This window comes from Gordionus sp. m RMFG-2023, chromosome 2, assembly GCF_954871325.1.
Source record: "Gordionus sp. m RMFG-2023 chromosome 2, tfGorSpeb1-WG-v2, whole genome shotgun sequence".
In the NCBI taxonomy this organism is placed as follows: Eukaryota; Metazoa; Nematomorpha; class Gordioida; order Chordodea; family Parachordodidae; genus Gordionus; species Gordionus sp. m RMFG-2023.
In genome coordinates, this window is record NC_088776.1 from 15,068,508 (window position 1) to 15,140,596 (window position 72,089).

A 72,089-nucleotide genomic window follows, 5' to 3' on the forward strand; every position below is an offset into this window, starting at 1 on the left:
GATAATAATGCCATAGATTATATTACATTTAAACAATGGTTGGCGGCAGACCGTACCACCCTCGAAACGTTAACTAAGTCTGCCAGCGAATTTGTGGAGTATTTGATTGAAAAATTAAATATTTTAATTCCTCATGCATTTATTTCTTCGGAACAATCTTTATTTTTTAAGTCATTAAAATCGAATTTGAAGGATGGGGAATATCTAATAATATCCGATTTTGCAGAGAACTACGCTTTTGTAGTTCAAGATCACGCTCAAGGCTTCCATTGGACTAATAATCAGGCAACACTTCATCCATTTATGATTTATTACTGCGAAAGCGGTACCATCAAACATATAAGTTACGTAGTTATATCAGATTGTCTTAAACACAATACTTGTTCCTTTTATTTATTTCAAACAAATTTAATTTAATTCTTGAAAGCAAGATTTGATAAGATTTCAATAATTTATTATTTTTCTGATGGAGCCGTTACCCAGTATAAGAACAAAAAAAACTTTGTAAACCTCTACAACCATTATAATGATTTTGGGATCAAGGCAGAATGGCATTTTTTTGCAACTGCACATGGCAAAACTCCTTGCGATAGTTTAAGGGGAATTACAAAGAGGTTGGCTGCTAGAGCAAGCCTGCAACGTCCTTATGAAAATCATATATTAACTCCTATGGATTTATATAATTATGCGAGAATTAATATCCCGGGTATTAATTATACATTTGTCAGCAACGTTGAATATTTAAGAATGGAAACCAATCTCTAAATTAGATTTTTAACGGCCAAACTAATTCCCGGGACACAAAAATATCATTCATTTATTCCAATGGAAGGAAAAATGAAAGTCAAACGTTATTCCAATTCATTAGATAATTTAATGTATGATATTATTTAATTTAATATGTTTATAACAATATTAATTTCCCATTTGATATTCATGTAATATAAATACTTAGCTAAATAAAGTTATAAATATTTTTACAATTATTTTCTCTCTAAAATAAAATCGCTAAACTTATATGTTAAATGTGACATAATGTCTACTAGTGGGCTCACAGCCCGAAACATTTATAAAAAAAATATAATCGGCCCGATCATAAAGGAATTTTCTTTTTATTTGTTTCGTAAATTACTATAGATTTGGTATAATTTAGGATTTAAGCCATACTATTTATATTTAAAGCGTAATAACTATTGGCCCAGTAATGGTCCCAATCTAAAATTTTGTACAAATATTAAGAGGTATAATGTCTATTTGTAAAAAAAATTTGAAAGAAAAAAAAGAGCAATTTCTATTTTATAGCTATTTCCGGTTTTCTATTTCCGGTTTGTGGTAATAGACTTTTTACTAATAAAATAATTTTTATATCATAATAAAGGGCTATTCTAAAACTATTTAATAAAATTTAAATCACGCCTTCAGCTTAATTACTTTTTGAGATATTTAAAATTAAATACACTGTATTTTGGAATTTTTGCGTTTCTAAAGATGGCCATATCTCATGAAGTAAGCCGATTTGAAAAGTAAAATTTTACTTTATTATTAGTTAGTGTATATACTACCAACATACAAATTTTTAAAAAAATCGAAGGGGGTCGGGTTGAGAATCGACTTTTTTTGGTTGATTTAATATGGAATAATTTTAACAAATTACTAATCAATGCTCTTGATAATAAATATACCAACAATTTGCATTCAATTATTTAATGCCATCTATTTATTTTAAATAAAAAATGATATTAAAAATTAATCTTCATATTACCCACCAGCGTCTACATGACAGGATTTTCACTGGATGCAAAGCCCCTTCAAAAACCTGTTACCCCCCTAAAAATTCCCGCCGCCTTCGGCGGCGGTGTCTCTTTATTATTATTTTCACCTTATTAATTTATTGATACACTTTTCAGAGAATTAATAAAGGACAACTTAAATTAATCTATCTCTACTACCAACTATCGATATTTTGTGAATATAAAGAATTTATTTTTTAGATAATAAATTCAATTAAAACCTCCATTATTTACAATGAATTAATTATTATGGCATTATGATCTTGCTAAAATATCTAAACCTTTTAAATTACATTACAAAGGATAGCAGAAAGTTTTATTTGGAAAACAATTTGCATGATTATTTGCAATATATAGATTTGGTCGATGAATTGTATTATAATAATTCTCTAATAAAAGTATTAATTTTTACAGCAATAAATTTTGTCCTATTTGATCTCAAAATTTAATAGATAACCCCCCCAAAAAATTTATCATACCCTCATTAAAGCAGCCTACCCCCTCAAAAAAATAGGATGCAAACTGTTCCTACCCCTCTAGCTCATGTAGACGCTGTTACCCACAATGTCTTTAAAAGATATTTTCTGATGTCCTTATCAATATTTTATAGTTTTCTGCAAAATATATAATTCACTCTATTGGTAAAAATTACTTGATTGTCATATGATAATTGATAAAATTAGATATACTTTAAATCTACAACATATAATATTCCACTGTTTGTATTGTGCTTTAATTTTTTTATTTAATTTATGATTTAATTTTATCAATAGTTTTATAATTATATTTTACTTTTATTATTTTTTATTATCAATTACTAATGTCATTTATTTTTAAATTAAAAATATATATAGAAATAAAATTAATATTAAAATTAACATATCAAATATAAAATAAAATAAAACAATATTATATAAAAACGGAGGTGGGACTACAAGTTCCCCAAAAACATGAGTAATTATATTTTAAAATAGTGATTTGTAGTTTTGTTTTAAAAAATAGAATTCTTTTGGCTCTGATGTAAAGGCTCTTGTCTTATCCCCTATATTTAGAACTTTAAAGTTCCGCTTGGCATATGTCCAAGGGAAGAGATAACGATCGGTGTAAAAATATAATTTGTGAATTTGGAATATTTAATTGTTTTTTTTTCTCTGCTATATCAACCGGATTAGAATTTAAAATTTTTGGGAAAGATGATACGCATGTGAAGTCCCAAATTAAGGATTTCCCTAAAGGCCAAGGCACGGAAGTTAAGCCATCTGGTCTTAAGTTATCATCTAATGATAAATTTGTAGGCTCCAGGATGTTTGGTAATCGAGCCCTGGTAAGAGAACGGTTAATAGCTAAATTAATTGCTGCATGCCTTGCATGCCTGCCTTGACTATATATACAATTTAGACCATATCTCCCTTTTGAGTAAACTAATATTTTACATTTGATGCATGTATGTGGTTGAACAATGTTACATACAAGTCGATGGCCTATGGCAACTCTTAATTGTTCATCTGATAAGAGGTTACCTAGGTTACGACTTGGCAATGCTTCCAACCATTCATAACCACTAGTACAGTCAGCATTCTGTAGTAGTTGAAAATACTCCAAAGGGGGGTTTTATGAGATTATTTAAAAAAAATTTTTAATTAAAGGTTCGAAACTAGATTGGTGTGTTAAGATTGTTGGTAAGACAGCTTCAGGTGGAGCTAAAGATACCCAGGCTGTCAAGGCTGAGTTTAAAAGGTTATCTTTAGGAGAGATAAAAGAAGATATCATGGCGTTATTCATCAAACGCGATGCCAAAAATGAGGAAAGAGATATAAGATTTAAAGGATATAAATCTAAACCCTCATTTTCGAGGGTAATTGTGAGAAACCCCAATTAAAATCTTCCAATTTAATATTTAAAATGAACACGATTAATAATTTCATTATTTAAAAAAAAGGAAGAAAATCTAAAAATATGTAAAATCTTTAGTAAAAATAAATATATTTTTAAAAGAAAAAAGCTCTGGTGTGAAGGAATTTCGTTTAAAATAGTTTCAAGTCCTAATAAGCTTTCGAAAAATTTTTCCACGAACACCTCACAGTTGGAAAAACTGCATAAAGGTGAGCCTAGAAGATTAATTTCACTTTTTTAAAATGATTTTAAAGATAAATAATTAAAATTATTCACTTCATAAAAAATTATATTTGATGTATTATATTATTTAGTAATTTTATGGATTTATTATTAATAATTAAAATACGTTTCATTTTTATCCTAAGACATCTTTGGCTTATATTCCCTTTCTTATAAAGCATTTTTGGTTCACTTTTTTTATATATAAATGCTTTTTTCTAAAAATGTATAAATTATGATGAATAATTTTATAAAAAATATCAACTTTTACATTCTTTTCAAATTATTGTTTAAGATATATGCATATATTATTTGGGGCCAGGGAGTGGGGCGAGGACTAAGGGGGATATTTTTTATTAGCTTAAAATGATATTCACAAAGATAAATTTTTGAAGGGGGGAGGTAATTTTCCTTGACCCCCCCCCCCCACCTGGCTATGCCTATGGAAACTAATAATGTTGTTTCAAATAAAATATCTGATTCAAGTCATTCTTATATTTCTCTTCTAGATCCGAAAATTAGTAACGATATCGAAGGCTCAATCTTTTTAGGTATGTCTTTTGCAGTTTCTTTCTTGTAGGTAGTAGGCAGTCTCAGAAATTATTTTATTCAGATCTACAATCTAGAAATGTTGCTTAGTCATAGTTATTAAGAGATAAATTAAATAGATTTTTTTTGGTTGTTAAATTATCTTGCATCCATCAATGTTTAGGGTTTTAAAAATGTCATAAAATATACTTCAAATTTTTGTAGAGGGAATGTATATATAATTTTTGTTAGACTAGAATATAACTATAATAAATAGAATAATTACAAAAATAATATATTCATAGTATAATTATCAAGTATGGCAGGTGACAGGTCATGTGGTTCATAATTCTTGAGTTGGGCCCAATGACATATTTATTTGGTTGAGCCATAAGATAGGATAAGTGATAGGTAGTCAATCGTATGATTTTCGAAAAACTTTATCATGCCGTTTGCTAATCAACCTACTATAAATATTACAGAACTAACAGTGGAGAATGTTAAGTTTTCTATTGAAGACACCGATTTGAGGTATAAATATCTACTTTGATCAGATATATTGTTAATTTTACAGCATGGCTAATAGCTTGCGACGAGTATGCATGGCAGAAGTTCCAACTTTAGGTATTTTAAATATATCTCATGTTTAGAAATCTATTTTAAGAGATATAATTTTTATATTTAAAAATAATAAAAATATCAAACCATTTTGATAGTTTTGTTAATTTGGGTCAATTATTAAGAATGGCCCCACTAAGATTTATTTATACTATCTAAACCTGAAGTTTTGGTAAATAGAGATCCAACCTTTCTTCTATCTATGAGCATCATATTATTTTTCTAAAATTTTATGTGGGCCATTAACAATACATTTGGATATGTAAAAAATATGTATTATCTTGCATTTTATTTTTATACAAGCTATTGATTGGGTACAAATTGATGCTAATTCCTCTGTTTTACATGATGAGTTTATTGCACATAGATTGGGGTTGATACCTTTGACCAGTGATGAATTAGTCGATAAATTATTATATACAAGGGTAATGTTACCATTTTTGAGCCCATCAAACTTTAATAATTTATTTACAAACTTATAACTATTTGATCATTAAGCTATTCAATATTTTAATATACTGTTAAATCAAATATATTATCAAATTATAGGATTGTGATTGCCAAGAATTTTGCCCAAATTGTTCTGTTGAATTTACTCTAAATTTTAAATGTTTGGATAACAAAACAAGACTTGTAACTTCTGCCAATCTTTTATCTATAGACAACAAATGTATTCCTGTGAGGATTTTACCTTTTTTCTTATAATATATTATTTTTATCAAGATTCAAAAAATAATATATTTCAATTATACTAGCTTTACCTTTAACTTAAATTATTTAAATATATAATTTTGTTTACACAATTATAAAGGTCACATCAAAAAACAGAGAGGATGAATCTAATGAATACGGTGATATTGATGGTAGTTCCTATTTTTATTTATGATAAATTGTAATTTTATATGGAAACTATTAAATTAATTAATTTAAAGCCTTAAATTTATAAAATTTTAATCTATTTGAATACAAAATTATTACTGATTATAAACTTAAATAAAAAAAATTAAACAAGATATATTGATAGTCAAATTAAGAGTAGGACAAGAACTGAAATTGAAAGCATATGCCAAAAAAGGATTTGGGAAAGAACATGCCAAATGGAACCCCACTTGTGGAGTTGCCTTTGAATATGACCCGGATAATGCCTTGAGACACACACTATACCCCAAACCAGAAGAATGGTTTAAAATTATTATACCAAACATTAAGAAATAAAGATTTATTAAATTATCAAAAACTAAGAATAGATCAGAAAATTATTTATAGTAAAGGTCAACAGTGTCGTGACCTGTTTAAGTGAATAAACCCAGAGTTATTAAAATCCATTCTGCCTGCAGCTGACATCTATTTTTTCAAAATTATAACATTCTGACAACTGGACTACTGATCTTAACTAATTATAAAATGAGAAATAAGTAATATAACATAGAGCTCTATCCTAGAATTTTTAAAATATTGTAATATCAGTAATATATTTGCTAATTGACTTTCTCTACTAACTCAAACCACCTTTCAAGTATAAACTTTGCAAATATTTAGCACACCATTACTCATGGTAGGCATAATCAAATGTGAATTTAAAAGTGCATAATTCATATTAGATTTGTTTAAATGAACCAAATAATTTTTATTTATTCTTATAATATTATGAAATAATTCACAAGAAAATAATTTAACAGAATTTTAGCCTAATATTCTTACCAATAAAATAGCTGCTAGCCCTAAAAAGTGAACCAAAATTGAACTGATCCTAAAATCAGATCAAAAATTTATCTAACTTATCTTTGCATATTATTTTCTTAAAAAAAATATATTGATATTTTATGTTTTTTAGGCCAAAGAGTGAATATTCCGAATTAGATGATGACACATGTAAATCTTTTATTCATTTAATTCTGGAAATATAATTTTATATAAATTTCGATATTTTTTATAAATTTTATATAACTTGTTATTAAAAATTGCTAGATCAAGCTGAATATGACCCTATGGGAAAACCAAACAAATTTTATTTTAACATCGAGTCTACAGGAGCTCTCAAACCTGAAAATATAGTATTGTCAGCAATAAGCACACTAAAACGGAAATTGACAGATTTGCAAACACAATTAGCACAGGAAATACAAACAAACGCTCTCGCTATCAATTAAAATGACAAAAATTTTACCATTTATTATTATTACTATTAGTGTTGAACTTTTTATTCAAGGATTATAGGAAAATAAAGTTTATATAATAATTTTTTTTTGGATTCTAATTCAAGAATATTTTTTTTTGCCTTATCCTCGTATCTTTTATAAAAAGCCGTGTATTATGTTCCTGCACAAGTTGCCATTGTAGGCCGTGATAGGGTGGTTTTTTTTCTGGGAATAGGAATTCCAATCTGATCATAATCTCTTTTCCCATTAGTATTCTATTGCTTAATGTTTCTTATCTTAAAGCATGTAGCTTCTATCGATTTTTCTTTAATTTATTTTTTGCATTATTTTTTATTAGGCGTCTATTCAAAAAAAAATCATAGAATAATCTTATGCATTTCGCAAAGGATTAATACGCTAATATTTTTCTCCCCCGAGAACCTTTTTTGCTCTTATGTTCCAATTTTATGGCTGGAATGAAACCATGAATTGTCATTATCGAACCCGAATCAGAACCCTTTTTAAAAATTTAGGATTTTAGAATTTTGTTTTTATATTCATTTTCAATATTAAAAGTATTTTTTTCTTGTAGCCATTTTTATTTCATTATATGCAAAAATATTTTTGTTTATCAAGATTTTGTAAATATTTAACTAACAAATAATATATTTTTTAAGATTGTACATATTACTTTTTTTTGATGAATAAAATAAATAAACAAATAATTGTATTCATCCTATCACAATGACCATTTTCCAGGTTTAAACCTGTTTTCCCCCTTCATCAACTTTTACGGTCTGCAATATTACTATTTATTCGTAAGGCCCCTTATTCTCATGCCATTCGTGTTATCACCTTCATCCACGTTTCTTTGGTCTTCCTCAAGGCTTGATCCCGCCAAAACACCTCAATCTATTAACACTTTGATTCTATTCCAATCTATTTTTTTTAGCAATTCCTTGTTTTTCTCGCTCTTGAAAATATCCCATACACCTTGCTCTTAATGAATTCTCGAATTGAATAATTTTATTCTTGTTATTTAGAATTGAATAGTAAAAAAATATTCGAATATTATTCCAGCAATTATTTTTGTATTTCGTATAAAATTCTGTAGTTTATGGTTAATTCCATATTTTAAAATTTCCATCATCTTATTTAATTTTTTTAGGAAATAAATGATGATTGTAAATTTTTTTATCAGCTCACTAAATGTTTCAAGGTCAAATTTATACCACTGAAATTATATATGGACTGTCCTATTAAATTTTATCGATTTAAAAGGCCAATGATAAAGCTCAAAAGCCTATTATTACTCTTATAAAAATATATTCCTTCTTTATTGATAGATCTTTAGAAGAATGTATTAGTAATCTTGAATTACAAGTAGCTATCTAGAAAAATTATGTATTATTTAATTTAGCCAAGTATATCGGCCTTTGTGGCTTTTGTACTTGTAATATTTTAATCTAAGTCGAAGATTTTGTACGCGCAACATTTCGAAAAATGTTACAGACGTCCATAGGCTTCAAGAAAAAGAGCGGGGCAAAAAAAAGCCTATGCCCAAGAACTACAGTATAAGTTTATTTACCTTAAGGGTGAGTTGAGGCTGATTTTAAATTTAAGTTTTTTAGTTAAAGCCATGAATAATTTTTAATAAAATTAAAAAATTTAGTACATATCAATTGAATTACGATATAGAATATTTACAATAGTTTTATAAAATAGAATATTATATTCATTAAAGTTAAAATTAATAATTGATTTATTAACACATGTGGTTAATTTTTTTATAATTAAAAAAGGAATATACTTTTATAAGAGTAATATAATAGGCTTTCGAGCTTTATCATTGGCCTTTTAAATCGATAAAATTTAATAGGACAGTGCATATATAATTTCAGTGGTATAAATTTGACCTTGAATCATTTAGTAAGCTCATAAAAAAATTTACAATCATTAAATAATGGCAAAAATAATAGAATGTCTGTCGCTGCACTAGATTTTGTTTTAGTGTACTGTAATTTGTTTTTATTAATTTTATTATTAACTTTTACATTTTAATTTCAGCTATTAAACTTCTTAAGCATTTGTTATCAACCGAGAATAAAAATGATATAAGTTTCATAGCCATAATTTGTCAGGTCGAAATTTGACCTTGAAATATTTATTGTTGATAACTCACTTTCCTTTAATTTTTTTGACATTCCGTTTAAAGAATTCGGAGGATCAATTAAGACACTAAATATTGGCTTTAACAATGATTGCTCGAATTTTAAATTTTGGCAAAATGCCAAAACCTTTCTATTTTGCCTACAACTCACGAACGGTTTAATCCGCTGGTATGCGGTTTAAAGATTCTGGAGGATCAATTTAAGCTCTACACTTTGGCATAATTTTCGGTATTTGATCCTCAATTTTTAAAAAAAATTCCGCTAACTTCACGTTTTTAAAACCGTTATAACTTGGTTACGGTTAGGATACGGATACGCGGTTTGCAGATTATTAATTTACATATTGAATACTACATAATTGCCAAGTTTCAGATTATGGTCTTATTTATTTTCGGTTTTGGCAAAGTGCCAACACTTTTTTATTTTGCCCATAACTCATGAACGGCTTATTCCGCTACTTTCCGGATAGAAGATCAAATAGGATCAATTAACGGGCTACACAATGGTATAGCTTTCGGTAATTGATCCATAAATCTTCCGCCAGTTTCAAAATTTCACACTTTCCTTATTTTGCTTATAACTCATTAACCATTGATTCCGCTGATGTTTGGTTTGAAGATCAATTAAGACTCTAAATATTGGCATAGGTTTTGTTAATTGATCCTCACATCGTTCGGCCAACTTCACGGACCTGGAAGGGGTGAGGAGAGATTATGAGTGGTTTGCCTTATTTATTTGGAAGTAGTTTAAAGCCCTCTCTTTAAAGGCGTTTCGCTAGTTTACATTTAAAATATAAATTATATTTTCCTATTAAAATATTCGTCCTCTTTAAAGATATTTCAGAAGTTGAAATACATTGGTCTATAACTAAAATTTAAGTATTAACACGTGATATGCAGCATAAATTAATAGCGTACACTCCTAGATTTAACAAAATATTCGTTCTCTTTATTAATTTTTTAAATATTTTATAATAGTTAAAATGCACCAGTCTTTAATTAACGTTTAATCATGATCGCATACAAAATATTCGACCTCTTTAATAATTTTTTAAATATTGTTATGTTTAAATCAGAGTGTTGCAGGCCCGGATTTAGAGCCGGGCAGTATTTTAATTATTTTAAATATACCTGGGTCGGGCCTGCAAATTATTTTTAAAAAAATCCGGGCCTGACCGTTCAAATTGTAGATCTGCAGGTCTCTGGTTTAAATGCACTAGTCTTAAATTAACGTTTAATCATGATCGCATAATAGGCAGCAACTAATTTGCCATTTTAAATATATTAAACTTCACTGGGAAAATTTACTTATCTTAATTGTTTAATTCATGAAATCTTACAAGTGTAATTTCCTCTTAAATTAATACAATCTATCACTAAATTGAATTAATATTATTATCAGAGGCCTAACAGAAGTACCATTTGCATTGCGCAGCCCGGATTCTTTTTTAAAAAAAATTTTGGCCTACCAGATTTTTTTTTGGCCGGACCTAGGTTTTATATTTTAGGACTGGCCCAGATTTTTTTTAAAATAAATTTTTCCGTCTGGCCCGGTTTTTTGAAAAATATATTACATTTTGTTCTTTATAGCTAATAGTGGCGATTTAAAATATACATCCTGGCCTAGGTATATAAAAAAATTTTTTTAGATCCGCCCAGGTATATTTAAAAACGATAATTATAATTAATAAATTTATTTTATACTAAATTAGTGAATTAACTTATAAAAATAATATTTAATCAAAATATTCCACATTATATATAATATTATATATTGATGATCTGTTATTATTAAAGACAACGTTATTATTGATAAGATGGCAAAAATGGAAGAGGTCTGTAAAGAGAATTTTATAAATTTTTAAACAAGGGAAAGAAGAAAAAAGATAACATTTTTGAAAATCTCAATTTTATTTAGATTTCTTTGATTCAAAAAAATATATTATTATAAAAAAATCTCCAAAGCAATATTATAAAAAATATTACCTTTTTCTTTCGATTACCAAAAAATAATTTAAAACATGTCATATATATTAAAAAGAAGCGCGGGAAAGTAAAGGTGACAGAAAAGGTTCCATGAGAAACAATTATGGTAGTCCTCCATATAATTAAAATATTTTTTGGACCTAACATTTACAAAAAAAGATGAAATCTGAATTGCTACACCAAGTTAATTACTACATACTTTAAAATTAATTATTTATTCTGAGAAAAATTGAATTAGATATTTATTTTTAAATTGTATGAAATATGTGAAAATAAGATAATAGATTCAGATAACTTTGGACAAGAAATGAGTTAACTAAATAAGGTATTGGTGGAAATGAATTCCATAGATTGTTATAAAACACTTTAAAATGACAAAAATAATCTGTAAAATATCAAAAATATATTATATGTAGTAATATTTACTTCAGGAGCGACATATTTTATTATATATAGCAATAGTTGCTTCAGAAGAACGTAGCATTTGATATATGTAGACTGATTATAAAATAAAGCGGGTTGGCCGCCGAAAAAAATAACCTCAATAAAATTATATACAAAGGTAATTAATAGAATCTGGGCTATTATTCGAATGATTCCTGTGTATAGGAAAGTTTTAGACAAGAGATTGTGCACGATATGAGATACCTTTTGAATTATTTAGGAGTGAAACTCCGTCATATCTGACGGCAGCCGCTACATATAAGGTACAGGGATATTGACGTTACAGGGGGTTTTCCATCATTGAACAATATAAGCCAAGAGGAAATAAATCATATAAAACTCATAAATATAGTCGACAGGAAATGAATTACATAAAATGAGCAAATAAAATAATATAATCGTTATATTTAAAAGGTGACAGAAAATTTATACATTAGTAAATTATTAAAATTTATCTTTACAACTTGGTTTACTTTCTGAGATGTGCTCGCCTTTAAAAACCGAAAATCCAGAATACAACCCCCATTTAATTTTTAATATCTCAAAAAATAATTTACTTAAAACCATGATTTAAATTTTATTAGTGAAATAGAAAACCAAAAATAGCTATAAAATATAAACTGTCATTTCTTTAAATAAATCGATATTCAGTTTTAGGGCTAATGTGTTATTTTTTCAAATTTAAATCATTTTTTTGAGCGCGTTTTTAAAAATAGATTTTGCTGAAAATGTATAATATGTAGAAAACCAAATGCAAGTTATAACAGTTTAAATATTTCATTATCCAAAAAATTTATTACACTATAAAATGCATTAAAATATAATAGATAAAATTCATGACATATAGTCCACGTTTAGAAGTTTATGGGACAAATCAACATTTAGTTGGTTCAAATTCTTTAGCACGTAAATATTTTCCTCCTCGTTTTTCCTCAGGCTCAATTTTTCTGGACCAAGGCCGGTAATATTGCACAACTTAAAATTAAAGTGTAATAGTTAATTATATTATTTTTTAAATAATAAATAAATATATCATAATAGTTTATAGATTATTATTGTTTTGTAAACGATTTTATTTATAAAATCATCATTTAAATAGAATAAATAAAAATAATAGTATATGACCAGAGAAACGTCAGTCTTCATATATATTGTTTATATTCGTAGAAAAAATAAAGAATAGTTATAAAATTACTATATCGTTAATGAAACGTTTCTCATCCAAGTAATGGTTTGATAGTGTAGCAACTCCTTTAGGATTCTCTCTCAGCAAAGTATATTTACGATTAACGTCTTTCAAGTCGCCCCCATTTAAATGTATATTAACGAATTGACATAAAGGTGATTTTGCTTCAACTAATAGCGATTGCACACCAATCACCTTTTCACTAATATCCCCCGATACTCTTTTAATATGGGAGGCATCTGAATTGATACTTTTCGAGCAAACTAGAATATTTCCTAAACACTTATGCTTAATTTCTTCAGAAAGCGCTTTTAATATGTCATCGTACATAAATGCCCAAGGGACGATTGAAAATGTAGAAGCTTTATTAATATTTTCGGGAAATATTTGGGTTAAAACGCTCGAGTTTAGTTCTGAATATAAAGATTTTGGATTGATACGAGCTAACGAATTTTGAGGTATATTGGGAAAAAAGAAAAATATATCCAACTTATGACCCCAAGAATTTGCGATGGTACGAATCTTAATAGAAAAAAGAACCATAATAATAATTAAGTAAGTTTATATTATATTTAAAAAATGTATGTTTATTCACTACTCCTAAATTTATTCCAAAGGGTTAAATAAAACAATTGAAAAATCATTCTACAATATTGTCGTGCGAGTATGGTCTATGTCCACTACCAAAATTGTTTTTTCAAAATAAATCATTTTTCCGAACTATTTCAAATATCAACAAAAAAATATGAAAAAATTATCTATAATTATTTTTATTCACATTATTATATTGTTTTATGTAGTAATTTGTATAAAAATTTAGTATTATAGCGTTCCATATTTTCTAGCCTTTTCAGGAAGGATGATATGAATTGGAAACCACTTATAAAATATTAAAATTAAATATATTTTTAATCATTCCAATTTACTACACAAGTTATATAATATTTATATTTGAAGCAGGAGTTAATCAAATATGACATATATTATTTTTAAATTTTGCAATGGTAAAATTTTAAAAAGATAAGATTTTATGTTTTTTAAAGCTATAAATTTATTAATTGTTAAATCTTAATGCATAGTCATCTTGGAATGTTAATAAAACTTTAAATAAGTTAGTAAGCAAAAATATTTTAAGAATTGTCGATCACATTTTGAAGGAATTTTGGATCGGCTATTCTTCTAATAATTTTTTATTATAAAAAGTTTTAATGTTATATCGATATTCTAAGATGTCTATCTATAAAAAGTTAGCTGACAATTCTGTGATATACACATTTATAATCCAGCCATTTTAAGAGCGGAAAAAAAATCGGTGTAGTTCAAATAAAATGTATTGTAATCATTTTCAAAAAATGTATAAAATTTTCAGAATCAGCATTTATTAAGCTTTGATTCTGTATATTTCTGATGTCAATTACGGTATACTAAATAAACTGATATGAATGCATTTTCATAAATACAAAAATATTGCTATCATGCTAAACTTATTAATAAATGTAGTTAAGAATAGATCGAGATATATATAAGTTAATTTTCTTAAGTAATAATTATTGTACAAATATATTTTGCAGTAAAATTAATATTTAAGTTTCCAAAACACACAACATGGTAAATACTAAATAACTATATGCTGGTTTTATGTAAACACTAATTTAAAAAAATATAAATGCAAGGCGATAAAAAAAAGTTAAATTAAAGAAAAACTTACATTTTTTTCTATACGGTCTTTAGTTAATGTTCGAGAAGTTAATATGACAGCTTTATCAATAATATCATAATCGTATCTTTTTTGCTTGGCTGAATAGATACAAAACAAAACGTTAAAATATTTGACGTACGGTTGTTGCAACGTTTCTTTTTCATCAAGGTTGCTATTAGATATGTTTAAGCAACCATTTGTAATATTTTTCGGAATATCAGGTGTCACCGATTCTAGCTTAGTGTCTTTTGAAATATCTTTCGCGATTAAATTAGAGGGTCCAACTATTGCCAGATGTAAAGAACACCCTTTGATCTTGAGGTAATTATAGAGCAAAATTGAATTTTGTTAATTTATAGAAAAAAATAATAAAATTTTATATGTTTACTAATAAAACAAATCTTCAACTGATTAATAGTGGTCTATGTATACTTTCCATCAAAATTATTTTTTTTTCCAATAAATCAGTTCTATCTCCTACTATATTGTGCAGACTTACAGTAAATCTATAATTAGAAAGGTTTGAATATCCTCTACATAGGATAATTGATATTATTGATAAGGTTGAAAAAAGTTATTTTCGAAAATAGATTTTTCTTCAGCTTATTTGCAAATACCTGTTTCTATAGAAACTTTAAAATTTCTAACAGTGGCTACTCAAAGGTCTATTTCAATTCAATAGGTCACCGTTTATGACAGTTTCAAAATTTCCAAAAAACTAAGGATGAAATATTTTTTGATATATAAATGGGGCTAAATATTATTTATTAACTTATGATAAAAATGGAGAATATTTAATCGGTAGGAGTTTTGATATTTATACAAATCACAAACCTCTTGTTAATTTATTTGGGGCACATCCGGTGAAATTATACATGTCACCAAGGCTACAAAAATAGGCCTTGTGATTAGCCGGTAATGAGTTCAATATAAATTATAGAAAGGGGAAATATCAAATAATTCCTAATTGATTATCAAAATTAATTAACGAAAATACCGTTTTTAAGATGGGGATAATGATCATAATGATCAAAATAACATCAATGATTTTGATATAATTAAAAAAATTACAATGGTAAACACAGACCTTATTAAAATTATTGATGTATAAAGTAAGAATTAAATAAATTTTACTACTGCAACATATATCAACAATAAAAATGTTAAATAATAATCTGGAATGTGATATCTAAAATACATAATTAAAAATTGTTCTATTTTTTTTAATTTTTAAATAACGAAAATGTATCATATCCATTTAAAATTTAAATATTTTTTTATCTTAAATAAAAAGTTACTTATTTTAATGCAGATTTTAGTTATGGAACATTTTTAATTTATTTATTGAAGATAAAATTATTTTTTTTATTCCGTGTCTATTTCAGAAGTATAAAAATAGGTTTTCTGAGTATTTTAGGGCAAGCTGTTAATATTTGATTAAATATTAATTCAAAAAGTCATCACCAAAACTAATGATTAGGATAACAAAGGTTATTTGAAGAAAATTAATTAAACTCATACAAAAATCAATTTTACATGAACAGTTTCTTCGATTATAATCCTTTCCTTCTCAGAATTAGCGTATTCATCTATAGGTTTAAAATCTCGTTTTATAGCGTCCGTTATAAACTCCAGATGTTTGCTTTCGGTATTCAATATATCAGCCATATTTATGAGCGGATCATCCTTAATGAGCATGTAATGTATGGTTACTTCATCGAGCGGTAAGAGATTGGCTCGTTTACGCAATTTTTGAATCCTGTTGACGACTTCCCTATTTATTATACATTTATCATAAAAACGTGTCCTTTGGTAATGATAAGAAACTGATATAATATATTCGAAAATATTATTAAGTAAGATCAAGCTTACTTCAAAATTTAAAATTAATCTTAATTCCACATGACTTTAAATAAAATCTGAACCTGGCATATCCTTCTTTCAGCATATCAGCGTCAGGTGATATGTCCAACAGGATGAGTAGATCACCCTGAGAAGAAGCCTCGTATTTATTCTCGATATTAGAAGCCATTTCAGAATCGGAATTGCCATTGGAATGAAAAGAGTATAAAATTCTGATCTCGTTCGGAACTATATGACAATTGGGTATGAGTTCGATGGAGCCTTCCTTTTGTAGTTTTATTATGTCGGTTTCGGCTATATAATGTATTAGATATTAATTTACATAAAAATGATTTTTAAAAAAAATATTATCTTCAACTTTCGTCGTCTAGAAATATGAGTTTAAAAAATATATCTAAAAAGAATTTTTGAGGAATAAATTTATTATTCAATTTTTTTAGGATTTTATTTATTTTTTATTAGGAATTTGAAATATCATTATTCAAAAGTGCATCAGAAGAGAAATCTCGATAAGTCCTCCAAAAATTTAAGACGGTCTGCCTCCTCCCATGATAACCTCATTTAGAAATTTCTATACATTTTTGTATTTCTTCAGTTATATTTCTCTTTAATTTTTAAATTTTTTACAAATAAATATATGTTTAGCTAAAAAGTGTTTTGTGATAAAAGTTTCACTGTGACTAGATTACGAATATTTAACATATTCTAAATATTATTTGAAAGATAAAGAGTTACTTTTGTTATTACATTTCAAAAATACAGTAATATTTTTGCAAATATTTAACTGGTAACTAGTTACTTTAAAAAGTTGTTTGCTTAGTAAAAAAAAATATTTTAAATTTTTTACAAGATTACTATTTTTAGCCAATTTTATAAATATTTTTTCGTCCTGCCCCCCACCCAATTTTTAAATCGAGGCCTCATAAGGCTTACTGGCCAATCAGTCCCTGTCATTAATATTAGATGATAATATTTAAAAAGGTCAAAATATCAAGTTATTATGGTCAACAATATCATATTCCGTATACTCTCCAAAAGCCATAAAGACATCAATTAAACTTTTAAGAAAAAAAATTTTCACATATATTTATATATATTATATGTAATATTTTTTCTACTAAATTCAAAACATATATCATTTAATTTTAGTGATCCAAAGGGTCAAATTAATTAAATTTGTAAAACAACTCATAAATAATTTTTTTTAAAATAATGGTTTCATAAATATTAAACTAAACTCATAGCCTTGACAGCGTTAGCCAAAGCTTTAAATTGAGTCTTGTATTTGGCTCCTAGCAATTTGTGGTCGGGTTCCGCCTTCATGCCAACTCCATAAGCGGTTTTATCTCGGGACAGGGTCACCTTTTTTATATTTAGTTCTTGGATGACATACTGCCTCAGCGATAAAATCTCTTTCTCGAAATCTGGGTCATCGTGTATTATAACCACTTCGTTCAGCGGGTACTTTTTAATGGTTGGGTTATTTTTATGAAAAAATTTAGTGAATAAGACTTTATATAGCATTAAGACTAATAGTTTTTTGTAGTAATCAATTTTATTCGATCAAATTGAACCTGAATAACAAATAAAATATTTAGTATTTGATAAACTAATTAAAGGAACATGTTTAAAGTGATGTTGCATTTTAGCAAGGGTGAAGGCAAATAAAATCAATTTGATTTTAAATTGAGATATGTTTCTTTAAACATCTTTATTATTGTTGTTATTATTAAGCCTAACAATGAAAGAAATGCTTTTTATAAAGTTCAAACAATAAGTAAATGAAAATAATTTTTTCTTAATTTTCATATAATTATTGAATTAAAATATTTATGTAAAAATAAACTTTAATAGGCATATTTTTTCGATCTCTTATCAAGCGACCTAGCTCTATTACTGTTTGCATGCATTCAACCGATTTTTCAATATCTTTGTTGATCATTTTCAGGCTAAATAAAGTAAGTAAATCTTTATTTGATGCATTATTCCTTGATAATTCTTATTAAAAAAAATTCAAATATGTACTTTAAATGTTAATTAGTATCGCGTTAAAAATGTTTTTTGAGATATGGATGAAAGAATAAAAAATGAACATGGATGGGAGTTTAATTAAAAATGAGAAAGCTCATTCTGGAATTTCCATGGAACAGTACCAGAACGTTTAGAAAAATAATGAATCTTAACATTTAATTTTTTTTGTTTTTTAAAATTAGTTTGCTTTCAGATGATAATATTTGAAAATAAAATGCAAGATTTTTATAAAAGGACCAATTATATGGATTTAAGTCATCATTTTCTTTATTATAAATTTAATATTATATAAAATATAAGGTTTATATTTCAATGGACAATCATGTTGCTAAGTTAGTGATGGAAGGGATTTTTTTTCCACATTCAATTATTTTAACACACTCCACAAATATAAAAAATAACGTTTTAGTGAATATATGGAATGCTTATAAATTTAATAATTGACAATGATTAATAAAATAAAAATTAATTTAAATATTTGCCCAAGAATTTTCCTGGAATTGGAAGGGAAAGTAAAAAATACATTTGCTCAGACCCCTAAAATAAAGTCCAAAGCCACTGAAAATTTCATGTATAAATAAAATAAATATCGGAGTAATAAATACAAAACTAATAAATTAGGGAATAAAAAGCAGCATTATAAAACGGCCACTTTAAAGGGGATTGGGCACATCATTCTTTCTATTTCATTATCATAAATTAATAACAATTTTATACCAAAGCGCAATAAAAATAAAAGAATTTGTTTGATATTCAAATATTTTATTTAAGATTTCCACTATAATATAACTATATAACATTAAAACCATAATTTAAAAAAGAAAATAGATGATTTTTTATAAAAAAAGGTAAAAATAAAAAAGAGATCAACCCAGAGCTGTGAATATGCAAGTGACTTTAAGAACAGACCTCTAGTGGAATATTTTGTCTAATATAATATCCTTCATTGGTGGTACTAATTCTGGGTATTCCTTCCCCATTTTCTTCAGTGGAAAGGCCTCATCATCATAAATTCATAAGCTTTATAAGAATTAGAGTTACAAAATCGGAAAGAAATATTTGGCTCAAGTCCACCAACGAGGTAAATAAAATATATATAAGTCTGGCGTATGGCCCGATATTTCTTCCTTTTTTGCCTGATTATACAATTATAAAATGAATTAAAAAAATAAGCTAAGTTAAAAAAAATCAGGAGGTGGCAAATATTTACTATTTATCATTATTTCGAAATAAATTAGATAAAAGCTATTGATGAAAATTTAAATTTAATGCATAGTATTGAAATAGGTAAAATTTGTGTCTAATAAAATAAATAATTTTGAAAATATTGAACCGTGGTCAGGGCCAGAACTCTGATAATAACGTCGCTAGAAAAGGGAAAAAGCTAATTCACCAGAAAATTAAATTTGATATTTATGTAAAAGGTTTCTTCAAAATTACTGCCATGACGAGAGGTAACACATCAAAAGATAAAAGCAAACTTGGTTTTGGGTAGCATGAGATGATGTATGCTCAAAGTGCGTTCGCCTTGTTCCGTTTGAATAACTTTCCTCAAATTTTGGTACATGTATTCCGTGAGGAATGGAGTAAATGGAGCCTGGTTTTTACATAATCAAACAATGAAAGTAACATTATATCATTATAACAAAAAAAGATATATCGTCATAGAGAAGAATTAATTAATTTCTGAAATTTAAAACAAAATGCGTCTAATTTTTTTTAAAATATATCGTTATACAAAGTATAATAAAACTATTGATTGTAAAAAATAATCAATATTATGTTACCATCATTCTACAAAGACTGAATATGACTGTGAATAAGGTATCTAACGCCAATTTACAGTCCTCATCTCCATTTTCTCCCTTAAGCCTTTTCCTATTGAATCTAACGTACCAATTTGTTAAGTTATCAATGAATTTCATAAGTTTTGGAACTACTGTGAATAAGTGATATTCTGTAAGCAAATATATTATGAAGTTGTATTCACTTAAGATATATTTGATTAAAATATATTAGATAAAGATATGTTTAGATAAAAATCCAATTAGGGCAATAGAGATATAGAAAATATGGTCAGTCGTATTCATATAAATCAGTGCTCACGTCATTAAAAGGGTGCACATGGGTTCAGGCCTCCTGAAAACCTTGAAAAGCTTAAAAATTTTGCAACTTTTCTTAATATAGTACCTCTTTTGTGCTAATTTTAGATAGAATTTTCTTTTTTTTTGTTCATTTTAGAGATTTTTGCTGATATTAAAAATTTTAAAAAAATGAGCCCCTTCAAGTTTAAAAATCGAGTAAAATATATTAATAAAAAAATAATCAAGATAAATGATATTATATCAAAGAGCCATTGAGAGTGCAATAACTCTGTCTTTTAATTATAATAAAAATTATATATATTCATGCAAAAAGATTAGGAAATGGTATCTTAAATATATAAGAAAATAATATCTTTTTTTTAAAACTAGGAACAAAATTATGATAAATAATAATAATAAAAATTTAACTTTCCATTTCGGTGTAGAAATATTGAATAAGGCTATTTGTGTAGGACAATATCCAAAGGTCCATTATATTGTTACTAACTTTAAATTCCGAATTGCCATCGCTAAAGGTGTAGGTCAACCCAGTGCACTGGAAATTTCGTTAGGTATGTTATAAAATTAATTTAGATTTAATTATTAAATTATCAGAAATATATTCTAATTTTTAAGCTAAAATCTTTGAAAATTTTTTAAGCATGAAAATTACAAAAGACATCTATCCGCACCTAAAGCTCTGCAAAGTCTTTTTTTCACGGTCTTTAACCTATTAAATAAATTTGTGTCCGAGCCCGTTCTGAGCACAAATATTTTGTTTCAGCCAGACTAAATTGGAAAGTTTAAATATTATAATATCAAAGGAAAATTTAAAAATGAAATTGTTCTTAAAGTTGGATTCATTCTATAAATATAAAAATCTGAGGCTATTTAATTGAATAGATAAAAAGAAAATTATTAATGAAAAATTCCATACCTGTTATAACAGAGTAATATTCTAAATTTTATTTTGGCTAAATGTAAAATATAAAAATTTTATCTAACGATAGAAAATAATGCACATAAATAATAGCATTTTTTAAGTAGTCACAATACAAATCACAATCATAGGAAATTGTTAATTTGAGAAATGGAAATTATGAACATGAATAAGTGATATATGTTAAATCAAAAATCCCATGTTACTCTGATTGGCTCGATGAGACAACTATTTAGGATATTCGGGCCTCCCCGAGCCTGAGAAAAAATTCTTCAATGTTGGAGCCCTACCCAAACTGCTCGGGCTTTGGACGAACTGTACAGGGCTCATCCGCATCTAATAATCAAGATTTAATTAAATCTTAAATTATTATGTTTATGAAAACTTATTTCTCCATAATCCATCTTATCAGATCTACTAAACGGATTAACGAAATTATAAGTTAGTGTAAAACATGATAATTGATAATCACACAATAAACATCTAACTACCATTAACTCAATGACTATTTTGTACAACTATAACTGCTTGGCCACGTCCTCGATAAACTTTTTATTACTCTATAATCAAAATTTAATGATATCTTAATTCACATATTCAGCTGTTGATTATTATTATTGTCAATGAATACTTATTTCTCGATAATCTATCTTATTCGATGTACAGAACAGACTTACCAATATATGAAAGTGTGAAACCCCAAGATAATTAATAATCTACAATAAACATCTAGCACCTTTATTCCATGACTTATGATCAACTTCTTTAGAAAAAACACTGCTTCTACAATTAAATACATCAATATTGTTTTCTTATATAACCTTTTAATTACCGTACTCTCAAGATGTCCATATTCCTAAAATTATGTCCAAGAAATAAAGCATATCTTTATGTTGATCTTTGATTTAAATTATTAAGAAATCAATACAATTTACCACCCAAGGTGATGGATATGTGTATTTTGATATATATTGCATAAAAATTTTATACTTTTGAAAATTAAGTAAATTAATGATTTTGATAGCGTAAAAAGCTTAACAGTGGCTAAGACGAGTTTTGAACTCTCGACCTTAACATTGCCCAAAACTATAACTATCTATGGGTTCATCCCCTTTTGAGATAAACACCCCTTAATAACGTAATAACCACACCCCCCCCCCCACCTCCACTTCCACAGAAATTTCACAATGTATAAATGACAAACAATAAAACCACTATCTTATGGATATGTAAGTTCATAAAACTAATCAATGATACAAAAAAAGACCAGTGATACTGTTACTGTAATGATATTATAATTGTTATATACATCTAGTAAAATATATTATGAATGGATTGCGTCCGTATGATTGTGATTATGTATATGTTAGCGTCAATATGTTTTTTCCGGCGATGTGTTATTTTTACAACTTTAAATCATTTTTTGAGTCCGTTTTAATAAATTTAAAAATCGGATTTTACCAGAAATATATTCTATGATGTTTGGAATACCTCTCTTATGAATTATAGACAATTTTGCCGTTAACCTTTGAATCATTTATAATTTATATAAAAAATATATAGAAAATCGAATATAAATTATATTAAGCTTAAAAGTTTATGAAAAACTTGTCTGAAATTCTTAGGGTAAGTATTCCAAACATGATGGAATACATTTCCGGTAAAATCAGATTTTTAAATTTTTTAAAAATGCGCTCAAAAAATGATTTAAAGTTGAAAAGATAACACATTGACGCTAACATATATCAATATATATATATATAATAGATTTTATAAAGTCGGTCATTGAAGCTTGTACTAGATACCATACATTTTATAATATAATTTTATTTTTTAGTTGTAGATTTAATCTTTTTTTATTATGGATTAAATCTGGCCATGCTTATTATAACCTGCAACACTTTTGATTACTATTTAAAATAAAAGACAGAAACCTACTAGCCTGATGTGTACCTTAATCTGTATGACTTTTGTTTAGATTCTCAAATTCACTATTCTAATAGGTTCTTATAATGACGAGCCACTACATGGACCGGGTTCTCTATTCCGTCATCTAATCCTCTCATTTTATTTCTGACCAGCGTACCTAATATTGTAAAAATTATAGTCCCCTCCCCGTCCCGTACAATATAAAGGATCTACCATGAGGATTTTTAATTCAGAATATACAAGATCCTTTTCTACTTTAAAAAAAGAAAAAATCTATCATAAATGAGAAAGAAATAATACTTGTAAAACTAAATAAAAAGTATTTTGTGAATTTAAAATTTTTTTATATAAAAATCTATAATATACAAAATGGAAAATATTATTCAAACAATCAACTTTTTGCCAAAGCTCTATATTTTGGACCAAGAATCGGTAGGCGTTGTACCATGGCAAGAAGGCTTCCTTGAGTATATCAAACACGTGTTCCTCTTTGAATTTCAGAAATTCTCCTCTCACTACCGGAGAATTGATCAAGTAAAGCCTGAATAATTTTTCCCCCATTTTAAATTCAAAAGATTTAAAATGTAATACCTCTTTAATCAAGGAGTGTATATGTCGTAAGACTTAGAGCACTTAAGTCTGATAACAAATTCTGTCGTAAAAAATTAGAAATCATTCATTTCCAAGGCAACAAAATGCCAGGGAATTATGCAAACATCAGTTTTAAAAAAAAATTCTTATATCTTTAATATAAAATAAATACAAAATTTCATTAATTTAACACTTTTTTAAAGCTTCAATCAAGTTCAATATTAAAATAAATTTTTATAAAAATGATACTAATTAGACTATCTTAATAATAAGTAGGGCTGTGCCGATCCACATATTTTTTACCGATCCGATATTTTCCGATATTGGTTCAAACCCGATCCGATACCGATCCGATATTTATATTAATTTTTTACCACCCCTCTTTGAACTAAATGTAATTAATAAATCAATATTTTTTATGCATAAAAGAATTATGCATAATTTAATTTTTTTATTTCAACAATAATTTTAAAAAAAATATATAATAATATATCCATTTTATGTTGGTTTATAAAATTGTAATATTTAATATATAAAATTATAATATATTAGATTTTTTTTAATAAATATAAGAGCCTATAGATTTTCAGGCAATAGGCTTCTACGATGAGGACTATCAATATCCCATGCCGTACTGAAGGCAGACTCAGATGGGACACTTGTTGCTGGAGGAGCCAAAAATTTACGTGCAAGTGTTGATAAAGTTGGAAATTTTACAGCATTAACTCTCCAATATTCAAGTGGATTCACTGGGGATATAATATTAATATCATCAATGTTATTCGAGTTTTCTAAATAAATAACACAAATATAAAATTAGCATTTATAAAATAGTGATCTTTTGTTGATTTTGAAAAATCACCCAAACAAATGGGTCAATCATAGCCCAACCAAGCAATATTTAAATTAATATGAAAAATATATTGTCATACTTTCTATATATAAAGATTCTTTTAAATATTCCTTGATTTCTATTAGGTATGGCAGGTCATCATTTACATTACTATCGATTTCATATATTACTAGTTTTTCTTTGATTTTCAATTTATAAGCATCCCTTAAATTAAATTTGCATTTTTTAATGTTATGTGGAACATTTTTCTCATTGTCATTACCTAAGTTAACAATAAAATCTAAATTTATTTTAAAAAATATAAAACCTGGCGAATCTTTATTAGAAATTGGAAGTTGAACATTATCATCACCTTTAAAAAAAGACTCACATGCAGTCCTGAGCTTTTCTATGTATGATATGTTTTTTGGCAAAAAGAAATCCTTATATCGAGGATCAAGTAATGTTGCGACAACATAATTGTCATCATCATAAATATCAAAAAACCGAGTTGTTAATTGATTATTAGTGGTATTCTTCATAGTCTGCACACCTCTATCTGTGTCCCCATTAATTGTTAATTCACTTTTCAGAATTTCAACAAAGGGTATAACATTGTTAATTGAACATGATTCCGTACTTATTTCTTTTGTTACTCTCTGAATTGGTTCAAGAACATCAATTACCCTTTCTGCTAATTCCCACTCATATAATGAGAGATTTCCCAAATTAGGATTATCGATAATGAACAGCTGTACCGCCCTTTTTTGTTCTATCAATCTTTCGAGCATATAATAGGTAGAATCCCAACGGGTGGGCACATCCTGGATTAATTTGTGCTGGGCTAGACTTAATCGAATTTGGATTTCTTTTAGACAATTTTGTGCAATAGAAGAATGTTTAAAGTGTCCTACTATTTTTCTAACCCGGGCAAGCATGTCAATAATAGATCTCTGTGATAAAATTGCTGCCTGTGCAACCAATTGCAAACTATGTGCAAAACACGAAACGCTTTGAAATTTCCCATTTTTCATGGCCAAAGTTATATTGGGTGCATTATCTCTAATGATTAGGTGTATTTTATTTTTCTTTATACCCCAATAATTAATAATTTCATCTAAAATTTGAGCAATATTTATTGCTGTATGCGACTCATTAAATGTTTTAACATTTAGAACTCTATTAATTTGTTGAAAATTTTGGTTTATATAGTGGCATGTTAATGAGATGTGAGAATCGCTACCTAAATTTCTAGTCCATATATCTACCGTAAAGGATAAAAAAGAATCGTCAACCAAAATTTCTTTACGAATTTTTTCGGAGAGTTTTTCATATATATCCGGAATAACTCCTTGCGAAAAATACTTTCTATTGGGAATTTTGTAATTTGGACATAAATGATGTAAAAGCCTTTTAAAGCCTATATCCTCCAAGATAGAAATCGGCTGGTGGTCACACGCTATCATTTCCCCTATAAATTTAGAAATTATTATTGATTTAGGATCAGAATGTTTCCAAATATTAGTTTTATTAAGAATGGCTGATATTGTTGGCTGACTTTCAGGGCTCTTTTTTTTAAAATTTGATTTGTTTTTTTCTAATATTTCTCGTTCTTTTTGTGTTAGCTCTTCGAATTCCTTTTGATGGCAACGATTCAGATGTTTCCTAATGTTAGTTGTATTGAACGAATTTTTCAGTATTCCTCCCCGTGAAATTAGAATTCCGCAGATGACGCATTTTGCAAAATTACCTTCATCTTTATCAAAATATTTCCATAATTCAGAAACCATATTTAAAATAATTTTTATTTAAAGTATAAATAATAAAATTGGTGTTATTTTTTTAAAAAATTAAAAATAAATAAAACTTTGGGTGTTCCTTTCTATTTTTATAAAAAAACTTGTAAAATCTATTTAAAAAAATAAATAACATTTGCATTGTTTAAAAAAAAATTATTTATAAAATATTATTAATGTAAAATAGAAACTCGAAAAAATTTATTTTTTTTAAAATATTTAAAAAAAATTTTTTTTATTAAAAAATAATAATTCAAAGTTTCATTACTCAAAAGTTTTATAAGAATTGCATTTTTAGTAAAAGGATCGGATCGGATCGGGTTTTTTACAGGTATCGGGCCGATCCGATATTTTTGAAAAACGCCAAATATCGGGACCGATCCGATCCGATATTTAATATCGGCACAGCCCTAATAATAAGTAACTTTTATTTACTATTATATTGTCGAACTCAATCTATTGCCTTAATCCAAATACTTAGACGGAACGTTCCAGGGAAGTTATGAGAACGGAACTTGGGAAAGATTATGCCCTGGAACGTTCGCAAAACAGTTTTGGAGCTTTCAGAAAACAATATTAAAAATTTAGTTTATTAATAATTAACAAAATCGTTTTTTATTTTCTTAATTCCAGCTTGCTGCATATATTTAGCATTATTATGTGATTTTTAGAATTAAAATTATATTTAAAAAAATTTGAATCACTATTTGAAATAATTTTAACTGTTTTATTATAAAATATTGTATAATAAAAAATTTAAATTTAAATGCGTAATATTGTTACTAAGTTAGTGTTTAGAGGTGATATTCAAATTTATATTAACACCATGGCACAAATATAAATGATAATATTTTAGAGTATTAATTAAGACTAAAGTGTAAAATTGGTACGATATATAACAAAGTAGAAATAAAATTAAATATTTTTAAGAATGCGTTTCCGAAACATGGAATTGAACATATTTTTTTGGCCAGAATGGGAGCAATACAAAAATGCATTTGTTCTGGATCCCTGACTTAATCATTTAAAGCGCAAAACAAAATCTTCATTTTTTAGAAAATCTGAAATATTGAGCTGGGCGCATAATTATGAATAATTTTTTTAAAATATAAGTTGCAAGAATTTTCGACTTGATTCCCAAAAAGTCTCTGAGTAAAAAAGTAGCAACGCTAAAAATATAATATTATGACTCTTATATATCTTATTTGATATTTTGGTTTTATGACATTTCCTTGGCTTGTTATAGTATTAATCTGGACTTAAATCAAACTAAAAAATGATTCCAACCTTAACGCATCGGCTCCATATTTGTCGATAAGATGCATGGGGTCGGGATAATTTTTCTTTCTTTTACTCATCTTTTGACCATCACTTCGGTTGCAATTAATTTTGTTTTTTTAAAAAGAATTATTATTATAGAAGTTTGGTAAAATAAAAAATATTCAGAGGGCATAATTACAAATGAGAATGCCCAATTATATTATTAATCAAATATTTTTTATAAAATCTGATCTTTAAGGATATTTTGATATTAAAGTCAAAATATAACGAGGGGAAAGTAAACATGGTTTCTAAATAAAGCTATTATATAAACATTAAACGGCTAGAAAATAATACATTATAAAATACTAAAAAAATGGAATACTTAAATTCAATTACCTAGCAAGTACTAAACCATTAGCGATCAAATTTTTGAAAGGTGGTTGCCCAAACAGCAAAGTCGACAGCACGAGTAATGTATAAAACCTAAAAAAAAATATATTTCAATGTTCATCTGATTAAAGACATTTTTATAATATTGGTTAATATTGAAACCTATTTTGATATATACAAAAGTGATATAAAATTGATCCTTCAGGCTTATGAATCATTAAGTTCAAAAATTTTCTTTTCTTGATTTTCCATCTTGTTTTTCATATTTGAAACATGAATCTGAATAATGAAAGGATCGCGAGTTTTAAATCAAAACTAATTGGTATCTGGTCTGTGAATCGTGTTCAATTTATTATGATCTGATTTAAATCCTTGCCAATTAAAAGAGGGAAAATAGCGCATTAGTTTGGAGAAAAACTCTCTTGTCAGTCGAGTGCAATTAATGTGGAATAAAGAATAGAGGATTAGAAGAATAATAATCCTGAAGAAATTATGATAAAAATTAATAAGGATGATGATGCAATTTGACAACTTATAATTAGGAAAAAATCAAGGATAAATAGGATCTGCCATTTTTTCTTTTATAATTCGCTATACTGTAGAAGCTTTTGTAATTTTCAACAAAAAAAAGTTTTACCATCCCCTGGTCTGATCTATTCCTTCGGCTATAAAATCGGCGGGGAAAAAATGGTTTTGAAAGTAGGCCTCGCTGATAAAAAATGGCATGTGCTGTTGTGCGTAAGGCATAGACCCGGATTCGAACCAGCAATCAAACACGTCATTCACACGTTTGAGTGGAGGATGACCGACCCTGAGGCTAGGAATGTGGATGGAGTCCACGCTTTGAAAATAAAATCAATAAGGTTTATATAAATAAAAAAAGATCTAATTTTTTTTTCATCTTACCTTGAGATGGGTAGGGTATTAAGTAGCACCAAAAAATAATTAGATACGTACTTGTTTAAATTAAGAGTTCTAAATATTCAAAAAAAATGCAACTTAGACGAAATAACACATCATGTATACTAGAGATCAACGTGGCCTGGCCCATGATTTATACCAATTTTTTATCACGTAATAATTTTTTAAGAGAGAAAACGATATAAATTTGCCTAATTATCAGCTCTAAAAACATTTCAAAACTTTGGCCCATCTTGTAAAAATATTTTGAACAATTGGTTCAACCTAGCCCAAAATTTTTTTTCCAGCCTGCCCTATGAACCGAGCTTTTGGGAGGTGTCAACCTCTAATGTACCCAAAAATATGCACGGTGGGCCAACGTACAAAAATTATCGAACTGGGCAACTCGTGCAAAATATTTTTCGGACCTGACTGCCCAGGAATTTTCGAAACCTTGAAAAATGTAAATTTATGATTTTTGCTTCACAAGAAATAATAACGGGCTGGTTTATAAAAATTTCGGGCCATTCTATCTTTATAAAATATTTTTTTTCACAAGTATCAATCTTTCAAGAATATGTAACAAATTAAATATAGTTAGATGCTAATTTGAAAATATAATAAAAACTCAATTTAAAAAATAATAATTATAACATTATTAATTAAAAAATAATAATTAAAACATTATTAATTTGGGATAAAATGTTTATCTTGACAAAAAACATTTATATGATATAATATATCTTTTTAAGTTTAAAATTATTTTGTAATTAATCTTAAACATTAGGTGAGAGTTGGGTAAATTTTCTGCTGTCTCTCTCTTCATTTAAAAAAAAAAGATTAACATATGTCTACTTTTCCCTGTGGATATCCTTAAAACTTTTTCCTGTTATCGATTCGAGCTCAGATATAGAACCAACGCAATACGTTTCTTGACCATCGTCACTAATCCACAAAGGAATAGGAGTTCCCCAATATCTATTACGAGATATAGCCCAATCCCGAGCCTCCTTGAGCCAATTGGCGAAACGTTTTTCTTTCACAAAATTGGGAACCCTATGAAAAGGAAGATAAACATGTAAATAAGTCCATGCCATCGTGAACCAAAGATTCAATCCGGTTTTCAATTTTTTTTAACCTTCATGCTACACACACAAACGTATGTGATATGGGCCGATAAAGGGTAAAAAAAATTCACAAAATGTAATTCATAATTTGAAATATTCCGGACTCAATTATCCATTGATTGCGTTCCTTCCTTACCAAGGATTTTATTTTATCTCAATCAATGAAAGTTATTTGATTTAACTTATAGACAAATTTTATTCATCGGAAGGAAAAAAATAATTAAGATTTACCAATAAGTCTGAGCGTTATTCTCGAGTAGCAAATGCTTGAACCTCTCGACTCTGACAAACCAGGAAGGGACCGCTTTGTATATCAAAGGTGTGTCGGATCGCCAACAAAATGGGTAAGTGTGATTAACCGTTGCTTGCAGGAATAGTCTTCCATCATCTTTGAGGCGTTTTATGATCAATTTATCAGCGTCCTAACACAAAAATTTAGAGAAAAAAAATTGATACATTAAGAAATTCCCCCAAAACTGAATTTATATAAAAATCCTTTTAGTTTTAGATTAATTTTATCAAAAATGTAATTAAATATCTTGTCAATTAGATCTGAACCTGATCAAATTAAATAATTCCGAAATCAAAACCTCTTTTTAAAATATCTTGGAAATGGAACCTCTCTATAAAATTTTCTAGAACTCGGTTCTAACAAAATTGTATATAATATAGTTTAAAAAATCTTCTTTTGTGATTTATTAACGGCATTTACGAGTTTTAAAATATTACAAAGTTCATTTAGGTTTTAAAATTTCTCGATATTTTGAAAAAAAAATTAAGATAATAAAATAAGCAAAAGTGTATATTATTTTGATTAAATTTGTTTAAAATATAACAAAATAGCTCTTGATAACAAAAATAAAGTCAATTAATCCAAAACTGATTTTAGGAAGTTATAAAAGTATCAATTTGCCTATTTTAGAAATTTAATAAAAATATCAATTTGCTCCTTTTAGAAACTTAATAAAAGTTCCATTCTATTAATGTTTAATAAATTATAACTATCTTTGCTTCTTAATATTCAATGTATTACAAAAAAATGCCCATTTTAGTATGACACCTTCCGCCATTTTTAAGACAGGCATTTCTCTTATAATCAAAGGTCGACTTGACTTGTTCATTTAAGACAAATTTGATACTACAATTTAAGCACGATGACGCCAAATGTTATAAGACACAGCAAAAGTTGTTTTAAGCTTGATTTTTCTTTGCACCTTATCTTCATTTGATGTCAGTTTTATTTAATTAAATAACTCAAATTTTTTTTTAGAAAATGATATTTATAATTAGGAGTAAGGATAGGGCTATAAATTTTTCTTTACTGCAGATGTTAAAAGAAGGTAAATGTATATACAGTTATAATATATGTTGTAACACATTTCCATATATGTTTAAAAACATTCTTATATAAATTTTTAAAAAATTTATGCATTTGAAAAAAAAAAAAAAAATTATTGAAAAAAAAAATATTATTTTTTTTAAGACGAGCCCAAAACTTGTTTAAGTTTTATAACTTTAAGGATGACTACTAACATTAAGGTTATGAGTATTTTTTTTAAAAAAATGTTAAAAATTTTCGAACATAGTTTTTTTGATGTTTTGGACGCAAGTCAAGAGGAAAAATGAGAATTTAAAAACAAATTTCTATAAAAAAATTTTTTTTCTTATTAGAAATAAATTTATCTAAAAAAATTTATAATCTTTTTTTGAAAATACTTATATATTTTTAAGTAACAAATTATATTATTATTTTAATTTTAGTTATCTAAGATTGGAAATCAGGATATGAAATCAGATTAATTTCTTAATAAACAGGCAAATTAGAATTTAGGATTTTGACCAGGGATGTGAACCCTTCGACAAAAAAAAGGGTCCAGGTCTGGGTTCAGGTACAGTAATAAAATTTAAAAAGGGTCAGAGTTCAAGGAACAAAATAAGACCTTTTTTCATTCATTCATTTATTATAATTCTTCAATATATACACATTCATAATTTACAAATAAAAAATATAAAAATGAAATAATTTATATTTTAAATGTTTTATTCAATCGCACAATCATAGTATTTTTAAAATATTATCCTTGAGATTTCCACGTAAAGTAGACAATATATATTTCAAAGATAAAAATTCACGTTCTACCCTTACCTAAAATAGATAGTTATCTTTATAAAATTATTGTACTTGTGTCGCCGGTACAGCTATGAAGATTCTAGATAAGATATATAATTCTGGATATATTGAAGAATTTTCTTCCCAGAATTTTAATATTTATATCCTTATTTATTCTCTTAACTTCTGAGAACTTTACTATTAAAGATGCAATAAGCATTTTTCGATCCTCCTTTCTATCTGATGATAATTTGATTTATTTTTCTCTATCGAAAAGTAAAATTTCAAGATCATCAATGGTGCTATCATTATTATTATCACTACAACCAATAGGTATTGTCGTAGCCTCCAATATATTGTAAATAATGGAGTTTTGCGTGTGCCATAAATCCTTAAGATGGGCTTTAGCCATTTGTTTTGCTCAATACTCAAGTAAACTTGATATCGAGGGTCTATATATATAGAAGCATATATAACACTATTTTGTAAATATTGTTGCTCTCGAATTATGTTTTCTAATATTTCGTATGAAAAAGGACTAGTATATCTTTCTAAATCTAATCTACATCTAATCCATATGTCATAAAAATCAGAAACATAATTGTTCTGATCGTAATCTTAATGTTGTTATTTTTAAAGGAACTAATACACTAGTAAGGTCCTTTATTTGGCACCAATCATTTTCCGACAAAATAGCTTCACATGCTACTATAATAAAATCATTACAGAAATCTTTCAAACTTAATAATCGTTCTAGCATCCAACAAATTGAGGATCAACGTGTTGTGCAATCTAATATTGCCATTGACTTTTTCATAGATTACAATTGTGGGAGTTCTTAAATAATGATAGTTTAAAGTGATTGTTTCTTAAGCGTCATTAATAGCCAATATTGTAGAGTAAGGGCTGCACATTTGATGCAATATTGTGGGGAAATATATTAATAAATTTACAAAATAAAATATTATTACCTACACTAGAAAAAAATTTATGATATCAATCTCTAAATAAAATGGAAGTCCAGGAAGAAAATTGAAAGAAAAACGCGAAGATAAAATAAATGATTCCGCGAAAAAATGTTAATAAAAAAATTTATATTATTTTTTAAAAATTTTCTATTTTAAAATTTTTTTTATGACACCTAGAATCCTCCACTTTTAAAAAGGGTCCGAGTCTGGGTTAGGGTACAGACAAAATACGAGGGTTCAGGGTTCGGGTTCGGGTTCACATCCCTGATTTTGACTTCATTTATTTGTTTAGATTTATTTTTATTATCAATTCGAGACACCAAAATGAGAAAACCTTTTATTATTTATTTTATGTAAATAAAATATTAAAATACAAATCAATTATAAATTTAATCATTTAAAGGAATGCATCGAATTCCACCTTATATAAATTTTGTAGTGAGAATAAAATTGAAAAATCATAATATAAAATAACTGTTCAAAATACACGTAGTCGCAATAACTCCTATTTTATTAATTTGTTTGGGGTAATTTGATCTGTATTGATTTTTAATAACTCTATAAAAAATTTCGATCGGATTTAATTGTGGCGAATAAAGTGGCAGAAATATGATATTTTGATTATTTTTACTTATAATTCTCGCTCGGTAACTAGAAGCATTATTCATTATTAATAATGAATTCGATGGTAAAATTGTCAACTCATTAAGGTAGGTTTTGAATTTATAGCCATGAAAGCCACATCTATAATGGTATATTTTTTCCGTCCATCTATTCCTATTGTGCATATTATTGATATATTTTTTCATTTGGAAGGAGGTAACTTAACAGATGGCCTTTTCCCCAAGGTGCTCACCCATTGTGCGAAATAATATTAGTATTAAACCGTATTTCGTCTAGGAAGAATACATTTTCAAAAGAAATATTTTTCATTTAAGTTCGAATTTGAATTACGTCTAAGAGTTTCTTCTATGAGTTCCTTTCCTACCCTTTCCTGGCTCCGTCCCATTGATTTGAGTCATTTTGAAATAGCACTATTTTTAAATATGGCGACTTTTTATGGTATAGTAATCATTACCAAACAATTCAGTAATATTAGAATAAAATTCTGTTATCCTTTTTCTTTCGACCACTATATTTTATTATGTAATTATATAAAGGGTCATCGTAATATTCAGGGAAAGCTTCCCGTTTAGAGCGTTAAACTGAACCAATAGAAAATTTTAAATTATCAGTATTTGTCTTTGTAATGGGCTAATCATCAATTTGTTTGCTCAGTCATAATTTAGCCAATTTAATTATTTTTTGCACCAATACCATTTTTTTAAGGATCTAAATTTGATGGGTCTAATAAAGATTGCTCGTGAATATTTGAATAGTTTTCACATCGGTTTGTAATGTCAGCTAGACATCCAAGAACCGATAGGATAGGTAAATAACTTTAGTATCTATTCGTTATTTCAGATAAACCTCCGAGAGAATATGATGTCTCATGAGGTTCATCTAAAATTATATCTAAAATTTATAAATAATCGAATATTAAATTAACAAACCTGAAACTTGAGATAGATTTAAAATACTAGCTATAGTGAAATTTGACATTTGAAAAAAATAAAAATTTTTACTAAAAATTTTAAAAAAAATTATTGGAAGTTTTTATGTTAGGCTGCGTCCAAAATGTTTTTAAAAAATCCTTAAAATTTTAAAATTTTCGCAAATTAATAACAAAACACTTTGGACATATTTAAGTTTTAAACAAATTAAAATAAAAATATTTTAAATGCTTGATATGATTGAATTATTAGTAATTTATTATATAATATTTGAAGATAGGACTGAACATAGTGATCATAATTCAGGTTATATGTTTTTTCAATTTCCTCCCTCCTTTTCAACAGAATCTCTGAATTTTAAGTCATTTTTGTACCAGGGGTTCCTGTGCACTCTTATGCTTTCCATAAAATTATATTCTGATACTAAAAAATATATTAATATAAGCCTATTGTTGTAACATTATATATTTTTTATGTTTATTTTTGAGATTATTGATTTTTTATGTAATGTTGTCGAAAATATTATTATTTTATAATGTTTTTAAAAAAAAGATATATATTTTTTTACATATACAAAAATTAATAAAAAGATTTCGAAAATTGTAATTTTTTTGGATTTGAAATTATTATATATATTTTAATTTATAAAAAAGTTTTCGAAATTGTAATTATTATTTTTGTGAAAAATTTTAAAATAAAAGAATAAAAAATGTTTGCCTAATTATTTGTGTTTAGTTAATGTTCCATCAGGTTCTCATATCAGTAGTTACAGTAATTTTACTATTTCCTCAAATTCTCTTATCATTAGTTGCAACAGCTATAAACGTTTGGGTTAATAAATTTATAAAAATTAACAGTATTAAAAATTGTAATCACTAATTTTTTATAAAAATTTCAAAAATAAATCAATTTTGAATAAATACCGAAAATGAAATCGGAAATCATTTTTTTTACATTAAAAATAGCTTATGTTATTTTTTCATTAAAAATAGATTGTTATTTTTTTCTTCAAAATTTATTTTTTTATTTATTTATATTTTTAAGATTTTGGACGCAGCCTTAAAAAATTAAAATTATCACAAGTTTAAAAAAATTATTAGAAGTTCTAACGTTCCAAAATTACCAAATGTTTTTAAAAATAATATGTTTTTCTCAACATTTTTTTCAGATTTTTAAAAATGATGAAATAAGATAAGATAACATAACATATATGGAAATGTGTTACAACAAATAATTTGAAAAATGAAGCATTTTGGCTTCATTAATAAACCACATATACCACTATAAATTATAAATTTGTATAAAATTTACCTTGACATACATCCCTTTGAAGTCGGTTATAAAATCGGTATATTTACCACTGTCATCGACCGGACACACTATATCCTCGTCATCTTTACTAATAAGGCCCCCTTCTATCGCTACTCTGTGATCGTCCTATTAATTGTTATTTTTAAATAAAATAATAACTGGAAAATAATATCATATTAAGTCTTTTTTAAAACATTATTTTATAATCAATTACTTTAGAAAAGTAACTAGTCGTTGTAAACAATTTAAAAAATTATGAGTAATTGTAATAAGTTTTAAGTAACTAAAACCATTTAAAAAGTATAACTGGTATTTACAATAGAGATCTGCAAATCATGGCTATATTTTTATAAAAATTTTGGGCTGGGCCTTAAGTTTTTAAAAATGATATCATTATTTTTTGTCAAATAAATTGATATATTTTAAAATTGTTGCAAGAAACAAGTCGCTAATATTTTTTATTTTTAGAATATTACAATAAAAAAAAAAATCGTTTTGGATTAGGGAGGGTAGGATACATTTTTTAAAATTTCGGGCTAGGCCGGGCTTGAAAAATTAGGTCCGATGCAGATCAAGTACTAAGAATGTGAATCGTACAAAAGGTATGCCAGAAACAATTTCATGAATAGGATATAAGTAACCAAATGTGACGGATTACTCGATATCACTGATTAGTGTAAATTGTAAAACATTATACATATTGATAGCAGTCATTCTAAAATATTTAGAAAAACATTCAATAACAGATTCAAAAATTTAATTTTTATCGCAAATAAAAATATCCTGTATGTAGCATAATTTGTCGATATTCAAAAAATAATCTAGTTCAGATCTTAGCTCATTTATAAGCTTTTTATTAATTTTAGGAAACCTTGATGCCTCAGTCAATATTGAGTTTCAAAAATTAGAGTTGCTGATTAAAAAAAATAATGTACAACAAAAAAAAAGTTTTAAACTCATAAATAAAATAATTTCTAATAATATACCTCTCCGAAATAAGGGGCTTGTTGAACTATACCAGTCCCAGCATCTTCGGTAACGTACGTATCGTTCAATATTTGGAAAAATCCTCTTTTCTTTAACTATAGCATTTATATATTTTTTTTTATTCTTAAAATAAACAATAACAATTCAGTTATATTCCGCTTAGCAAGCATTTTTCTAATGGTACCAGAAATTTAAAAGTCAAAAACTGTAAATTATGATACCCACATTTAAATGGATAAAAAGCATGAGTTACATATCGTACCTGTGCTAATATCTATAGTTGGGTAATGGCAAAATACCAGCTAATTCGGCTCATTCTTCAGGCGCTTGCCGGAGAAAATCCGTTAAAATTAAGGTGTTTAAATTTAAATTAGTTCCTCCAAATTTGAGCTAACACCTTTATAAAAAAACGCCGAGGCCAAAATGATAGTTTTCGGCTAAAAATTTGGTTTAACCGATTTTTTGGCCGGCTAAAAATATAGTAAATACCCAACTATACTAATATCTATCATTCATGATTTAAATAAACGTTTAACAAAAAATTCTAGTAATTAAGGAAGGATTATTACGTTACTTAAAATTCTTTTTTTAAAAAAAATTACTGTTAATAATAGAGTGGGGGAAAAAATGGTATTAAATTGGTTGCAATTTTCATTATAAATTTATATTTTATTCTATTTCATTTGAACATGTTGAATTCTTATATCGTTAGTTAATTTTGTTAAGGTTCAATGTTTTATAAGGGTTATAAATTGTGATTGTTAGAATTAATAACCCCTCGTTTATATTTAACCAAGATTGTGATTGATTTTTTGTTATTAATTCCAAAAAAATTATTTGGAACTTTAATTAGGAGGTAAACACCGATAAAATGATTAGCTTACGGTGATTAAGATTTTAATCAAAACAATATTATGTAAGCTTAGAGACTTTGCTCATAGACGGCTAAAAGGTTTCGACCTCTATTTGTCAAATCTCGAGGCTTACATAATATTATTTTGGCTAAAATTTTAATCCCGTTTTTAAAAAAGAACTTGAATCGGGTTTTATTATTAAACTTTTAGATCTTAACGCCAGATAATAATTTTCTTAAAAAAATATTAATATATAATATAATATACGTGAGCGTAATATGGGAATAAAGGGACGTAGAATTTGCCTTTAAGATGATCGCCGGTAAATCTAGATTTATAATTAATAAATGAAACTCATAAGTTCTTCAGAGAAGGAAAATATTTAATACTTGTCGTTTTCAGCATTATTTGTTTTTCAAATTATACCCTTACTATTCTGGTTCTTAAAAAAAATTTCCCAACTCCTTACAACCGGAGATCATATATAAATTAGTCTAGTTAGTAATAACTTGTAAAAAAATACTTTTTTTCCATGTATGTTTCTGGTTTTATAATTCCGGTTCTAAGTATACATTCAATTTTATGTCACATTAAACAGCCATTATTTAAACAAGATTTCAATCGCTGCCATAGCTTAATTATTATATAATGTTATTTTCCGTTTTTAAGACTCCATATCTCAGAATATAACCGGAGTTTGGAAGTAAAATGTAATATTTTTACTACCATTACACAAAATCTTTAAAAAAATTGAGGTGAGTCTAATTGAATTTTATTTTTGATTAATATAACGTTAAAACTATTCTAATCGAATGATATTTTTTTTATAACTTTGTACTCTTAGGTATCCTATACTTTATTTTATATCAACAATAGATGTTTTATATTGTGCAAAGCAACCCGCTACCATTATCATAAAAAAAAATTACAAATTTTATAAATTAAATGGGAATTTACTTTGTATGTTAATTTTCTAAAATTACGCAACGAATATCATCAATAATTTAAATTAAAACCCAGTTGCACTTGTATATAAAAAAATCTTTTTTTTGACAAAGTCTAAAAGACGCGACCTGACTTAAGGGGATAAAGAATGGTTATGACATAAGTGATGTTAGAAAAAAATGTTAAACTTGTCCAAAATTTTGTATTTTCCCGGTTTGAAGAAAGTGGGTAAACGTGATTCACCTAGGATGTACATTTTTCCACTCGTTTCATCTAATATATAACATGTAAAATTAAAAGAAGTTTGGCATGATTAGGGGTAGTGTTGTTAAACGACTCGTTTTGAATCGATTTTTAAAAACGGCTAACTCAATATTTTGTCCAGAAAAATATTACATTTTATTTAAAGATAATTTGAAAGCTATTGTCAAATATGAGCGAAAAAAAATGCTTTGTCCTTTTACCAAATAATATAGGATTTAGCGTATAATTTATATTTGTGGTAGAATAGAATATTATTCTTTTAGGTATATTTCGTAGGGCAATCTGATCATATATTGGATTGAAATCGGATCGGTTATTTTCGAAAATATGGGATCGGATCGATATTATTTAAAAACCGATCCCATTTTTTGAAATAATAAAAAATCGCATTATGGCCTGTACACTTTTTATAAAGTGAATGAGTGAGAGTCAATGGTGATTTATTGATTTCATTCTGCAAATATCTATTATAACTTTGTTTATTAGCATTTATATTTTTCATTCCAATATTTAAGAGAACAATATAGAATTAAAATGGAAAAAAGTTTTGGAAGCTTATTTAATAAGAGAGGATGGCAGAGGAATATTCTGATTACATTTTAAAAATATCAAAATCTTAAAGTTTTAACAAGCAAATTTTTAATTAAAACATTAGTTCGATATCAGATCAGCTTTTAAAAAATATTTTCATTATTGGATTGATGAAAAAGATATTGAATCAAACATCCATACTATTTAGTTTAAAAACTTGAAGTTACAAAAAAAGATTATATAAAGCAGGGATTCAAACCGAAACAAATATCGGATCGGTTCAGGTTCAAATAAAAATAACGGTTCACGGTTCAAGTTCGATTCGTAAAAAATAAAAATATCGGTCCGGTTCGGTTCTGACCTCTAAAAACCGGTTTAAACACTTTTGTATTCAAACCTATATTTGAATTATGTATAAGAATATTTTTTTTCATAAAAACACATGCATAAAACCTTCATTTTTATTAATTGCACATTATAAAATAATATTTAATTTATAAATGTAACAATATATATATCAATGATTTATTTTAATGTGAACAATATTTAACTATTTACTTAAAAAATTTTTATTAGGCCACACAATGAATATATTCTCAAGATTAGTCTCACTCAAATTACATTTATAAGGAGATAGTATAAATTTAATTGGTGAAAAACATCTTTCCACACTAACCTGAGTAGCCAGCACTGCCAGTATGATATCTGACAATTTATATTTGTTCTTCTTTCAAACATTTGATTGTCATTCTCACTATCCTCCATAAATAATTTTACCATCTTAATGATTTGCCCCATTGTCAGTTGTTATAGTGTATATTTGTAGTTTTGATTTCATAATCATTTAATAATTTTATTAAGAGGAGTTTTAAATTTTCTGCAGTGGGCAGTTCAAATCTTTCATTGCTAGTGTTCCAGAACAATTTTTGCTTTTTTGAATATACTGAAGATTAATCCCAATAATGGACCTGTCTATATGAGTAGCACAGCCAATTTTTAGAGATAATAACTTATCATTTATTTCTTTGATTACTTTTGCCGAATACTTAAGGCTAATTCTGCAACATAAGATTGAATATTTTGAAAATTAATTTTAATATTATCCATGCCTTCTAATAAAGGATCAATAATTTTTTTAAAAACCGCTATCATCGATTAATTTAAATGGTCTGCCATTAAAAGTGACAAATTCAGTACAAGCATCGATTATTTTTTTTTTTTAGTTTTACTATTTGTCACAATTGGAAGTATTTGGATTGTGAACTTAAGAATCTAAAATATAAAATAAAAATATATACTAAAATATGATTCTAAATCTTAATTAAATAAATAACTATAATCAAACACAAAGTGAAAAACATAATCAAAATAAAATTAATATAAAAATAAAAATTATATGTAAAAGTAAAAAATTAAAAAGTCTTCCAAGCGGAAAAATAATAGTTCATCATCCCACTTGTTAAAACTCTTTAAGTATGAAAAATCTACAATTATCACGCTTTTCATCTCATTTACATAGACGGGGATCTAAATAATAACTTTTTAATAAAACATAATTTTTGTTTGAATATTATTACAATTTGAATAATGTTTTTTTTTGTAACGCAAAAATGCAACACTCTTTTAATGCTTTTTCTATCGTGTGTTGGCTTGATGACATCTTAAAGTTTTTTTATTTTATTAGGCTTTTGTTGTGATATTTTGTTAATTCTATCGAATTCTATAGGGTGGTTTTATGTGACGCTCAAGATTTGCTCCGTGATGGCCTTTCATATTTTATTTAACAATCAATAATATTGCATTTTGATGTGTCATTTTTAATACTATATGTAAATAATTTATATATTGGTAATTTTTCTCTATGCATTATAATTTATATGCTTAAAATACTTAAAAATGTTGTATAATGGCAATATACTAAAGTTTATAAAAATTATGACTGACACTTATCAATCAAATGTGATTGATAATAATATTTAAAACAATTCGAATATAATTAAAATTTTTGCAATATACTTACTCTAGTAATAACTTGCACCTTATTTTATAAGCATAAAATCATGATTTAGCTCGAACTGGTTCAGAGGCATTTTAGCAGTTCGGTTCAGGTTAGGCTAGAAATTTTTTAACGGTTTAGGCTCGATAAAAATACCGGTTTTTAGCGGTTTAATGGTTTGGTTCAGGTTCGGTTTGGATCTCTGATATAAAGTAATATTTATTGTTACTAAAAAACAAAATATTGTTTACATAATTAAGCATATGTTGTGAACCCTTTGAGATTATGATATTAAATGGATTATTAAATTTGGATAAAAACCTTATTTAAGATGAATAATAATATTAATTTTTTACATAGGTTATAATATAAGCATTAGTTTGGTGAATAAGTAATTTGTAAATAGAGCTAAAAATAAATGCGTGTATATAAAATCCTACCCAAAACTTTGACATAAACTAAATTCGGATTCACACAGAGAAAACAATTGGAAATCAAAGTCCAGGGTGTAGTGGTCCAGGCTAACAAACTTACTACTTTAATCATTTCGCCTTTAATCTTGTCATTTAGTGAAGTTTCGATGAGAGGAAAACTAATGGTTATAGCTGGATCATTGACATCTTTGTAATTAAGACCAGATTCAAAATTGGATATGGGTGTATGACAGGCAGTTGAAAAGGGCATAACCTGAAATTTTTATACAAAAATAAAAAATAGACAGAGTGTTGTGAAATGGTAATTCAAATCAGCTATTCAGCTTTTAGACAGAAAAATGGCTAAATCACAAATTCTAAAGCACAATAGCATTTTTTCATTATCACACCTACATTTTAACATTATTAAATAAATTTAAGCAAAAGGGCATGCTAAAAAAAATGTGCTCTAGGAAATGGCCTAAAACAAAAAAAATCCTTTCTTGATTTATGGCTTGTTTCTAACCATTTTTTTAGCAATGGCTCAGAAGCTGATTAACAACATTACACTACACTTTAGGTTAATATATTTTAAAATATTAATATATGGTTTAAAAATACAAATATAAAAGTTCATAAATTATTGGCTAAAAGTTACAGGTTTAGAGTGAACCTACATCATACCTTACTACAATATTTCTTTGTAAGTAAAAGGTTAATGCTTCAGGAGATCTGTCAGGAAATTATTTAAAAATTATAGATAAGTCATGAGCCAATTTGATATTTTGTTAAAAGAAAAGCCGACAGTCAATCAAAAATTTGATGATATGTGCATCTATTTAAAAAAAAATTATCTACTCGATATCCGAGAGTCGGAAAGAAAATCATACATTTTTAAAACGAATACTATTACGAATATCCTCAAATAAAACTTTTAAACCAAATTTAATATTTTATTTTTTGACTAATAAAAAATAATAATTTTATTATTTTAAATTTTAGCTATCGGTATTTCCCAATTCGGTGCCCTGATGCATTATATAAATTTAAAATTTTTGTTAATACCCTTAATTTAAATCAATTGTTTAGTATGTCACAAGAATTAATATTTTTAAAACTAGCTCGCTCCTCACTTTTTCTGATAGAAGGTAGTTCTGAAATCATATTATGATAAATATGCTTTAATTAACCCTTTTTCTAAGGATAAATCAAATGTTTATAACAAAATATCGCACAAATCAAATAAGCAATCTATCATTTTTAAAATGTTTGGTTATTTGATAAAATTTAAAAAAAGGATTAATTATATCTAAATTAGATTAGTTTATTATAGGACTTGCCGATCCACAATTTTTATTCACGGATCCGATTTTACTAAAAAAACCAATCCGATAATGATATTAATTTATTTTACCATACATTTTTTGTATCAATGTCATAAAACTATTTTAATAAAAATCAACTAACTTTAACGAATGATTAAGTGTATTTTATTTTTTTATTTTCCAAAAGTCAATAATCTCATTTAAAATATTTGCAATATTTATGAATGATAGTGTTATTGAACAACTCCATTTAACCGATTTTTAAAAAGGCTATTTTAACCAAAATATTATTACCTAAATTTCGAAATTTCGTCAATACAATAGTTTGCCATCTGTGGGCAAAGTCAATAAGCTTGAGTAATTTAATTTTGCTAAAATTTTGAGTTAATTATTATTAAAAATTGTCGAAATCGAGCCATTTAGCAACACTAGCTGAATGCGACTCGTTAGATATTTTAAAATCCTTTTCTTGTTGCACACATTATAACAAAAAATAGTGTAAAGTTTTAAACTATTTTGTTAAACATTACAACAAATAAATTGTATTTTAGTTCCTCTTATTAATTTATTATAATGAAATTATTTATAAGATAAAATTATAAGATTATATATACAATCATAAAATTACTAAAAACAATTTTAAAAAAATTTCGGATAGGATCGGTTATTCAAAAAATATCAGATACGCTAAATATTGGTGCCGATACCATCCACGATACCATCTGATATTTAATATCAGCACAGCCCTAGTTTATTATTATAGTTTTTTTTATAATCCACCATCCTGTAAGCCAACATTATAATACTTTCACCGACATATTTCTTATCCAATCTTCTAACCCCCAAATATGTTTCAAATTTAACAAACAAAGAAACCGAAGGCAATGGAATACGACTTATTTTATATCTACAACCAATCTCTTATCCATCAATCATGGTAAAATCCCAGATCTGATTCATTTGATAAAATTATGTTTTCAGATGAAAAAAATATGAATGATGGGTAACAGACCATTTAATTCATAATAAAACAATCAACAGCTTTAGTAGAGTATTTTCATCATGGAGTGTATTCCAAACTTAGGAATCGTTTAGGAAAACTAATTTTCTTTTAAACATTTAAATTCAAATACCAATAACAAGTACATGATGTGCAAGTTAGACATAAAAAAATAGATCTTTTAATTTTAACATCTAGATTTTGGAAGATATCATAATTCTCTTATAAAATTTTAAAAAACAAATAGAATATTATTTTTGAAATTGTATTGTATTTTAATTTTTATTGGCCAACCCTAGTTAATAGACAGTAAAAATATAAAATATTTTACAGATTTAGGCCTGCCCCAGATTTTTCAAGCTTTGCATAGATATTTTTTAAAAATTTTTAGAGTGGCCCAGATTTTTTTTATATTTATTAATTTTATAAAAAAATTTATTCATCATAATGTTAATATTTTTAGTAGAGACCTGCAGGCCTGGCCCTAAGCCCAGGCCATATTTTAAATTTTTAAAATATACGCAGGCCAGGCCAGGCCTGAAATTTTTTTTTTTAAATACCCAGGCTGGGCCGGGCTATATTAGTCAATTAGATATGGTTATAATGACTATATATATAGTTTGAATAATATAATGTTGGGTGAAGGTTAACACTAGCTAACACTCATAGTATCTATTACATAATATAATTATAGTTTTCCTGCCATGGAATTAATACGCAAAGGATAATAGGTAATAAATACATTATTATATAATATATGTTATATTTTTTATTAATTAAAATATCAGTTTTATTTTTTTTATAAATACAATTAATATAGTATATTCTCAAAATATTATTTACACAAATTTTTTATTATATCAATTTGTAATATACTAATTTAGAATAAAAAATAAATAAATATGTAATATGTAGTGTTGTTAAACGGCTTGTTTTGAGCCGATTTTTAAAAACGGCTAACACAGTATTTTATTTAGAAAAATATTACGCAAGCCTAAAAATTTTGTTTATATAAGGAGCAAAGGTCTAGACTAGACATATAGTATCGAAATTTCGAGGCTAGGTCAATATTTTTCTGGCGAAAATACGATTTTAAAAATCGGCTCAAAATGAGTCATTTAGCAACACCAGCTAATATGCTTGTTTATTAAATGATAATACTTGCCGAAAAATATGATAAAATACCGAATAGGTGAATTTTTTGTATATACCAGGTTGAATATAATTTTAAAAAATTCCGAGCTGGGCCTAAAAAAATTTTTATTTTTAAAATCAGGGCCGGGCCCGAAAATTTTTTTTTATAAAATATCCGGGCCAAGTTGGACCTAAAATTTTTAAACTGGGGCCAGGCTGTAAAAATTTTTGAAAAAAAATCCGGGCCAGGCCGTGCAAATGATACCTCTGCAGGTCTCTGATTTTTAGGCCATAGGTTGTAAAGGTCTGGCTCAATTATACCATTTTATAAGCTATTTGGAGTCAGGAACCCAGGTTAGGCTTAGGTCTCTGATATTTATTTATTTTTTAGTAATAAACAAATGGGTAAATTTTCAAAATATAAACTATGAAATATATTATTTAAATTAAACCTTAAACCCCCTATAAATAAGTCCTTTATTATAAAGCTGTTTGAAGACCCACCAAACTGACTCCATAAACCAAGGATACAAAGTTTTGTAATCATTATCAAAATCTATCCAACGTCCAAGCCTATTTATACAATATCTCCATTCATTTGAATATTTCATTGCTATACTTCTACAATGATGATTATATTTGTCTATTCCCATCTCTAAAACTTGTTCAGGAGATTTTATATCAAGAAGCTTATCTATCTCATATTCCTAATAAATTAGAATATTTTTTTAAAATAAATCATAGATATATAATTTTACACATTATATTATATTTTTTTAAAAAATTCAAAGATTTTATCAGTTTATAAATAATCTTTATCCTATCTAAAACAGTTTTTTAATCTTAACATATTATGTAACTATGTCAAGAATTCATATTTTTAAAATGCTGTATTAAATATTTATAGATAAAACTAAATACTATAGGTAATCCATGGCAATCCCATCCAAATCTTCTATCAACATGAAATCCATTTTGATGAGCAAATCTTGTAATTATATCTTTAATCGTGCCAGCTAAGATATGGCCATAATGAGGCATTCCAGTGGCAAAAGGTGGTCCATCATAAAATCCATATCTTAATAATTATACATCTTTAAAATTTGGGAGAAAATATAAACTTTGGCTTATCTTTAGATTGTTCTAAACTTATTTCTAAAGGTTTAACTTCACTCCAGTATTCTAAAATAAGCTTTTCTTCAAGAGGGAAATCTATACTTTGAGGAGGTTGAAACATTTTTTTTAAATTTATTTGCCAGCACCTTAAAAAATTTTAAATCCGAAATAAGGATAGATGTAATAATTGCATCATAGGGCCAGGCCTTCATGCTTGCATAGGGCTTGTATGTGGGGAAAACCCTAGCAGCTAAAATCTACAAATGTGATGTAGGAGGGTGTCTTTGTACTTTTTTTCTGCGTGGTTATTTTTCTGAGCTAATTTTGGCTCCAGTATATTGTTTTGTTTGGCCTGTACAAACATTTGTATTTTTGGGGAAAAGATAAGGTGTAGATTGGGTGTAGATGATATTTTTGTGGGTTTTTTGAGAGAACCATAAAAAAAAATTTTATGACACAGAATCCTTAAATTTCTGTGGTCTTTATTTATGGGAAGTTGCATAGGTATTATATGTTCTATTACACTGCAGTAGTTCCGCTCTCCCATTTAATTGAAAGAGGGCAAATAGGTAGCGAGATATTGTCGTAGGTGCAATTTTTGGATATTCTGTTGTAATATTATCCAGCCCCGGAGCCATAGGCGTAGCCAGGGAGGGGGGCAAGGGGAAATTTTTCCCTTGCCCCCTTCAGAAATTTATCACTTTTTGTGAATAACATTTTTAGCTAATAAAAAATATCCCCCTTAGTCCTCCCCCCACTCCCTGACCCTTAAAAATGTATGCATATATCTTAAACAATAATTTGAAAGAAAGAATGTAAAAGTTGATATTTTTTTATAAAACTATTCATCATAATTTATACATTTTTGGAAAAATAAATTTATAAATATATAAAATGAACCAAAAATGTTTTTTAATAAATGAAATATAAGTCAAAGATAAGTCTTAAGACAAAGGTGAAATGTATTATAATTATTAATAATAGATCCATAAAATTACTAAATAGTATAATATATCAAATATAATTTTTAATAAAGTGAGTAATTTTAATTTATTTATCTTAATAAAAGTAAAATATAATGATAAAACTATTGATAAAATTAAATCATAAATTAAATAAAAATATTAAAACACAATACAAACAGTGGATTATTATATGTCTTAGATTTACAGTGTATCTAATTTTATCAATTATCATATGACAATCAGGTAATTTTTACTAATATAGCGAATTATATATTTTACAGAAAACTATAAAATATTGATAAGGATATCAGATATCTTTTAAAGACATTGTAGGATGAATAATATGAAGATTAATTTTTTTTACTTTAAATAAATAGATGGCGTTAAATAATTGAATGCAAATTGTTCCTATATTCATTATCAAGAGCATTGATTAGTAAAATTTGTTAAATAATTAACTGTAATATACTCTCTAATTGTCAAGTATGTCTGTAAAAGTGGAATTTTACCTAGTATTTTGTAACTAATTCTATATAATAGAGGAATATCAACTATATGTCTACTTACTTTTTATAAATAAATTTCTTATAATTGTTTGGAATAAATTATTACCATGCTTTTATATTAATATATATACAAGTAATTTATTATATTTTATATAAACTAATAAAAATATATTTCATATTTGTTCCAGTATTATTTTTTTTATTAAAATTTGTAAAAATTATGACTATATATAGACTATGGTAACCCTTCCGAAGGCCCGCCAAAGGGAATCTGGGGGCGAAGCCTCAGTAATTTTTTAATTCCCTCCCCCTTCGGAAAATCCTGGCTAGGCTTTTGCCCCAGAGCTTTGTTTTTTCTTAGCTTTTTGACCACTTGTTATTTCATTCATGGAGAAACCAAGCGAAAGTGGGGCGAGGTTTGTATTTATGTTTGTTGGTAGAATTGTTTTCCGTGAGTGGAAGACTATCATATAATGTCATAATGCAATTTGTTAATCTTGGTCAACAATTACTATTCCATTACCTAAAAATAGAGAGCAGTTTCCTATGCGTCTTTTTATTTTTTTATGAGTATAATTTGAAATTCAATTGATATGAACATATTCTCAATTATTGTTAGTAATCATTAAAGCTTACATTAAAGATTTTAAACTTAAAATTAGCCACCATACACCCTTAAAGTAATTAAATTATTTTTGCAGTTCTCATGTATAGGCTTTTTTGCTCAATTCTTTATGTCAGGGGCGTCGCTAGCCTCTACAATCTCAGGGGGCTCAACTAAAAAATTTTTATGGGGGGGGGGGGGCTTTGCCTCCCATACCCCCTTTATTTGTTATGTATTAATATATTATACTTTTTTTAAATTTGTTAACTCTAAACAATTATTCTGAATTTCATATTTTGTCATTTTATATTATGCATACAAAATAAACTGGCATATAAATAATTAAAACAATACAAGACATTTCTATAATAAAATTTTTTAATAAAAAATCTATTTATTACAGTATAAAATATTTTCGATTGCTGATATAAAATAATTTGCGTCTAAAGAATTATAAGTGATAATAAAGATTAATTAATTCATACATATTCCTCAATTGATAATAGTTTTTAAAAACCACATAATGCAATAATATAATTCTTAGCAACTTACATTGACAAGAGGTTATCAAACTAATATAACTCTCTGTTACCATTTTACACATTTATAGAATGGACTAATAAGGAAAATTTTATAGGCCTAAACCAAATCAACAATTCTTGAAGAAGAGAGTATAAACGACCAATCCAAATCATAAAACTATTAAGTGGTTATAACTTCCTTTCAGGTGAAATGAGGGTAGCTAGATAATTAATCGAGAAAATTATTGTGAGATATTAAATTTCTAAAAGATTATCATCCATTTTAAATGATATATAATATATAAACGACTACACAGTTGACCATTATTGTTTATCTAAAATATGCAATCATATGCTCTCAGCCATTGTAGTAATAATCTAAAATTACATAGCAACACAAATAATAGATGTTGGTTAATTTGCAGTAATAGCCTAGACACTCACGATGTAAACTAATATCAGAATTTATTATGTTGGATAAATTGATAAAACACTAAAAATCTTTGGAAGAAATAATTGTGCAAATATATTGAAGCCTTGAATTATTTACACGGCAAGGATGCCATATTAGAAATGAAACATTTTGGAACTATAAATTAAGGACTAGAATGATATGATGAAACAATTAAGATTTTATATATTGTCGCACCACCTCTAGTTGGTATATTATATATTAAAATAATAGTAGTTCGTAATAATATCAAAAATATACTTGTATTAAAAATTTAATTCAAAACTGTTTTTTGAAAAAGAAAAAAATAGCTTTCCTTACGTAAAAAAGAAAAGAAAAGATATCAAATTTATTACATCTATTGTAGGATGAATAATAAAATATTTAATTTTTAAAATTATTTATAACTAAATAGATGGACTTGAAAGCAAATTGTTACTATATTTATTATCAAAAGCATTTATTAGTAAAATTCATTATAACTAGTAGAAAGCCGGTCAAAAATGACGGGGAATGAGATTTTTATTCATTTTTTTATGATAGATGTCATGCCAGATCCAAGCTCACAATATTAGGAAGCATATAATTATTAAAAAGTTTATCCAGCCCAGCTCAACCCTTAATAATATGTTAAAGATATTCCCATGTCAGGTGCAAGCTAATATAAATTTTGAAGTTCCAAGCCCAGTCGTATCCAATATAATTTTGAAAATTTTTTCCCACCTCGGAGATAGTTAAATTTTAAATTGATTTATCATCACATGAAGGTGAATCATCTAATTTACCAATTAGTTTAAGATGTAAAAAAAACATGTGAATTCCGTATTAAGGGAAACTGGGAAGGCCTGGGCAAACCACTTATTAGAGAATCATGACAAATAAAATAAAAATAACCGACTCTTATACTTTTTGGTAATATGATCAATTATAATTATATATAAAAAATAAATTGTTGTTTATTATATAGGGTTATTGTGAGCTTTTCGGATAAATTTAATGTATGTCTTACATTTCCCAAATTATTTGTCTATATTTTATGTTAAGTAAAAAAAAGGTTATCTATTTAAATAACAAAAACGCTATTAAACACTAATGAAACTTATATGCAAATTATATATATATTTTTTAAGAAAATATTTTTTATTGACATATAAATTTAGGCTAATTTTTTTTAAATAATGAGGAATAATTATTATGTTGTGTATTTGATAAAATTAAGAGCAAATCCTTGTTGACATTTTTATTTTTGATGGAAAAGGCGACAAAATAAATCTGGAAGGTTGTCTGAAAAGGAAATAATTAATGTACAATTTCATATCATTTAGGGTTGTAGATGAAAGTAATGACGGATTACCGAAGCAGTGTACAAAACACAATAGGTCCTGATAAGGATGAGTCATACGCCTATGCCTTGGGATACTGGTAAAAGAAGAACGCAAAATGATATTTCTGTTAATGTCAGCATTAGTAGCCCCCTCTAAAATAGAATCATGAACGACAATGTTAACTCAACCATAAAAGGTAGTAAGAATTGTTATAAAGGCCACGACAGAACTACTGCATATTTTTCAATTAATAAAGTTGATGAAAATGGCCGTATTGCACATTCAAGTTTGAACATTCCTCTAAATAATCATGAAAGTTTCTCAGAGATTTGGATAAAGTAATATTTATATTAACTCCTAGTGAAGTGAATGATAGTACAGAATTAAATGTTTATATTTGTTAAAAAATAGGCGGAGGCATAGGAATTGTGGTAGTGATGATAGTATAATTTGGAGAACTGGGTGAAAATAAAATAAACATAGATATAAAACATAAGATAAAAAAATAATAAACCTCCAGATGAGTTCATTTCAAGCGTAGTTCTTTATTATTTTGTCTACCAGTAACTCTAGAACAGGTAAGGCGTTTGTTTAATCGTCATTATTTTCTTTGCTTATCTTTAAGAGATTCATCATGTTTTGTAGCAATGTGAGGGATTAAGGTTGGGTTAGAACATTAAAATTCTGTAAACCAGTAGATGGATCAATATTAGATGCATATATCTAATAGTTGGAGGGATATCATCAAAAAATTTTTTTGGGGGGTGGGCTTATCAAGCCTATTTTGATATTCTAAAGGTATATTTTGCATTTGTGCACTATTAATGGCTGATATATCAATATTTGAACAATTCTAAAGAGGAAATAAGATGGAGATAGTTTTATAAAAAATAAAAAAATTATCGAGTTGAATTTATAAGGTAGGAATAAAATAAAATACCATTCGGAGAGATCAATTGGCAAATTTTTTTTAAAAAATAGGATCCTTGTAAATAAGTATAAAATAATTTAAATAATATATATATACCGTAATATGTATTTTTTGGAATAAATATAAAAATAGAAAACCCCGTTTAGTATTTTTTACTGAAAGAATAAAAAGGAGTAATGTTAAAAAGGTATGAACCTTAAGAATAAATATATAATTTTAATTGAATAAAAATAAATATTGTAATATATAATGATTTTTTAGAATAGATATATCATATATAAAAATAATAATAATAAAAATAATTTACTATGTATATTTTTTTGAGCATTATACAAAATAATCAGCAGGAATAATAGAGCAATGGTGGAGACAAAATGCTTAGCTTTTAAAAAAGTAGGATCCTTAAAAATTGTTATATTATTTTAGTTAAATTTTAAAAATGTACTTTGTATAATTTTCAGTTAGACAAAATATTCATCAGAGATAAAAGGGTATATTATGCCGCCCGAGAAAATGGATAGCCTTAAAAATACGTAGGATGCTTAAAATAATATAAATTTATTTAAATTATAAAAAAATATTCGATTTTTTGGAATAGATATAAAATCATATATAAAATTATTTATAATAAAAATAATGTACTATGTATATTTTTTTGTGAGTTATACAAAATAATCAGCAGGGATGGTTAACCTCTCTAGAAATAGTGGGAATATTATCCATCAGAAGCTTAAATAGATGTATTCTAGAATGAAAAGTATAAGCATTTTTAGTATATATAGATGAATAACTTTATTTTGCATTTGGTAGATTTTATTGGGCTTCACGTCATATGACCCAGTATAATTTTTTTGCTTGAATATGAGTTGAATTAAGAATTGAATGATATTTATTTTATGATAAGCCCAGCCTTCGGCTGGAGTGTGTAGCCTGAGGTAGGGAAATGAGAGAAAATTAAATGGAAAGAAAATAGGGAAATTAAAAGGAAAGGAAGGTAAAGATAATGAAAAAGGAAATTAAAAAGTGAAGATAGGAAAGGGAAATGATGAGAAAGGGGAAGATAATAAAAGAAATTAAAAGGGAAACAAAGGAAAAGGGTAGTATTTTTTAAATTTTGATTTTTCCCATATTGTTTGAGACTGTTGTTAAAATAATGAATGTTAGTGATATCTTTAGTAGGGATACATATGTTGTCGGCATAGCATAGACAGTCTACATTTTGTATGTTCCTGAAAACTATTCTTTGAGTTAAAATATATATCTTTATAAAAATATTAACATAAGACTAACATTTAACATTAAAAAATCCCAATCTAAGTTCAAGCCTACAATATCTGGGAAAAATATCCAAGCATCCAAGATTTAATAATTTAAAATGATTTTCTCAAGCCCACCTCAATCCCTAATAATTTTGAAACCAAGCCCAGAGATAATTAATGAAGGGGAGATCTCTGATTTACCAATTAGTCTACGGGTAAAATATAATACTTTATAAAAATATTAACATAAGACTAACATTTAACATTAAAAAATCTCAATATAGGTTCAATACAATATTTGGGAAAAATTTCCAAGCATCCAAGATCTTAATAATTTTAAAAAATTTGTCAAGCCCATTTCAATCCCTAATAATTTTTGAAAACCAAGCCAATATTAATTTTGAGAAATATTTTTTAAGCCCAGTCCAACCTTAATAATTTTGAAAAAAATTTCCCAAGCCTAGGGATATTAAATTTATTGAATTAACTCAGTTATGATATATAAAATATTAATAATTTGTAATATTTAATAAATAATGTATTACTATGACAATTGGTTTTAATATGGCCTCCTACAGTTGCACTAATTTTGAAAAAAAATCATGTGAATTGGTTATAAGGGAAACTGAGAAAGCCTGAACAAAGCACTTATTAGAAAATCATGACAAAATAAAGTCTGACCTAATATTATTTATGTTTTTTTTTACATTTTAAACTAATGGGTAAATCAGATATTTACCCTTCATGTGATGATAAATCAATTAAAAATTTAACTATCTCCGAGGTTGTAAAAAATTTTCAAAATCATATTGGATACGACTGGGCATGGAACCTCAAAATTAATATTAGCTTGCACATGACATGGGAATATCTTTTACAAATTATTAAGGGTTGGGCTTGATAAACTTTTTTATAATTATATGCTTCTTAATATTGTGAGCTTGGACCTGGCATGACACTATCGTAAAAAATGAATAAAAATCTCATTCCCCGTCATTTTTGATGGACTTTCTTAATAATTTGTAATATTTAGTAAATAACGTATTACTTTCCTATATATAAACATTGGTATAAACTCAAGACTTGATCAATGGACATGGGAATATTTTTTACAAATTATTAAAGGTTGAGCTGGGCTTGATAAACTTTTTTATAATTATAAGTTTCTTAATTATATGCTTCCTAATATTGTGCCTCCTACAGTTGCATTAATTTTGAAAAAAATTTCCCAAGCCTAGAGATATAAAATATTAATAATTTTTAATATTTAGTAAATAATGTATTACTTTTTGGTTTTAATATGGCCTCCTACAGTTGCATAGAAAATTTAAGTTATAGAATCATCTGTTTGTATAAAATAAATAAACAAATAATAAATAAATACGTACCGATGACATGACGTAACGATGACATGACGTAGCGATGACATGACGTAGCGATGACATGACGTAGCGATGACATGACGTAGCGATGACATGACGTAGCGATGACATGACGTAGCGATGACATGACGTAGCGATGACATGACGTAGCGATGACATGACGTAGCGATGACATGACGTAGCGATGACATGACGTCACGATGACGTAATGAGGACATCGGAAAATTATAATAAAGATATTAGCTGTAATATATTATAACTGTCATATACGTCTATAAAAGTGGCATTCTATCTAATATTTTATAAACAACTGTATATAATAGAGGATTATAAACTATATGTCTACTTACTTACTTTTTATTATACTTATTTGGACCTTGAAAATATTTTTAGGAATAGGTATAATAATAAAATTTAAAAATAAATATACAGTTGATTAGTCATTGTGAACTCTGCTAATTACAATAAAAAAATTTTTGGTTTTCAATTGATAAATGATTATATTTATTTAATTAGGGTTATAAAATAATTTAAATAATAATAGTCAATTAAGCTTCAACTATTAATGCTAAATTAATATTTAGTGAGTGATATTGATATTCTATTTTTAACACGCGATTTGGTTGCTAGCTGATATCAGGGGCGGACTGGAGACGCTACGGCCTCGTGGGCATTTTTTTATAGCGGCCTCATTTATATGGGGGCTTCGCCCTCTTCCCTTATATGGCTTCTTCGATTTACATGATTTTTATTACTTCTTATTTTCAAAAATAAGTTCAAATGATTTACATTTTTAGTAAAAAAAAGAATATTATTTTTAATTTATTTTTAAAAAATGCACATCTAAAATCATATTCACTCCCAATATAAAATAATATTCATTGCACATATATATTTTTTTATATTAGATTTATAACGATATTCCACTATAAAATCAAATCATACATCACATGTTAAATATAAAAAAATACATACTTAATATATCAAATCTATTAATTTTACACATATAGTTATTGCAGTTATACAATATTACAGCGTATAAAATTGCTGCACTTATAAAATCAGGCACTGATCATATTGTAAATAGATATTAATAAAATTCAAATAAAAGAATTAAGGAAATATATAATTTTTACGTTAATAAATCTCTCATTAATTTTGAACCTTTACTCAAATATACAAAAATATCTTCTAGTTCAATCTGCGCCAATGGTTCTCATTCAACTGACATCACTAAAAACGCTTCTAATTTTTCTTGGTCAATATTAGATCTCAGCTTATTTTTGTAATTTTTAATTTACTAAATGTTTTCTCGCAATTAATTTGCGTAAATGACAAAGTTAAATGTATTCATATGCCAATAAATTAGTGTCACTTGTATGCATATTGCATCTTTTAAAATTTCATACGCGCATATTAAACATTTGTTACACTTATTATCACACTCTAAGTTATTATGATATTGTAATATTCCTTCTTCTTCATTTGACTCCTCACTTGTTCATACGATCATCTTCCGTTTCATTTATTCTGCTACCATATCTTTGAATACACTGGCAAATGAACATTATTTGTTACGTAATTTAACACGCAATATATATATCTTTACTATTTATTTCATCAATATAGAAATCCTGAAATCATACTTCCCTACTCATAGGATTTTCCACACATTTTAAGATGAAATTAAAAATTATTCTATCTGCTGAATATCCTCAGCAATATAAGATTTGCAATCTAAATTTTAAATAGTTAAACATTTTAAAAGGTGGTATATCATTAAATTATTTTTCTGGCATCCCCTTCCTTTATAGCCTGGCATAATTTCCTTCTTTTTTCTTTTTTTCTCTTTAGCTTTCACCTTTTCTGGTGGTAAGCTCCTTCAACATCTCTCTCCACTTTATGTTATTCATGCAATCTCTTTTATCTAATTTATACTTCTTTAAATTGGCTCTAACTTTATGGTTCATTGAAGTTTTGGCCTTCCTCTTTTACGTTTGCTCATCACTTCCAAGCTCTCAACCTTATTTCCTATGTAGTTCATAGGCCTTCTAATTGTGTGCCCATACCATCTAAGTCTGTTTACCAATAACTTAGTCTACCTTTAAACTACTTAGTATTCTTGTACTGCGCACTTTATCCTTTCTTGTTACCCCAGCAATCCCTCAGCATTCTCATTTCCATAGTTTGTAGACTTCTCTCGTCTGATTCCTTGGTTGGCCATGTTTCCGAACTATAGAGAATAGTTGGTTGTATTATGGAACTGTAAATTTTTCCCTTTAATTTGTGTGGGATTCTTTTATCAAATAGCACATTTAACCACCCTTGATTAATTTTACTCTTTATCTCTTTTTGCCGTTTGTTTGTATAGTGGAGCCCAAATATTTGCAGCTTTCAATTGCCGATATCTGCCATTCATTTATATCAATACTCTCTGTTTCATCTCCTCCTATCACCATATATTCCGTCATTTCTCTATTTACTTTTAGTCCGTGCTTTTTTAGGATATTTATCCAATTCACTAATCTTTCTTTCATTTCATCCTTGGATTCGGCAAGTATCACAATATCATCAGCAAATATCATATTCCACGGGACTGTTTGAGGTAAAGATTGTGCTAATACATCTATTACTGTAATGAAGAGTAGTGGGCTGAGAGCCGATTTGATGAATTCCTTCGGCTATTGTGAAGCCTGCTGAACTGTTGTGCTACGGACCATTGTTGTATGGCCCATATACATATCCTGTATTATTCTTATATATTTTTTGGGAACCTTTTGTGGCGTAGCACCCACCAGATATGTTTTCTGGGATTCTATCAAAGGCCTTTTCTAGATCGAGAAATTTTTTGTAGCTTTCTCAACTTATTTTGGCCAGATAAATTATTCTGTTTCACCCAGGTATCTATCCTTTAATCTGATTCACCGACCTGGATTTTATTTGATTTCAATGAATTAAGAACAAGAAATGTTGGCTATATTATTTCTACAATAAATCAATGTATAAAAATGTAATATAATGAATTAATCAAAACTTAGCTTTCACTCTACTCAAACGGTAGCGTTTTTACTTCATTTGAATAAAAGCAAAGAAAAAAACGAGGTAATGATGTATAGCGTCAAGCGACGTTACTGGTATTTTATGCATTAAATTATAGTAAACGACATGACAATTGTCAAGGAATGTGATATTCAAATCATAGAGATATCATTAAAAATAAATAAATGATAATAGTAAATAATGTGAACATAATAATATTTTTTTTTTCTAATCGGCTTTTTTGATATTTTCCTCTGATCGGTCTAAAAATCAACATTTCTCGCGGCCTCGTGGGCAAAATGCCCACCTGGTCTTATGGCCAGTCCGCCCCTGGTTGATATAGTGAAAATATAATTTATATTGATTAATTCATTTAATCTAATATTTAAAATAGTATTTATTGCTATACTTTTTTGAAAACGCTAGCGGTAGCGATAGCGCGCTACTTTTTTTGCAAAATATCGGTAGCGTTAACAACACAGGATATCATAGACTTATCCAGCATTTTATAATGGGGAGGGGGCTATTAGGTAGGGTTTTTCCACCTTAAATTTTATTGGAGGTCTTTAGGTACACTTATTGTAAATTTGGCTATATTATATTTTTATAAAAATAATTTTGGTTTCACCTATTTTTTTATAAAAATGCTTTTAAATCTAAAATTTTGTAGAGTTGTTATTTTTAAAATTTATTAACTTTTACTAATTTTTCTTTCAAGTTCTTCTTATAGTGATATATTGTATATATTTTTGGAGGAGAAGTGGAAATACTATTTTAATTAGATACCAGAGTTGAAATTAGTTTGATAAGCGCAATAGATTTTAATAAATTTTTGAATTATTACAAAAAGCGTAAGAGCCAAACAATTAGACGGTAGTGTAGTTAAAGTTTCAGGTTATTATGTACTAAAGCTACCTGGAATTAATAATAGTTAGCGCTATGGATTGCAACTTTAAAATTGAGCCAATTTTAGGTTGGAGCGACATTAAAACCATCGGTCCTGATTGGAAATCTTTTGAAATTGTCTCGGAGATCAACATTTTAAATAAAGGAATAATAAAGATCGATAGCGAAAAGACTAAGTTACCTAGTTTAGAAGTTAAACAAGAGTTAATCCTCGATAAACTTCGAAATTGATCACCAAAAATTGTGAATAAATATAGAACCAATACAGAAGAGAAAAAAGGCTAAGAGATATAAAGTTAATAGAGGTAACTCAAGTCGAGGTCTACAAACAAAGAATAAATAAATTAGAAGCTACTGAGATTGTTGAAAAGAAAGGTGTCATAAAATAGATAATATATTAAATAGATACAAGGAAGTTTTTAATGATGAATTAGGAACATTAAAAGATTTTGAGTTAGATATAAGATTAGTGAAAATTTACCAACCTAAATTTTGTGTCATTTGAAGATCACTGTTTCAATAAATAGAAGAAATAGGTAAGGAACATGGCTGAAAGAAAGAATAATAAATCCAGTAGTTCATAGAATATGGACGATATCGTTGATCCCCATTAGAAAACCTGAGTCTGAGATTATGTATAGACCAGTTAAATACCCGTTACCTAGGATAGAACAATTATTAGCAAGTCTAAAGGGAACAACAATTTTTTCGGATATCGATTTTTCTAATGCATATCTGCAGATTAAGGTGTGAACAGGGTTGCCAGATCAAAATTTTCAAATTGCGGGAAAATTTTGGTATTTTGTGGGAGAAATATGAAAATTGCGGTAGAAATATAAAAATTGCTAAAGAGAATTTTGCGGGCCTTCGGATCGAATATTGAATTGACTTATATTTTTGATAATTACTTTATATAAATATAAAGTCGGTAACTATTTTTCAAAATAGGTAAGTATAGTACGAGACAATTTTTTTTTAAATACTATCTTTATTATTAAAATATATTAATTTTATAAAAATACAAACGATTTTAATTTTACTATGTAAAATATTAAAATGATTTTATAAAATATAAAAAAAATAGGGATAATTAAAATTATATTATTACTTACTTAAATAATTTATATTTAAAATTCAGTTAAGCTATTATATTATTACTTACTTAAATAATTTATATTTAAAATTCAGTTAAGCTATTATATTATTAAATACTTAAATAATTTATACTTAGAAGTTCAGTTGTATATCTTAAGGCAACAAAAACAATTATATAAATAAATATATATTTTCATTTGACAATCACTTGTTTTTCTCATATATAATAACTTGAATTGTTTTCTTTTTAAATTATATAAATAAAATACCAAATTACTATAACAACCATTCTAGATTAAATATTCAAGCCTTATAAATTCTCTTTCATTAGCCTATATTACATCCTGTGCGAACATTCTAATAACCATTCTACTTTAAATATTCAAGCCTTATAATTATCTTTCTCAATATGGTGGAGGATAGGAATGATGTAAAGATCACGAGTATTTTGGAGTTGTTCAATACAAAACCGGACAGACTTGAGTCTTTCAGAGAGTATTTCGATAGACTGAAAGGGTATGGTTCGGGGCTCAATCCTGAATTTTTGTCGGTGCATTTTATGTTGAATTGTCGTAATGAAAAGCTAAAAACAAGGTTGATTGAAGAAAATATTACAGAGATTAATATTATAGAGGACATTGTCAAATTTGAATCGTTGGAGATCAATAATAATAAAACATATGTAGAGAAAGATTCTTGGAGAAGAGAGGATAGAACCGATTGGCAAGGCTATTCGTCTTGGAAAGAGAACAAGCAGAATTTTAAGGCCAGCACCAACAACAACAATTACAACAACAACAGCAGCAACAACAACGGCAGCAGCAACAACAACAACGCCAGCAGCAACAACAACAGCAGCAACAACAACAACAACGGCAGCAACAACAACAACGGCAGCAGCAACAACAACAACAACAGCCATTACAACAATTTCAAAAAGACGGAGATGATACAAACCCCTTATAATTTAAGGCCAAGAAATGAAATTAATTTTATTAATGATATTATGATTGACCTTCAAGTTAATAATTATGATTTTTCTTTTATGATAGATACTGGTTCTCCGGCGTCATCCTTGCCCATGAAAGAGTTTGAAAAGCTTACGAAGGATGAAGTTGTTAATACTAAAGAAATAGGAGATAGGGTTAATTTTTTAACTTTTTATAATCCGTTATCGCTTCGAATAGGAATTGGTTGATTGTTCAATGACAATGACTTTGATAACCTTAAATTTAAAAGAAATGACAATGACTTTGATTTATTACCTTAATTTTAAAAGATTTAAATTTTGAGAATTAACTTTACGCAACTCCGTTTTTTTTTTCAAAGTGAGATCAATCAATTATGGCGTGGGGGTATTGTCACTGAGAGGATCAGTAATGTCATTTTAAATTCAAACTTTCTAAGGTCAAAATTATTCATTTAGATCATAATGGTTCTTTAATTATAATTGTTTTCTATGATAATACGCTTTTCTTATATTTTTTTATCACCATCTCCAAATTTTTTTTTTATATTAATTTTATTCCAAATATATTTATTGTTTTATAGTGTTAATTGTACCTATCGATAGTGTAATTTATACCTTTTGTAAGGGTAATTACATAAAAAACTATCATGTATAACTTTGGTGCCAATTCCCCTTGATACATATATTTCATTCTTAAAAATAAATTACCTCTCGCATGCCAAACGACTTCTTTCTTTCCCCATTTTGTTGTACCATGTTGTGTTTTCAAGACTTTAATTTTTTTTATATATATATATTTTTTTTTGGAGGTGGTGCATGTTGCATCTGCACTATTATAATAAATTTTTTTTCATATATTTTAATGATTGTTTTTTTTTGATTAAATAATTTTCTTCATTATATAAATTTTATTCCAAATATATTTATTGTTTATTGGCCACCTATAGTGTGAATAGTACCTATTGATAGTGTAATTTATACCTTTTGTAAGGGTAATTACATAAAAAACTATCATGTACAACTATGGTGTCAATTCCCCTTTATACATATATTTTCATTCTTAAAAATAAATATAAATTATCTCCCGCATGCCAAGCGAGCGTTTATTCCCTATAAATTGTAGTTTCTTTCACTTTTTATTTCAATATTCATTTTTTTATATTTTTTTTGGAGGGAGTGCATGTTGCATGTGCGCATGTGCGCTATTATATTATTACTTACTTAAATAATTTATATTTAAAATTCAGTTAAGCTATTATATTATTACTTACTTAAATAATTTATATATAAAATTCAGTTAAGCTATTATATTATTAAATACTTAAATAATTTATATTTAAAAGTTCAGTTGTATATCTTAAGGCAACAAAAATAAATATATAAATAAATATATATTTTCATTTGACAATCACTTGTTTTTCTCATATATAATAACTTGAATTGTTTTCTTTTTAAATTATATAAATAAAATACCAAATTACTATAACAACCATTTTAGATTAAATATTCAAGCCTTATAAATTCTATTTCATTAGCCTATATTACATCCTGTGCGAACATTCTAATAACCATTCTACTTTAAATATTCAAGCCTTATAATAATTACCCTTTCTCATTAATATTAATTATATTTTATTTGAGATTTAAATAATGGAACACGTTTACCGTCGTTTTTAAGATATTTATAAAATTGCTGGCATGGCATTTATAATTTTGTTTAACCATTAGCTCAGCGTCTAATTTTGTTAGAGCAATCCGATTTCTTTCCTTTCTCCAGGCACTCCTCAAAAATGCGCTCCACTACGTTTACCGTCGTTTTTAAAATATTTATAAAATTGTTGACATGGCATTTATAATTTTGTTTAACCATTAGCTCAGCCTCTAATGTCTGTCGCTAGAGCAATCCGATTTCTCTCCTTTCTCCAGGCAGTTGAGGTAAGGGGAAAACATACTCGCATCTTTTTTCCAAGCATGGGGATTTATCGTTATTACGAAAAAATTCTACCCATTCCTCCTCTGTTTTTAGACCATCTAACTTTAAATATCCTGGCGAATCATAAAATATAGAGAGAACTACAATCTCCTAAAACAAGACATCAATATCTATAGGTATATTTAATATTTTATTAAACCATCAATTGATGGTTTCTGTTCCAAGGTCATAATATTTATACATTTGTAAATAGAATTATTAAAATCAAATTTTGATATCAAATATTCTAAAATTGTCTTAATAAAAATTGCTTCTTGTAAAAATGCATTAATTAGAGTATTATTTGAACATTTTAATATAATATTTTTAGCAATAGAGACATAAAATTTATTATCAATTTTTAACTGTAAAGATGAACCAGCTACAGCATAATTTTCCGAATCTTCATTAATAAAGATTCTTCTGATTGCAATTGAATATTAATAGCATGTAGTAGATTTCCTACATGTGAAATCATTCCTAAATATGGTTCTGTCATTTCATCCTCGAAAAAATTTATTAAAATAATCAGGGCAGCTTTTATATCTTTATTTAAGAAGTAATATTTAAAGGTTCGTAAATTTTTAAATTCTATCTATGATAACCACCTGATAGGGACATGTCGCAACAACTCACACCATTCCAAGTCAGACCATTCCACGAACTCCTCTTTTAGTTGATAAACTAAATTCGTTTAAACATTTCATCACAATTATTTCGACATCCACATAATACATTCATTGCCTTCTAGCAAGAATTATGTAGTATATGGCATATGCAGCCAATTGCTATTAAGTCATTATTGTGCTGCTTCAATTCGGTAAATACACTTTAATTTTTGACAAATTTCACAGAGGCATTATCAGCGCAGAAAGCTGACAAGCAACTCATTGATAACCCTGAGTCAGCTCTATTTACCATTATGTGGTTAGCTATATCGTTGGGTTTTTTACTATTCGAGGAAATTTTTTTTAACAGTTTTATTGAAATACCCTTATTCTTGTTGAAATTGCGAAATTTCCCTTATTAGATGCATCTGTTAAAATTGTATATGGATGTCGATCTTTCAAATCGTCTAGGATTGACCTCTTGGATTCAGGTTATAAAACATTTGTGATAACCTTGCTCATTTTTGTTCTACCACAAGTAAAGTTTAAACTTATATTGGAGTCGTTAAATATTATGGGGAAAATATTTGACCCATATTGTAATGATAGGATAGGTTTATATGATTTCCACACTGTAGTTGCATCTGTATTATTAATAATGTAATCAGCATCTACATGAGCGCGAGGGGTAGGAACAGTTTGCATCCTATTGAGGTAAGCTTTAATGGGGGTAGGATAAATTTTTTGGCGGGTTATCTATTAAATTTTGAGATGAAATAGGACAAAATTTAATGCTGTAAAAATTAATACTTTTATTATAGTATTATTATAATACAATTCATCGACCAAATCTATATAATGCAAACAATCATACACATTGTTTACCAAATAAACTATCCTTTTAAATGTAATTTAAAAGGTTTCGATATATCAGCAAGCTCATAATGCCATAATAATTAATTCATTGTAAATAATGGAGGTTTTAATTGAATTTATTATCTAAAATAATAAATTCTTTATTATCTAAAATAATAAATTCTTTATTATCTAAAATATAAATTCTTTATTATCTAAAATAATAAATTCTTTATTATCTAAAATAATAAATTCTTTATTTTCTAAAATAATAAATTCTTTATAATCTATATAATGAATTCTTTAAAATCTAAAATAATAAATTCTTTATAATCTATATAATAAATTCTTTATAATCTAAAATAATAAATTCTTTATAATCTAAAATAATAAATTCTTTATATTCACAAAATATCGATAGTTGGTAGTAGAGATAGATTAATTTAAGTTATCCTTTATAAATTCTTTGAAAAGAGTATCAATAAATAAATAGGTGAAAATAATAATAAAGAGACACCTCCGCCGAAGGCGGCGGGGATTTTTTAGGGGGGTAGGCAAAGGTTTTTGAAGGGGGCTTGCATCCAGTAAAAATCTTGTGATGTAGACACTGAATGTAATTGAACTATAATAAATAAAATAATTATCAATTTCATTGAAATCAGTATAATATTATTTTATTATATATTAAATTTAACCTGAACGTGATAATTAAGCGCCAAGCCCTATATTGTTATATACAAACACACTGAAAATGATAATATAAAGGTTGGCAGGGAGTAAGGAAGATAAGACAAATTTTTTTATTTAATAAATATATTTTAAAATGTTTAACTACAATATCACTAAAAAACTATAATAAATTTATCCTTTATTATATAAAATAAAACTATTAAATAATTAAATGAAACTATTAAGTAAAGTTACGTGATACGTGATAAAAGCGTTTTCGCCCTCTGGTTGTGGATACAACAGAGCTACGCTAGGTTTTCCTCAAAATCCATCAAACTGGATAGTTAATTTAGGGGAGAAAAAAAAATGAGGAGCCCTTCACACGTTTGTGGGCAAGCCGCACGTACTTGTACGCGCAACAGTCCGAGAACTGTCGCTTAAACGTCTATAGGCTAATCAACAAAAGAAATGGGCAAAAACAAAAGCCTATACCCATGAACTGCCAAAATAATTTAATTACTTTAAGGGTGGGTGGTGGCTAATTTTAAGTTTAACATCTAATGTAAGCCTTGATAGTTACTTAGAACTAATTGAGAATATGTTCATATCCATTGAGATTAGAAATTATTCATGAAAATAAGGAAAAGCTAAAATGGGTTTACCACAAATTGTTTAAAAGGTGAAAATTCCAGTGAATAGGCAAAAACTAGTCAGTAATCGGTTTATGACTATCCAGCAACGAACACCACACAACAAACGGTTATTTTTTCCTTTTTCCAGAGAAACAAAAATACTCTATGGAGTGATAGATAGATTATATAGCGAAAAAGGTCTTTGATAGTGATAACGATATGAGAGAAAGGAAACTATGACGCAGAAATAGGAACCAGCTCCGTAAGTTTTAGGAAAAGTTTTAGGAAAATGGAAAAGTAATTGTTGGCCAGGATTAAACAAAAGGCATTTTGGCTTGATTGTTATATGATAGTCTATCATTCACGGAAAGACTCTACCAACAAAACATATTTACAAACCTCGCCACCCCCTGTCGACTGGTTTCTCCATAAATGAAATAACAAGTGAACAAAGACTTAGAAAAAAACACTAAGAAAAAGCAAAAGCTCCAGGGCCAGATAATATCACAGCAGAAAATCCAAAAAATAACTAGCATCTATAACAATATCGCTACCTATTTGCCCTCATTTAAATAGAAAATATGGGAGAGCGGAACTACTGCAGTGGGATGGATCAAAATCCTACCTAAGTAACTACCCAAAAACTAAGACCACAGAAATTTAAGGCTTATTGAGCTATAGCCATCACATCCTATAGCATGGAAAAAAAGCATATCGCCCACACCAAAAATACATAAGTATATACAGGCCAAGAAAAGAAAATACTGGATCCAAAAATTAATTTAGAAAAAAATAATCATGCAGAAAAACTAAGTACAAAACCCCCTTCTGCTTTACATTTGTGAATTATAACAGAGCTATTGATAATGTTAACCATGCAGTTTTTTCAGAAAATAAGATAAATAAAAGCTGAAGTCAGTGGAGTAAGTAATTCACAGAAAAGGTGAAAGACAAAATCAAGAGGTAAAATTGAGAGATGAAGAAATTAAATAACCTGAAAAATACAGAAAAATTATGAGAGGTTTAGGTAATTCGATTTAATTTTTAGTAGTTTTTTTATAGATTTTTTGTTTTTATTTAGCCTTAGGAATTGCTTCAAATTTAAGTTTAGATCCATTATGTCCTTCAAGGCTCTGTAGAACCATAATGTCTTATATTTGCAATATGTTTTCCCATTAAAGGAGTATAACCAATTAATGGCATCAATAACAAGGCTATTGTTGCTATGATTTCTTAAAATATGGGCAAAGAAAGTAAGACGTTTCTTTTTTAAAGATACGTGAACCTGAGTATGGTTAGACTTCTTCCAAAGATTTTCATTTGAGATAATATTAGGGTAGAAGATTCCATTTATTATTCTATGGCATTTATTTACAAACGTTTGTAATTTCCTAGTTTCGGTCTTGGTAATCTCCCATGTATCACCGCCATAAAAGAGAATCGGGATGATGGTTGAGTTGAAAATACAGAGTCTTGTGAAAACGGATATCTCTCTAGCTTTCCACAGTTTAAAAAATTTATAAAAAGCCGCCCTAGCATTTTGTAAACGAATTTTTAGTTCTTCTTTACAACTACCTTTATTGTCAATGGTTACGCCTATATATTTAAAAGATTCTACCACCTTAACCAACTTTCCCCCCACCACCAAATTATTCAGAAGAGGCGCCTGGGACGAGGGCATTATCACTGTTTTATCAAAGTTAATATCCAGGCCAACCTTAAGACTAAAGGAGTTTAATATAGCGATCAAATTTTGGGTTTCTTCCAAACTTTTTGTTATCAAAACTATGTCGTCAGCATAAGATATCACCCTATTTTCCAAGAAAAAAGACTGACTGGAACTTAATTCTAAGAGATTCGCAGTAGCCAGCGTATCTACTATGATTTTATTCATAAGTATATTAAACAAAAGCGGGGAAACACATCCTTGTTTTACCCCTTTTTTTGTCCTAAAAGATGGAGAAACCTTATTATTGATTTTTAAGGAGGCAAAAAGACTACTATAATGTGTTTTAAGGATCCTTATAATATTAGAGTCAATGCCACATTCGGTTAAAATCTTCCAAAGCGCATCATGGTTAACATTATCAAAAGCACGTTTAAAGTCGATAAAAATAAAGTAAAAAGGTAATTTATACTTCTGACATTTCTGCATTATAATCTTTAAAGCTAATATTGGTTCGTTTATATTTCTACCTGGACGGTAAGCACAAATGTATTTAGACAAAAGGTTTGGTATAGAGGAAAGAATGCGATTTTTTAAAAGAACCATAAAAACTTTTGATGCAATAGACGTGAGAGCGATGGCTCTATAATCCTTGAATTTAGATGGATTTGGAATTTTCGGGAAGTTGCAAAAGATAGTCTTATTCCAATCCGCTGGCATCATCCCAGTCAACCATATCTTGTTAAACAAAGGAAGTAAGAACCGAGAGATCGTTAAGGGAGCTGCTTTCAGATGTTCTCCTGTAATGTTATCTGTACCCGGAGATTTATTATTCCTAAGCTTCTTAATAGCGGCCACAATTTCCGCCGATGAAAAGTTTGCGTCCAATTGTCCAGCATTTTGACTAGTGGATGGGATTAAGGTAGGCCTCCTAGAATCAAAGACTCCCATATAGTGGTCAAGCCATAACGCTATCTGTTCGTCGGGGTCAGTAATTAACCTATTATTATCCAGTCTTATAGTTGGAAGTGTCTTGAACACTTTGGCTTTACAAAAATAATTTAGTTTCTTGTAGGCGTCGAAAGTTCTATTTTCCCTCATATCCCTGTCTATCTCAAAAGCCTTTTTAGCAATGAAGATCCTTCTATCTCTCCTTAGGAGTCTATGAATTGAGGTCCATAATTGACCATCGCGCTCACCTCGTAACTTGAGTTGAGCTATCATACGAATGGTGTCCTCGGATAGCCATTCCTGTCTTGGTGGAGAAATGTTGATGTTAGGGAGATGGTTGTAGGCATCAAACAAGTTGTTTTTGAAAGACGCCCAACATTCTTCGACAGATTGAGACTCCGACGAGGATAAGAAAGTTGCCTCCCTATCATTTAAGAATAGATCGAGCTGTAGTTTGACTGCAGGGCGTTGCAGGTGTGTTGCATTTTCTTCCAGGACAGGTATCTCGGCTGGGGTTGAAGAGAAGGACGCCGAGAGTTTCCCCATAAATTTTTCACAGTAATACTGGCTCTGATTAATTTATGATCAGAAATATTAATATTTGGCATTACTTTTACATCGATAAACCAACTATAGATGTTCGAGATGATAAAATCAATCTGAGACTTGATATTATTTCTACTGAAGGTTAGAATATTTAATTCACTGTGTGAAAAGAAAGTATTTTCGACCTTGAGGTTTATACTCCTGCACATCTCCAATAACTTTCTGCTGTCATCACTGTTTAATTGAGAGAGAGTTGCATTCCCAATTACCCCATCTCTAATAAAGGAGTCATCTTTTCGATCCTAGTATTTAAATCCCCAAGGATTATCAAATTACGACTCCTAGGAAGAGAGTTTACAATGTTTTCGAGGTCATCAAGGAATGCGAGCCGTTCGTTTCTTCTAGGCGGGGCATAGACATTAACTAAGATTGTTTGCCTGAAGCAGGTATTCAGGTATAGTAAACAGCATCTCTCCGAAATGGGCACAAATTTATCCACGTATTTGCATATATAAATGGTGTTAATTTAATGAATGTAAGATACAAAAATTTGCGCTAAATAATAACCATTATAATAAAATAATAATCCATATTTAACATTCCACCCTCTACAGGAACCCCGCCTAGGTTCTCTTTAGACGTAAATCTTTCGTGTTCAAGGAGTTACCCATCTATTTTGTTCATAAAATCTGTCATAGTGTCGTCTTGGCAAATGATAGTTATTTTGGTTGTAAAATCTTATCTTGCCTTGCTCCCTCCAAATCTTTAAAAAAACGGTTTAGTATGTGATTCGACTTTGTCATCCTTTTGTTAATTATTATCATAATTTGTTATTGAATAATTTTAGAATATATGTGTTATTAAATAAGAATCGCCGAACAATCGTAATAGAATTAATTTAATGAATATCGAATTTGAATAATTGAAGCAGAATATTGAATATTTGAAATGAAATAAATAACTGGTCGCGTTTTATTTTAATTTTATTATATTATAAATATTGCGTTTTAAATTATAGCGTTTTATATAATCATTTTTATCAATATTAAAATTCAATTTTATCTTTTTTCTTTTTAAATATCTTCAATTGTAGCGTTTTATATAATAATTTTTTTATTTTTTATATATATTTTTTTAATAAAAGATTATAAGATGATATGTACTTTACGTCTGTACATCCATCTCTCTCTTCAGAAATTTTAACTTATTTTGAAATAATAATTATTCATAAGATTGTTTTTAGTAAAAAATAATTTTTTGAACCTCAAATTTTTAGAAAAAGATCTCTTCATCACATCCTTGAGTATTAATCTAGGATGAAGACGTTTAGATTTTATATGACTTCTCTTAGTGATACTTTTAATTGTCTTCAAATTTATAAGTTTCAATTTTTTTTATCGCATTTAGTAAAAGTTTTTTTAATTTTATTATTTTCTTTAATCTTTGTTTCATTGTTTTCTTTAATGTTTATTTCCTTTTTTTCTATAATCACGAATATTTTTTATTATATCATTTATCTCTTTTAGTTTATAAGAATCTCTTTCATTTTGAATATTGGGTTTTAATTCAATATTTTTCAATTTTTTGATACTAATAGATTTACATTTATGATGATCATTTCTTTTATAATAATGTGTTTCTTTATCTAATTTTCTATTTTTATAATAATTCTCATTATTAGATATACTAAAATTTTTATTAGAACAATTTTCTTTTATTTCTGTAGCCGATTTATAATTACATAAATATTTTAATGTACATAATGCTTCATCATAACTTGAATCTAACTCTCTTGGTAACGTTGCTTTCATGACCAAAAATAAACCATCTGGTAAATTACATATTAAGCTTAGAGTATTCTTACTATCACGAAATATTAAATAATCTTCCAATTTGCCTATGGACTTTGTTTTATTATTATTGTCCCATATAGGTTCATTCATAATTTAGAGATTTATCATTAAATATTAAAATTACTTTTCACTTTTTCAAATTAATCATTACTTACATGTTTTTAGAATGAACATAACATTCCAGAACTTTTTTTTATCTAGTTATCTAAGTTTCAGTAGCTAAAATCATATTGTCTATCAAGAAATTTGACTGTTAATTCATTATTAAGCAAATATTTTTTAAGGTTATCTAAGTATTCATATATGTTCATTATGACTGATTTATATTTAATTTACTCAGTTATTTTATTAAGTATATTGGAATTTTATAACTTTCCTTCCTTTTTTTTACTTGGATTTAGAATATTTTATAAATCATCATAGGTTTTACTACATAGAATTCATAACCTATTGTCTAACTATCATATTGGTTCTTCATATTATAATAACTCCATTATCCATGATAGCTTCGTCTAGTTTGATATCTAGTTTAACAATTCTCCTCATAGTTGATTGACCCATTTGACCTAAATTATATTTAGTAGAAAAAAATAAATTTAACAGATTTTAAAATTGTAAAACCCTCCGCTGCCACCATATAAAGGTTGGCAGGGAGTAAGAAAGATAAGACAATTTTTTTTATTTAATAAATATATTTTAAAATGTTTAACTACAAAATCACTAAAATACTATAATAAATTTATCCTTTATATATAAAATAAAACTATTAAATAATTAAATGAAACTATTAAGTAAAGTTACGTGTGATACGTGATATATAGCGCATCGCCCTCTAACGTTGAATACACAACAGAGCTATGTTAGGTTTTCCTCATTTCCATCTAATTGGAACAATTTAATTTGGGTATAAAAGTAAAAATATGAGGAGCCCTCCACACGTTTGTGGGCAAGCCGCACGTACTTGTAGGCACAACATTTCGAAAAATGTTGCTTAAACCTCTATAGGCTTTAATTTAAAAGGAGTGGGACAAAGAAAAAGCCTATACCCGAGAACTACAGTATAATTTAATTACTTTAAAGGTGGGTGATGGCTGATTTTAAGCTTAATTTCTTTAGTGTAAGTTATAATTACTATCAATATTGAGATATAATGTTCATAGAATCTGTAAATAAATATGATTAAAATAAAATAATATTTACCGTTCTATCACTTCAAATTTTCCAATTAAGATATATCTTAAGTAAAGTTAATATAAATGGTGTTAATTTAATGAATGTAAGATATAAAAATTTGCTCTAAATAATAACCATTATAATAAAATAATAATTCATGTTTAACAGATAAAATGTGAATGAAATGAATGATGTTGATTTATTATTGGTTAAAAATAAAACAGGATAGAAAGAAATTTCCAAACTAGACATTTTCGAATAAATATTTAACATTTATTTTATA

General features: G+C 27.2%; 3 protein-coding genes across 3 annotated transcripts; 2 read left to right on the forward strand and 1 right to left on the reverse strand.

Moving 5' to 3' along the window:
* Positions 1-4,811: 4,811 nt before the first annotated feature.
* Positions 4,812-8,167, forward strand: LOC135923187 (DNA-directed RNA polymerase II subunit RPB3-like). The gene is made up of 8 exons (XM_065457800.1): positions 4,812-4,964; positions 5,008-5,057; positions 5,355-5,476; positions 5,601-5,729; positions 5,863-5,914; positions 6,064-6,232; positions 6,886-6,923; positions 7,020-8,167. Exons 1-8 carry the CDS (start codon positions 4,879-4,881, stop codon positions 7,199-7,201), a joined length of 828 nt encoding a protein of 275 aa, XP_065313872.1. The 5' UTR covers positions 4,812-4,878; the 3' UTR covers positions 7,202-8,167.
* A 4,052-nt stretch (positions 8,168-12,219) lies between these two features.
* LOC135925311 (isoleucine--tRNA ligase, cytoplasmic-like) lies at positions 12,220-47,095 on the reverse strand. Its single transcript, XM_065460570.1, has 24 exons — positions 46,933-47,095; positions 46,733-46,889; positions 46,264-46,518; positions 42,380-42,626; positions 39,337-39,421; positions 38,471-38,531; positions 37,349-37,444; positions 36,363-36,488; positions 30,652-30,842; positions 30,149-30,349; positions 29,031-29,234; positions 28,400-28,486; positions 28,028-28,111; positions 23,918-24,062; positions 21,082-21,208; positions 20,356-20,525; positions 20,050-20,165; positions 18,384-18,486; positions 17,776-18,001; positions 16,600-16,831; positions 16,211-16,448; positions 14,684-14,989; positions 12,985-13,497; positions 12,220-12,764 (listed from the first exon to the last, which is right to left on the reverse strand). Exons 1-24 carry the CDS (start codon positions 47,046-47,048, stop codon positions 12,624-12,626), a joined length of 4,227 nt encoding a protein of 1,408 aa, XP_065316642.1. The 5' UTR covers positions 47,049-47,095; the 3' UTR covers positions 12,220-12,623.
* Positions 47,096-60,320: 13,225 nt separating this feature from the next.
* On the forward strand, positions 60,321-61,109 carry LOC135924106 (glycosyltransferase-like protein gnt13). The gene has a single exon (XM_065459152.1). The coding sequence runs from the start codon at positions 60,321-60,323 to the stop codon at positions 61,107-61,109; it is 789 nt and encodes a 262-aa protein (XP_065315224.1).
* The last annotated feature ends 10,980 nt before the right edge of the window (positions 61,110-72,089 follow it).

Coding starts and splice junctions, on each gene's coding strand:
- LOC135924106 (XM_065459152.1), top strand. CDS start 60,321: ATGGTGGAGGATAGGAATGATGTAAAGATCACGAGTATTTTGGAGTTG.
- LOC135923187 (XM_065457800.1), top strand. CDS start 4,879: ATGCCGTTTGCTAATCAACCTACTATAAATATTACAGAACTAACAGTG. Junction 5,730..5,862: donor TAGACAACAAATGTATTCCT/GTGAGGATTTTA, acceptor ACAATTATAAAG/GTCACATCAAAAAACAGAGA. Junction 5,915..6,063: donor TGAATACGGTGATATTGATG/GTAGTTCCTATT, acceptor AAATTAAACAAG/ATATATTGATAGTCAAATTA.
- LOC135925311 (XM_065460570.1), bottom strand. CDS start 47,048: ATGTTTCAACCTCCTCAAAGTATAGATTTCCCTCTTGAAGAAAAGCTT. Junction 24,063..28,027: donor TATGGAGCCGATGCGTTAAG/GTTGGAATCATT, acceptor AAAATTATTCAG/GCTTTACTTGATCAATTCTC. Junction 18,487..20,049: donor CTCATGCTACCCAAAACCAA/GTTTGCTTTTAT, acceptor TACTTTATTTAG/CCTGAAAATGATCAACAAAG.